We start from the raw sequence: 72,089 nt of genomic DNA, 5'->3' as shown, positions 1-72,089 counted from the left end.
TTGTGAAACCAAAGAAGCTAGTATTTAAACAAGAAAATCAAAGCTTGAGCTACAAAGTTTGGTTTATATCAAGAAAAAGGGTTACCACTAACTTTGCAGAAGGACATTTGACATGGATACACTCACAAAATGGTTCTTACAGAGTTAGAAGCCCAATAGTAGTAACTTGGAAGACTAAGTAGCAAGGAGAAAGCTATAACCATTATTACTAAGTTATTTGTTATCATTGTTGCATTGGTTTCATTGTTTTATTTATGTTTAGTTGCAAAGTTTATGCTAAACTTTGTTATAGGAGTTGTACTAGAGAAAAATAAATTGATATATAATGGTTAAATAATTGGTCTTGCCAATTTTTAGTGAAAAACAATCTCTTCTTAACTTGTTTTCAGTATTATATATATTTTTTACTCACAAAAGTTCTAACCTTCTTATTCAAATCCATCAACAGAAAAGAAGATATACCATTAAAGTAACCAATTTGTGTATATGACTAATATTTATAAAGTTTTGGCCAATGCATGTAAAAAAGAACAATCCAGTGCATGTACACTAATATTAAACAACTCTATTATGTACCTCAACAGAGTTTGTTGTGTCCTATAAGACTTCTGCAACTTAATGAGAATGCATGTACACAAATATCAATTCAACTAAAACCATTTAAACCCATGGTTTCTAAAAACATGCCAACATAAATGACAAATGAACTATCAATGCATGTGAGTTTACCATTACATACCAAAATCAATTTGTTTATCCAACAAGTGCAAATAGTCTATTATAATATGTTAACTAGATTGAGACCATGAGCGGTTGTAAAATTTTGTTTTATATTGAATTTTAATCATATTAAAATTTTTGTTGGAACAAATATGATACTCATATATTATAATTGTTACGATAATATGAATTAAACACCAATAAAAAAGAGGATTTTGCTATAAATAAATTTAAAAGATATTATTTGGGTTTTTTTTTTATTCTCATGTATTATTGATACTCATATATTAGAAATAAAGAAAATTGTTTTTATTTTTAGTTTATTTGTTCATATATGAAGAATATAGTAGTAAAGTATATAAATAAATAGAGTTAAAAGAGTGTTCCATATTCTATCATATTTCTAGTTCAAATGACATTTCTAGTTTAAATGACAGTGGCCTATCTTGTAAAATTTTGTAAAAATTACTTTGGCATTAAAGACATTCGTTTCAATATATATATATATATATATATATATATATATATATATATATATATATATATATATATATATATATATATATATATATATATATATATATATATATATATATATATATATATATATATATATATATATATATATATATATATATATATATATATATATATATATATATATATATATATATATATATATATATATATATATATATATATGGGACGTATCAAATGAGAACTTTAGCTATAATGAGAGCTGAGAACTTTTAATAATAACCATACGATTTAAAATCAATGCTGAGATTTGCATTGGTGTGATATGTATTTAAATTAGAATCTATGTATTAATTATTGTGTCTTAAAATTTGAGTGAAATCTAAGGCATTGATTTTAAATCGTATGGTTATTATTAAAAGTTCTCAGTTCTCATAATAGTTAAAGTTCTTAGTTCTTGGAATCATATGAGTTGTTGATATGATTCCAAGAAAATATATCAGAGTTTGGATTCAAACATAATTTATTTTTGAAATTTGAGGGTATATATTTAGTTGCAGTAATTATAGTATTGTTAGAATATTTTTTTCAAAATGAATACTGATTCCCTCTCTTTTAAATAGATTCTTAAAATAAGAATAAATTCTTAAAGAGAATATCTTATTACACCCCTTAATATTCTTAGGCACCCCTAAAATGACAAAATTTTAGTAATGTCTCATGTTTTCGTAGATATATATTTGGAAGTATTTTTTTTTATAAAAATTTTTGTTTTTTCTGTAGGTGCATCTACGAAAGTATTTTAAATCAGTGTAAGTTGGAAACAAATATAAATTAATTCAGTTCATGAATTGTTCCGTAGGTACATCTACGGAATATCTTAGCGCCATAATATTTCGTAGAAGTACCTACGAAAACATCTACAATACTTTGAACCTGTCTGATCACTCTCTCATTGTTACATTTCTTCTTCAACACTCACTTCTCAACAACCTAAAAACCCTACATCATAAATATCTTTTTCACTCCAAAACTCAATTTTTTTGGTGCAACAAATCAAAGGGAGCAAGATAAGACTGAATTTCAGGTATATATATTCATCTTTGTCTATTGCATTGCTAACATTATGCATCAAAAAATATAACGTTGCTTCCGTAGGTACATCTACGAAACATGTTGAAGATGAACACGTTCTGGAGGTGCATCTACGGAACATGTTTGTGCTATTTTTTCTAGCAGTCTTATGATTTTGTGTTATTTCTGTTATTATTTACAAATAGGTATGGTGCGCCCCGATAATATCTCAAGAGAATTAGTTCCTTTAGTCGATGTTTCACCGAAGGTTGAAGGGGGTAGTCGTAAAGGCGGTCGATGTCGGTGGTGACTTTAATAACAAGCAAGAGTTTGAGGATCGCGATAGCATGCTCACATGGATACATAGAAATGCAAATAACTTTAGTTTTTGTGTGGTAATAGGAAGACTGGATAATGGTACGGCAAGAAGAAACACTTTTGTAACAATGTTGTGCGAAAGAAGCGGGAAATACCATCATCCTCTAAGGAAGTTTAAAACAGACGACACAGATACTAGAAAATGCGAGTGTCCATTTAAAATTCATGGTTACATGTTGGCTAGTAAGAAGTGGAAATTTAGTGTTATTTGTGGCTTGCATAACCATGACTTGTGCACAAAATTACAAGGTCATCCTAGTGTATGTCAGCTCAATCCGGAAGAGAACACATGTATTAATGACATGCCCTAGAATCTTGTCCAACCGAAAAATATACTTGCCATATTGAATGGAAGGAACCCGATAACGTGTCAAATATAAGCCAGGTGTATAACATCCGATACCACAATAATAAGGTGGTTAGATGGCGAAGCGGGGATAAGGGCGTCCGAAAGTTGCGGTGCCTCTGTCACCTCCAAACCCTAATTCGTCGGCGGCTCAACCAGTGAAAACTCCTACAACTTGCGAAGATGAAGACACAAAAGGTGAAAGAAAATGAATACTTAGTTAGTTCAATCATGAAATTATGATTTGATTTAATGAAAATAATTATCGAATCAAGGTAATAAATTTTGGTAATGACATGTTTTGGTTTGAATCATGATTTGACACTTATAATTTGATTAAAGCAATTGCTTGATTTGAAGCAAGGCTAATTTTCAAAAATATATTTGATCATGATTCGAGTCAAAAGTTCATAAATCAAATCACAATGTCTTTTGATTTGAGGCAAGAAGAACCTTGATTCAAATCAAAAGTAGATAATCTAAGCTAGTTTTTAAATTCTTTTTTGTTCTGGAAATATAAATGGATGAGACTGTAGAAGCTACGATGGAACGAAGCTTTATGCGTTATTCAATGATGCAACTTCTTGGATCAGAGGCTTTGATATCGCCACATCTCGAATTAGAGACGTAGATCTAGATCTGGTGATGCTAATCTCAAATACATTGGACCTAGGGGTCCCTATATTTATATCTCTTATACTTGTATTTATATCTTGGGCCGAGTGGAGCAAGTAGAATAAGTGGGTCTTACTTTACTAGGGGGTCATACATTTAAAGCTTCAAAGCTTCGACCTTCCTCAACCTTTCTTCTTCACTTTACTGCCTTCGATCTCATACTTTAAGGTATCTTCCTTCAACTCAAACTTTTTCCTTGAAGCATCTCATGTATTTTTGTTAAGATGAGACAAAATTCTATAAATATAGAGCTCCCCTATGACAATAGGAATCAATTATGATTAGTGTTCCCTTTTTTCGTTAACAGGTACTCAATAAATTGTCTCTTTGAGTGGAGATTCTGAACTAGAAGGTGAGCTCGAGATTCTTTAACTTAAAAGCTTCTTCCAACAATTCTTTAGAGGCTCTGGATTAAAAGGATCAAATCAGTACTTTTTTTTGTTGTAAAAGTTACGGTACCAAACTGAAACCTGAATTAAAAACAATTATAAGGAACAAAAAGGATATTAAACCATATAGAAATTATAAAGTTATCTTTGACACTTAAAATTATAAAGTTATCCTTCATTTTGTCACCAAAAACTAGTACCACTCAGTCTTATAATAAGTGTCTTATTTGAGCTCTGTGCAGTTCTTAAAATAATTATTATATATGCTGGTTTTAATGATAAAATCAATATCATTTATTAAAATACACTTATTTATCATAGATAATGAATAGATAATAAACAGAGCCGGTTATTGACCTTTGCAGTCTGGTCCAAGAGCCTCTAAACTTAGAGGGACCTCCAAATAAGACACTCATTTAAAAATAATTTTGATCTTTTACACAACTTTTGTTTAGACTGCAGTAGATAATAAAACTACATAATAAATTCAACCAATAACTAATAGCATATACACATACACGTTTCATTTTCTATTTTTTTCTATCAAAACTTTTTAAAGATTAAGATTATATAATTAATTCTTATTATTAGTAATATGTAATACACATATGTATAAAAATTGTGAATTGTTATCCTTCTTTTATATTTTGATAATATTATTCAATATTTTAATTATTTCCTTTCTCGTCAATTAATTAATATGTCATTTTTTATTAGGGTGGAAATAGGTCAGGCCCACAGGACCTATGGTCTAGCCTATATAAGACCAGGTCAGACCAAACTTATTTAACAAAAAGGTCAGACTTAGGCTCTTTTAAAAGCCTATTTAATAGAATAGGCCAGACTTAGACTATTAAAAAAGCCTATGTAACCTTATAAGCCGGCCTATATTTTCATGTATATTAAAAATAGGCTAAATAGATCGGCCTATATTTGCATGTATATTAGAAAAAAGACTAAATAGACAAGCCTATATATGCATATATATTAGAACAAAGGCTAAATAGGCCGACCTATATATGCATATATAGGACGACTTATAAGATTTCTTAACTAATATGGATTAATTGAAAACCATAATGAAAAATATGTTTTTAAATACGCTTTCAGGTTAGGCCAGACTTTTAAAAAGGTCAGGCTAGGCAAAAAAAGAGAGTCTATTATAGGCCACAAGCCAGATTCAGACCTTTCAAGTTTATCGTAGGTTAGACCCAGGCCTTATAAAGCCTAGTCTAACGTAGCCTATTTCCACCCCTATTTCTTCTTTAAACTTATTATTACTATGTTTTAAAATTGAATATTTAATATGTATTGCATGATTTCGTTAAAATATAAGGTACTCTTGTAAAATATTGGTCTTTTATATTTTTAAATAATATTATATTTTATTATTATATATAGATATTCTAATTTAAAAATTCAAGTGTATACTATACATTATAATAAAAAAAATTATTATTTCTATTTTATAAATTTACTTTTAATTATTACTTCCTTCCCTTTTATTGTTAATTTCTAATTTGTAGTTTTATTTAATAATTGTTAATTATCTCTTAATTGTATTTATTGATTCAACTTTAACGTTGTCTATTTAATTCAAATTTTACTACTATGAATTTGAAAGAAAAAAAACTAAAAAAACTTAGGTTTTAATGTCTTTTCCTTCTTTTCATTTTTCATTAATTAACTGCTCTTAAATTGTCGCTTAAAATTAGAAAATTTAACTTTGAATATGAGAAACATAAAAAAATTGATAAGTTAATTTAACTTCAAATTGAAAATCTGGATAAAAATCACAATTTTTTGTTGAAAACCTTAATGTTATTAATATGTAGGAAATTTTAAATTTTTTTAAACATATTAGAATAGGGTCTCTAAATTGTTTGAGACGGTCCTGTTAGTGGAGCAGTTGAAAGCGTGAAAATTAATAAATATCGGTATAGTAGTGGTAAAAATAAAATATTATCTCAATATTCAAAAGATACATTTATTTTGAGACATAAAAAAATACAAATGAACACTTATTATTATGAGACGGAGGGAGTAAGTGATTTAACAATTTTAGATATAAAATTATTGTTATTTAATTTATATATTTTTTTGGTTTTAGTTAACAAAGTTTTTGTTTTAATTAGCTATTTAATTATATATATATATATATATATATATATATATATATATATATATATATATATATATATATATATATATATATATATATATATATATATATATATATATATATATATATATGGGTGTATGTTAGCAAACTCATATAGCGTTTTAAAAATCGAACTGGTCATCATACCGGTGAGGGTATTGGCCATTGGGTCACTGGTCGAACTGCATGACTAAATCAGATTAAATCGAATAACTCGATTGAATAAACCGGTCTCTATTACAACACTATATATTTATTAAATCGGTCGAACCAGATGACTTAATCTCTAAAAAAATTATCAAAACACGGACAAAATTTTAAAATTTTAAAATATCATAATTTCACATGTTTATTCTTTACATTCAAATTTTAAATATAATCATCACTCACAACAAAATAATATAAATTATAAATTTAAATAAATTTTAAATCAGGTCTAATTGTAAACAGGAAAAATTGTTTCAAATAAGATTTGAATAAAGTCTAACTATATTTTAATTATATTTTTTAAAAAACATATATGAAAACTGCATCGTTTTGTGCGAAAAAAAAGAGAGCATGCATTTGAACTATCGATTTTCTAAAACTTCCGGTCTCACCGATTCAATAACATATCTAGTCTAACAATCAGACTAGACCGGTGACCAGTCCGATTTCCGGTCTGACCGGTCCGACCGATCGGTTCGGTCTGATTTTTAAAGTACTACTCATATATACAATTTTGACTCACTATTATTTAGCCAAACTTGTATTTAGGTTTTTATTAGAAAACAATAATTTATTTAATTATTATTATTAAAATATTTAATTTTCTATTTTTAGCAAAGTAGGTTAATTTGGCTTATTTTTTGGGTTAATTTTTTTATAGAAAGTATCGAATTTATTTACTTATTATTATTTTGTCAATTTTTTAAAGAAAATATTGAATTAATTTAATTATTATTATTTGTTAGAAATGTTTGTTTTGTTATTTTTATGTCTGTTATTTTTTTTAGATATCAATAAATTTATTTACTCATTGTTATTCCTTTTAAATATCAATAAATTTTTTTTGTCATTGAAAAAGTGGAGAGTTGGTTTTCTTGTCATTGAAAAAGTGGAGAGTTGGTTTTTTTATTTATTAGGTAGGGTTAAAGGATTATTTAAAAAAATAGGTTTTTGATTAAAAAAATTAAGTGGAGGTGGTTTTTAATGGTTTAATTTGTTTCATATTTAACCTAACTTTAGTCTTTAAATAGTGACGGAATCCATATTCCATCCCTCCATCGATCAATCAACGGCGGTGAATATAAAAATCAATATGAAAAGAAAGAAGACGAAGAAGAATACTTCTATCAGATCCTCAAAACCACTTGCTATACGAAAGAAGAAGAGAACTTATGTCAAATCATCACAACAACAACAACAACCGTTTTCTTCTACAAATTCAATTATAATTGCAGAAGCTGAGTTTGAGTTTTACTTACCCGATGAATGCTGGGAGCGTGTCTTCACATTCATCATCAACCCGCCTGACCTGTTCTTGGATGTCTTCCCATTCCCCACTGACCCCGTCGATGACAAAATCAAAGAGAAATACAAACGAAATTTTGAATCTCTATCTCTCGTCTCAAAACACTTTCTCTCCATTACTAACCGTCTCATATTTTCTCTCAAAATATATTATCCACAACTTTGTCATCTCTCTCGTTTCTTTCATAGATTCTCCAACCTTAATTCCCTTGACATTTGCTTCGGATCCTATTATCTCGATGCAGACATTGCCTTGGCTCTCCGTGACAGATCATCATTGAAATCTTTATCTATTTACATGTTTGAGATAAATGTAACTTCTCATTACATTGATTCCTTACTGAGTTTGAAGGGTTTGAATTCTCTTAAGTTTCACTCTTCTCAAATATCTGATTATTTGCTTTACTCTATTGCAAGACAAGGTCTTCCTTTAAACACTTTTGTTCTTGAAAATTGCACCGGCTATACTTACCATGGAATTTATGATTTATTATCTAAGTGCCGCGGGATAAGACATTTGGGTCTTCAAGGTGTTGATTTTCTAAATAATCATTATGTTTCCCAGTTGTCTTTACTTCTTTCTGATTTAGTATCTATAAATCTTAGTAAATGTTCCAAGCTCACTGAATCAACTTTGTTTACTCTCAGTAAGAATTGTCATTCACTTGGTGAGATCACAATGCAAAGCTTATATATTGATGATTTTGATATTGAGAGAGAAAATGTAGAAAATTATGATATTTTGAAAGATTTTGATGTCAACCCTCAATTAAAGTTTCTACATTTGTTTCGGTCTTCATTTATAAATGACGAGACCATCATATTGTTTGCTTCATTCTCAAATTTGAAGCATCTCGATTTAAGTTGTTGCCATAACATATCTGAAAAAGGTATTCGTCAAGTTTTAAATAGTTGTTGTAAGCTTAGAGATCTAATGTTGATGAACTGTAAAGTGAGAGGACTAAAATTGAACTTTGTGGTTCCCCAGCTAGAGGTGTTGGACTTATCCCGTACAAGTGTTGATGATAAAACACTCCATGAGATCTCAAAGAGTTGTTGTGGGCTTTTGGAATTATTATTGATATGTTGTGAATATGTCACGAAAAAGGGAGTGAAGCGTGTGGTTGAAAACTGCAAACAATGTCGTGTGATACAGTGAATGGTGACGTTGTTATCTCAAAGCTTTCATCAAGACCATCATTCTCCACCTTATTTTTTTTAGTGACATAAAGAGAAAACTCTTTTCGTTAGGGTTGTCGTTTGCTAGTTATGGATGTCTTATTTATTGAAGTTTTGATTCTTGAATATTAGATGTTTTTTGTTTTTAAATTTGTTTCTATTTAATCGTCATTATGTTGAATAATCATCTAAATATAGTCCGTTTTTTATATGAAGTTTTACATTTCGATGTTTTTCTTACCTCTAACTTGAATTATATTAATTTTCTTATATGCAAAAGATTTTCATTATGATATATATAAGATATAAAAGGCAGTGTGAACATAGATTTCACCTTTGAATTCTGTAGCTATATCTCAAATTTTTTCACAACATAGATTACAATTCATTCTACAGATTTTAGATTCTAGATAATTATTAGTATTCTCTTCAAAAGAAAAAGAGAACGTGACATACATAGTGATACAATCTAACATAGTCTACTATCTGTCATGATATGATGACAAGTGAAGCGTGTGTTAGGAATTCTGCATATTGACTTGATATGAAGTGTGAATGAATGAGATGCGTGTGTTTGGCTTCGATCTGTTTCCCATTTGGTCTTAATGATACAAACTTGTGTAAATTCACAATTACTTGTAATCAAGTTAGAGTGCTGAACAATGTATTTGGAGGACAAGTTCCTTTTTTATTTCCCGTAAACTTTTGCTTCACTCAAGTCACATACATTGAGTTTCCATTACTTAATCAATAATAAACTCCGAAATCAGAAAGTGTGTGACTATTGTTCTTAAGGATGGCCTTGTAAATGTTACCACTGATAAAAAAGTTCATCATCAACCAAGATACAAAGCATCGGCGCGATTAGTAGGGTCAATTTTCACTGTCAGATATTAGATCATATATGCGCTAGTTATTTTAGGCGTGTCTTCATTTCACATTCAAGTTAATTTCACTTTTACCTATTAGAATTCCACTTTTACATTCAGTGGTGCTACAAGGATTGGGTAATTTTAACAAGAATGAGGTTGAGAGGAGTAATGGAATTATGACTCAAAATACATGCATGTATGGAACTTGTGTTAACAGTTTAGATTGGGGCTGATGAATTCATAAGGTACTGCTAGTAATTGATTTGGAATTTGGCTGCTACATTTTTTTTGGATTCCATAACAGAATGCTTGTGTATGACCTAACATGTATTGCTTCTATCATTTAAGTTTGTATCATGTAGGTTATCCATTGCTCTACTTTTAGTGTTATAATTTTCATGAAGCTAATTTTTTCTCCTTGTACAAACATTGTAATTTTTATGATTTAATTTTTACACTTGTGCCTAAATTACTGTTTATTAATTCATTTTGCTAGGTTCAATTAGTACCTCTAAACAAGATGTTAATGAATCATGCAAAATTCAAATCCAGTGACACGTATATCCAGTCCTAACCGTCTGATTTTTGACAACTCATCTGACATTAAATGCTTCCATGCACAAACTAAATCAAATGCGAGCCGACCACGACTTCTTAATACACATGGTTCCATTCTACCATAGGTGGTCTTGCATGTATGGGAATACTTTCCTCTATTAGTTCAGGTAAACTCCCCGGTTGACACTATCCGACCCGGATATAATCAAAGGAAGTGTTGGTTACTAAGTTTGGAGAGTATGGGAAGTTTCCTTATAATCCACAATCCAAGTTGCTTTTTGGACAAGGACTTGTTTGTTTGGAGGCTCATCAATGGAACTTTTTCATTTTATTTGAATATTTGATCTTATTATAGACTGACAAATGTGTATGATTTATTGTGAAATTGATTTATAAATGATTTATAATGAAAGGTGAATTTAAAAATTGTAAAATTTCTTCTAACTTACCTTTTATCTGGGAAAAAACTAACCAGCCGTTTGTCTGAATTTTAAAATCATGACTCGCCACATTGTAAGAGAACAACGATAAATACCTAAGTAAATCGTAGGATTCATTCAAGGGTTAATGAACTTTTTCGTCCCTTTAAATATTTCAAATTTCGTTTTTAGTCCCTCCAAAATTTTCCTTCAAGAAATCGTCCCTACAAAATTTTTCTTCTGAACTATTGGTCCCTAACGTCAAATTTCGTAGCTAATCGGTGGCTAAAGTCGTAGCTAATCTCTAGCAAATTTGACGTTAGGGACCAATAGTTTAGACAAAAAATTTTGAATGGACGATTTCTTAAAGAAAATTTTTGGAGGGACTAAAAACGAAATCTGCAATATTTAGAGGGACCAAAAAGTTCATTAACCCTTCATTCAAAGATTAATACCTTGAATTTGTTGGCAGAAAGTGAGATACCGATGATATGATTTAGTATATAATAAACGCGTCCGAATTTTAAAAAATAGGACGATACAAAGAACATTTTGGGATTTCCATTGAATGTGTGATCATTACATAGGATGTAATGAACACCACTAGGGATGACAATTGTACCCATCTCCAGCAGGTATCCTAAAAAATGACCCACAACAGGTAGGGTAAAAACTTACAAAATGGATACGGGCATGGACACAGGTAATGGCCCACGAAAATAAGTTGGTATGAGCGCGAGTACGGGTACCTTAGTACCAACCCGCCCATACCCATGCAATATATATTTATATCTTTTACTTTTGTTATTATATACACATGTATGCGTATCAAGTTTATTAAATACATCACAATTAAATTTGGACACTTTTAAATAAAAGTTTTTGTTTATTTCTTAACTCAACAATAATATTATTGAATTTTTTTAAATATTGTTAAAAGCTTAAAATGATATGATAAATTACAATTGATCAATAGTTTTTTATTAGAAAGGCGGGTAAACAGGTATGAATATTTAGTGTTAGACGAAGATAACTTATCTAGAGGGGGTGAATAGATACCAAGTTAAAACTAAACTAGTGAAAATTCTATTTTGAAAATTTGTTAACTATGGACAGCGAAAAACGCCCAGATCAAATCGTGTAATCCAAAGTGTTATCGAAAAACTCAGATATATGTTAATCCAACGTTATATGTAATGATAATGATAAACAATTGAGATAATATATCTTCTCCAACAACATATTTGATATGATTTCAATAGTAATGTGTTTCCAATGAAATAGAAAACAACAATCACAAAGAAGCAAATTGTCTAACACTTGAGATGCAATCATTGTTGATAAGATTTTTCTTATGGTTTTGTTGATTTAAAGTCCAATTACAATCTTATGGATTGTAATCAACTAAACAATACAATTTTGAAACAATAAGAAGTTTATCTAAATGTGACGATTGCACAATCAACAAATTCAACAATTTGCAATTGAAAGTAGATGACAAAGATAGAGAAAGAGGACACAAGGATTTGTTTAGGCAGTTCACCAATTGACCTCGGTATGGATACGTTTTTCCCTAATTCCAAATGGAATTGAGATAATCAATCTTACTTTGCAAAAATTGTTTACAAGAGAATAGTAGCAATACAATCCTACAAACTAAATGTTTGAAGTTGATTCTACCTCCTTCTCTTCGCTTGATCTTGAACTCGATCAAGTCCCCTAACAATACCACTTTGATCCTTCTGTTACCGCTACTTCTTTGACCGAACCACCGTTCTTCAAAGCTTTCACTCGGGTAAATCCAAATTGCGAATCCTAGCTTGATACCAAAATTTGGCCGGAAAGTCCTAGCTTTGTCGATCATGATATGCCTCTGGTTTCGAAGAAATGGAAAGGTATATGCCAATCTGGCCAAGCCTTTAATTCTTCCAATTGTAAGAAAAAACTCATTGGTGCAAGGTACTTCACCAAAGGCCATTTTGCAGTATCACCTACAAGAATTCCAGAATATTTCTCCAAGAGACTCTTTTGGACATGGAACACACACTTAATCTACTGCTGGTGGTGCTCTGGTGCCAATGGCGAGTGTTTCCGGTTATGCAAAACGTGTGTCAAGAGGTATGGCTCCTGGTGCTCACATTGTAGTATACAAAGTTTGTTGGTTCAATGGTTGCTATAACTCTGACATCACGGTTGCATTGGATGTGGAAATCAGAGACGGTGTCGATGTTCTATCATTGTCTCTAGGTAGTTTTCCAGTGCCTCTGTATGATGACAGTATTCCAGTTGGAAGCTTTAGAGCAATGGAGAAAGGAATTCCGATTATATATGCGCACCGGGAAATAATGGTCCAATGGCAATTTTTGTTGCCAATGATGCTCCTTGGATTGCCACTATTGGTGCAAGCACACTTTACATGAAATTCCCGGCTATAGTTCGCATGGCGAACAGAAAAATTCTCTATGGAGAATCGTTGTATCATGTAAACAACAGATTAGAAAGAAAAAGAAGAGTACTTGAGCTGGTTTACCTTTCGGGTGGAGATAGTGAGAGTCAGTTTTTCCTAAAAGGCTCTCTTCCAAAAGACAAAGTTCAAGGCAAAATGGTGGTATGCGACCGCGGTGTCAACGAAAGATAAAAAAAGGGTCAAGCTATGAAGGAAGTAGGTGGTGCTTCTATGATCTTAACAAACACATAGCTAAACTTAGAAGAAGATTTGGTCGTTGTTCATCTCTTGCCTTCAACACTGGTAGGATTCGACGAATCAATCACCTTGAAAGCTTACATAAACTCCACAAAAGACCACCTGCAAGGATCGAATTCATCGGAACTGTAATTTGAAAGTCTAGAGTACCAACAGTTGCAATATTCTTCGCTAGAGGACCAAGTTTTACAAACCCTGCAATCCTTAAACTTGATGTCATAACTCCAGGCGTCAACATCGTTGCTGCATGACCTCAGAATCTTGGTCCAACATGCTTACCAGAATAAAAAATAAGAATGAACTTCTCTATCATGTCAGGTACCTCAATGTCATTTCCTCATGTCAGCGAAATTGTACCTCAATGTCATGTCTTTATGTCAGCAGAATTGTGGCTCTTCAAATTAGGAATATACCTGACTTCAGCCAACAACCTTATTGACTCATCATAGAGCTTGAATCTCACAGATTCAATACCTGCAATATTACAAGATTTGTTGTTTCCTAGTAATATAGACCCACCATCTTGATCAGATAGTTCCTCGAACAAGTCTTTGTTCGGAGTCATGTTCCAAGTGCAACCCGAATCCATAATCCACTCCTTACTAGAGTCACTGCTCGAAACCACAAGAACATCAGAAGATTTGAAATCATCTTGAACAATGGTTGCATTTCCACTGTCCTTTCCTCCATGATCTTTCAGGCGTTCAGGGCACACCTCCTTCTTACAATGATAGCATCGAATATCAGATGCTTTGCCACTATAAGACTTCAACTAACTTTTGTCCGTCTTCTTGTCGAACTTACCATACTTTCACAAGAATTTGCCTTTAACGGTCAAACCTTCACCAACAGTCGAAGTTTTATACTCCTTTCGTTTGTTCAAGTCCTTAGCATATAGGGTTGGTTGAACTTCTTCAATGGTCAGGGACTCCCTTCCATATAGGAGAGTTTCTCAGAAGTGTCATACCTTAGTGCCATTGGGGCACTCGTATACTTTGCTAACTATACAAGACCTGATATAGCTTTTGCAGTAATTTTACTAGAAAGATTCAGTTCATGCCCCACAAAAAGACATTAGAAAGGAATAAAGCATATATTTCAATATCCTCGAGGTACACCTGATCTTGGTTTGTTTTATTCTAACAATATAAAACCAGTTTTTCTTGGTTATGCAGATGCATGATATTTGTTAGATCCACATAATGATACATCACAAATTATATATATATATATATGGTAACACTGCAATATAATGGAGACCGCAAAAGAAAACACTTGTAGCAACTTCTTCTAATCATGTTGAAGTAATTTCCCTTCATAAAGAAAACAAAGAGTGTAAATGGTTATGATCGGTAAGTCAACATATCCAACGAGCGTATGATTTACCAACTGATAATAATCAAATATTTTTTTATGAAGGCAATGTTGCATGTGTTACCCAGCTGAAAGAAGGTTACATAAAAAGTGACAAAACCAAACATATTGCTCCCAAGTTTTTCTCATTCACACAAGAACTTGAAAGAAACAAAGTGGTTGATATTCAGTATATTCATTCAAGTGATAATATGACATATCTCTTCACAAGGGCACTTCCTACATCAGTTTTCAAAAAACATGTACAAAATATTGGAATGTGTCACATTCGACATCTTTAAAGAACAACTATATGTGTTCTGTTGAGGGGGGGCATAATGTTATACTCTTTTTCCAGGTTTTTATTCCAATGGATTTTCCTAATAAGGTTTTTAGCGAGGCAACTTAAGTTCCCATAGGATTCTCCTTTACAAAACTTCAACGGAGCACTGTGATAGATATTTCAAAGGGGGAGTGTTATAATAATTTAATAAAATTATTATTATTATTTAAAAATATTTATCTATCTATCTAAATTGTCAAATTTAAAAATAGTAATGACAAATTACTGGTTATGTATAATTTGTCAAAGATAAAATAGTAATACCAATTATTTACTTAGTATAATAGTAATATTTCTACTAGTATACATCCCTTTTGATCATGTAAATACACCAATTTACTTTGAAAGACATGAGAGTTATCATTCTTCTTTATTTTTCATTTTCTTTTAGTTTGATACTATAACTTCATTAGTAACTAATATCATCATGTTAATTCACATATATTAACTAAGTTAGATTCAAATATCTGACTTTTCTCAACAAACAAGACTTTGTAACTCATTAGTCACATATTCAATATAATTAACAATTGTGTTTAAATTAAATTAATCATTTAATGTTAAGAGTCTCACATTGGAAAATATATGGCCTACACATGTGCTTATAAATGGGGGCAATCCTCACCCTAAGCCGAATTTGTAGGGATGAGTTAGGCCCAACCATATTTCTTAACATGGCATCAGAGCCTCGTTTAAGATCCAGTAGGACACCTATTATGGTTTCTGCTATTGGGCCACCCACCATTTATTTCCACGCTCCAGTTATGTGTTCCTGGGCGTGAGGGGGTGTGTTAAGAGTCTCACATCGGATAATATATAGCCTAAACATTTGCTTATAAATGGGGGAAATCCTCACTCTAAAAGCTTGTTTTGTAGGGATGAGTTAGACCCAACCACATTTATTAACAATAAATAATATTCACTCTTTCTTAGTATGATTAGTTATGATGTATGAGCCTACAGTATGACATCAACGTGTAACCCTTTCTTCTTTTTCTAAATATTGTTTACATGTTTTTTTCCGCTGTTACTAATATATTTTTAAATGTTTTAGTACTATGAATCACATATGCAAAGAGAAACTCTTATTACACCCCTTGTATATCTCACACATCATGTGAGTTGTCTAAAATGCCCTCCTGCTTTCGCAGATGTACCTCCGGAAGCACCCTTTTTTATTTAATGTTGTTCTGTCGTAGATGTACATACAAAAGGTTTCGTAAATGAATCTACATAAGCATTTGATGTTATATTTGCGCTAGATTCTTCCTCTCCCCATTCTTCACTTCCAAACAAGTTGTTTTCTTCCTCTCGAGTTCAGCCGATAACGTCAACATCAACTACCAACACATTTCAACAAGTTCCAAACTCCATTTAATCGGTAAATTTTTGACGTAGAAATGATTGAGTAGTGTAAGAAATATGGTTTAGAGATAATGTAGGTACTGTTTCAAGTGTAAAATGGATGACCAATCCATTAAAAAGGGGGGTTTTAACCCTCTGCAACAATGACCATGCGCCATTGTTATGTTTTGGAGATTTCATAACCTTCCGTAGATGCATCTACGGAAGCGTGGAACGTTGGGTCATTCCGTAGGCACCTACGGAAGAAACCCATTTTTTGAAATGTAAGATACTTCCGTAGATGCATCTACGGAAGGTTCTAATATTTTTTTCTTCTTTTTCTTGTTATAACTACGTAGTAACTAACTCATTTTTATTAAATCACAATGCAGACATTATGGCCGACCATCTATGCAAAGTTATACATGGGAGGACTGCACAGTGTAACACCCCACTTATACTCTTATACGAATCAGAGTTTCAATTTTGACATACACATGAGATGTTACACTTACAACTTGAAACAACGACAATTAATCACATTTAGCACATAGATACATAGCACAACATACTTGGATGAATCTCAAACAATCTGTATTAGTCTTTTTGAAAACAAGCAACTTATTATTACTACGCAGCAGAATCACAATATCATAATATCATATTCATCTTTAATTCACTAAACTCTGTTTATTCAGCAAAACAACTTCAACTTTTAATTCAACATCTAATAGTAATAACAACGGATGAAACAACAAAAGAACGACTATCGTTCATCTCCCGAGTGCTACGTATCAGAGCAATTACACTGACTCGACTCACAACAACTAAATCTTCACTCTCAACTATCACCTGCACGTTACCAGTATAAAGGCAACCACCAAACAACAAAGGGTAAGATATCAAACCATATAAATAAAGTTATGATAAACAATATATTCAAGTTATAAGTCATAAAATCATCACTTCGCGGTGTAATTTGTTGCACTTCAATTCACATCGTTATTCCAACCAAAACGATACACGTCACAATATTACACATGAATTCATGTTCAAGTCAGGGCAATTCACATAAGTTCATACATCAAGTCTCACAAATTCATAATCATACAAAATGAAATGCGACTCTAACAAATGCACATGCATGTGGTACCCAGGGTTTCAGCCCCCATCGCCAATTGCCAGTTATTAGAGACATCAAAATAGACATAAGCCTTCGTCACTATTTGTTAATACAGGTCGTCACAAAAATGCATATGTATGTGACTCGATGAATGCAACATCACATACACAATCACAACAACATCGTCACGAGGCATACGCCTATACCACAATTATTATCAATAATTAGAGGTAATACATCGTCACATTATTTCCTGCACTTCGCAAATATTCACAAAATAGTCACTTCACATAGTCACTGGCCATAGGCCTACAACATTGCGTCAACACGTCACAACAATTTCCATAGCAACATAAATCAATACAATCATTTCACGGCAATTCATAAAATTAACAGCATCACAATATTGCAATACATCACCACAACAAATCATTGACAACTAATCGACACAATTAATTTAGCGGCGATTCACATATTTTCAACAAGCGTTCGACACCATAATTCCATCAAAACAATCGGCATGTGTTCTGTAACTATTTGGACTACTTTTTACTAAAATCAGTTAGTTGATATTTTTAGCTAAAATATATTATCTCTATATTTTTCTACTTCCGAAATCATTTCTTACTTAGATTTTTACCAACCACTTGATTTTCTGTTATTCTGCTATTACTTGTTCCTAGGGGTGGCAAAACGGATCCGGTCCGCGGGAAAAACCCGTTTTGCCCGCACTTTTTCGTGGAGCGGGGCGATGTTTTAGGCCCGCTCCCTTTAATGTGTTCGCCCCGCCCCGTTTTTTTGAGGGCTTTTGCGGGCATGAGTTTTTTCATACAATTTTATTATTTTTAGGCTTAAAAGGTTCAATGCCCGCAGGCTTTCCCCGCCCCGCCCTCACTTTTTTGTGGGGCGGGGTAATGTTTTAGGCCCGCACTCTCAAATATGCCCGTCCCGCCCCGCCCCGTTTTTTCGCGGACTTTTGCGGGGCTGGCCTAAACGGGGCGGGCATGCCCGTTTGCCACCCCTACTTGTTCCTGTCAAAATTACTAATACTACTAGTTTATGCTGTTTTTATTTATTTGATTCACTGTTACAAAAATATTTACTGTTACTAAACTAAACTGCTACGAAATCTACTTCTACTAATATACTAGAACTGTTATTTTCTGGTACTAATATAGTCTCTACTACCAATATACTACATTTGTTTCATTCATTATATAACCACATAATTAAAATTAAGTGGTACTATATCAGTTTAATTAAAGCTACTAGTCACATGAATATAAGTCTTCCTGAAACATGCCATTCCCAATATTCTAGACTACGTGGCAAGAAGTAAGGAAAATAATGTCTCTTGCAATTATTTTATTTCCATCTGGGACAGCTAACTTAGGCCCTGGGGCGCCCACCACAGCTGGTGTTTACACTTTTATTATTGGTGTTTAAATTTTTGTATCAATGATATTAAAAGAAATTGTTTACATAATACACTTAACATTTATTTAGCGTGTTTATACCGTTAAAAAAATATAATTTTTATTTTAGATATTTAAAAACCAATTTAAATTAAACAAATATAAATAAATTTATATTTAAATCAGATATGTTTTTACCTCTAAACTTATTCAAACTGTACCCGGAAACACTTCTACTATTGATGTTCAAATTTTTGTATTAATGATATTTAAAAATTTATTAATTTTAACTAATTACTTAATAATACATATTTATATTAATATAATTTCAAAAGATATAAAAAGAAGGAGATACAAAAACTGGGGCACAAATATATAATTTTCTTTTTGTTTCTATTACTTAAAGTAATTGAAATGGTGGTATATATGTAACAATAACCATAAAAGATACTGTTATATCAAAATATATATTCTATTATTAAATGGATGTATTGTCAAAAATATCCTAAAATTCACTATTGTGGCAATACTTAAAATAGGAACTAATTAATATATAAAAATTAAATATGTATCCTCAATATTAATTGTATGATCCAATTTGTCTTATAGATATTATTTTAGAAAAGCAACGTGAAAAGATAAAAATTAATATTGTAATGGTTACATGTGTTGAGATCTAATAAATTTAATTAAGATTTGTAAAACGATTTAAAAAATGGATAACCTAAAAACATAAATATTATTCAATGTGTTTTGTTGTCATCAAATTTTTAATCAATCATTAAAAACTAAACCAAATATAAATAAATTTATTTTAAAATTGAATGTATTTTTTGTTTTAAAATTTATTCAAACCGTACCGCAAACACTTTTATATTGGTGTTTACACTTTTATTATTTTATTATTGGTGTTTAAATATTTGTATCAACGATATTAAAAAAAATTATTTACATGTTATATATTATAGTAAACCTAATATTTATTTAGTGTGTTTATTCAATTAAAAATATATAATTTTTAATTTAAATATGTAAAAACTAATTTAAATTAAACAGTATAAAATTAGATTGGATCAGATTAAATTTTTAATCAATCATTCAAAAATTAAACCAAAACGTAAATAAATTTATATTATTGATCCAACTTTTATTATTGATGTTCAATCTTACCCATCTTTTTGAGTTGGGTAAATAAGAATTCACTTTTTTTATTATTATTATAATTGTTACAAGTTGTATGGTAACAACTAACAAGTAACAACAGACTTCTAATTGGCAACACACTTATATATATAAGGAACACGAATAGTTATGCCGATTATTATATATAATAAACTTAATATATTACGGCATATGTTTGTAAATAGTAATGAATATTTTCAACAATGCACTCACGTGTAATATTATAATATAAAAAAGGATAAATTTTGGTGTGGCTGTAGCCCCACTGTGATTCATTGTGCACCCGCCTATGCTTACAAGAACCAAATTTGTTGGTTGTCCTATGATCATTCTTAATAAAAAGCTCGAGTTATTGAAGAATCATCTAAGATCCTAGAATAAAGATGTTTTTAGAATAGTAAATTCATCTATAAAAAGGATGAGGAGGAGATGATGAATATCCAAAGACAATATCAAGCTAATGGTCATAATGAATAGCATAGTGAGCTAGAGATTAAGGCTCAAATCAAGCTTGATGAAGCTCTTCATAGACCAGACTGGTTTTTGTAGGAGAGAGCTAGAGCCTAGAGTTAATTGGAACTTGGAAGGAGATAGAAATATTACTTATTTCCACAAAATTGCCACAATTAAAAATACTACCAAGACCTTTTCTATCCAGCAACTTGCAGGTCACATTGTCCAATAGTACAAAAATCTTTTTTGTACTAACTTCTCTATTTTGCAAGACCACTTGTTAGTGGATGCAGTTATTCCTCAACTCATTGATTAAAAATGTATGCTAATTAGGAAGATAAGTAGAAATAAAGTCATAAACACACTCAATTTTAATTTTTACATAAAGAGATTGTAGGGGGAGGGAAGTGACCATCTTTATACCATTTTCAGCAATACTTAACCTTATTTTATATATAAAGTTTCAAAACTATGGAAGTGACCATCTTTATAAACCATTTTCAGCAATACTTAACCTTATTTTATATATAAAGTTTCAAAATTAAACTATTGAGCTTTGGTCGATAGATAACTTGGTGGATAAAATAAATAGATCACAGACTCTAATATCACTAAATTTATATAGGCTTTATCACTAACTTACAACTATGACTTTATAAACCATTTAGTGAATTATGTCACAAAACAAATCCATATATATATGATAACAAACTAAGACATAAGAACAAATTTATTTAACAGTTTGAAATTTCATGGATGATTTCAAATTATTGATGATATAAGGGACTTGTTCATAGAGTTTTAGACAGGCCAACTTTCTTATTTACAAGTAATATCATTATTTACAAGTAATATCATTTATAGAATTCTACTACTAACATTATTCTTTCTGTAAATTCATTTCAAATGGCTTACTTCTTCTCACGAGCATCAGCATAGGCTTTCTTTTTCACTATCAGTTCCTCTTCTTTCACCCTCAGCTTCTCTTCAGCCTTCCGAATTTCCTCCAATTTGCTACCAATATCCATGGCTTCACCAATGGGAATGGAGGGAATGCGAATCCGCATTCCGCTGAAATTCATGAATTCATTAATTAGTCTATTAATTAGTCGTTTGAAATTTTGTACATATTATATAATTTTGTATGAAGAAACTAACATTAGGTTATTACTTACCTACGAAAAACGGTTTTAGTGTTTCCGTTTTTCATAACCATGTATGAGATCTGCATATTTTGAATATCCTATACATAACAAATATAAAATAATCAATAACATATGCAGATATTATAATTAAAGAAATATAAAACATATATACCTAACCTTTTTCAAATGCTTAATATCAAGCTTTATTTTGCCGATTTCTCTTGCATGAGATGTCTTCTTCTTTCTTTTCTTATCCTTCTGTAAAAATAAAATTTAAGCAAATCAAGAAACTAACCAACAATATTTAAACAGAATCAAACCTGATATAATTAAAGAAACAACAATCAAAGATCTACAAAACAATTAACATATACAAGAAATGTGAACTAAGTAAGAACTACAAAAACATAATTGATCTAGCTGCAGAACCATAAACGTAAAGAAGAAATGTGATCTAGCTATAGAAAATAACAATCGAAATAAATACAACAATACAAGAAACTAGATCTAAGAAAACATAGAAAGTGAGAAGAGGGAAGAAGAAGATGAAAGATTAACCTTCTTCAACAATGAGAATGGGTACCGAGGCATGGCGAAAATTGCGAAATGAAACGTTAAGCAGTGAGGAATACTCCTAGGAGAGAGAGAGAAAGTGAGAGTGAGAGAGACTATTGGCGCTATTTTTCTAATCCACACCTAAACGTAAAAAGTGAGTGAGTTTTTGATGAATCAATTTGGTCCGTTGGATAAATCAATTTTGCAATGTGTTAGTTTGTTGTGTTTTCATTCAATTCTGCATACATTTTTTTATTCTTATTATTTCTGAAACATTTCTTTTTTAAGATATTTACTTTTAAATCAAAAATATATATAGCCAGTTTAAAGCAATTTTTTTAATTTTTAAATATATTTTATAAACTTTTTTAACAAAATGATTTTAAGAAAAAAACATCTAAAACACGGATTGGTAATCTGGTAAAAATCTAATTCTTAAAAAACAATTTTAGAAATTAGAAAATAAAAAATTTATTTAGTAATTTAATTTTAAAAAATTGTTTTATTAAATAACATAAAATAAAAAAGATTTAACACACTTAATTTCTTTTTCATTTTGACAATAAAATAATAAACTCTTTAGCAAATAACTTCTTCATAGTTAAGAATAAAGTCCCAAAGTCTAACAATCCTATTAGTCATATAGAATTTCAATTTTTTATAAGGGATATTGCGTGCTTGTCATATATTCTAAGTTGAATGGAATGTTTAAGATTTTTAAAATATTACATTTAAAGCTTAACTATTAGAAAGAGAAGAAAAATATAATAATAAAAAATAAAATAAAAAACAATAAAAAAAAGAAATTTAGTATACATGTAATTAGAGGACTATCAAATACAAAGGGGGCAAACTTGAGGGGTCAAAATGAAGCAACTGAAATTTATGGGATCAAAGTTAAGCAATTAGAAAATTTTGGAGGTCAAAATCAAACAATTGAAATATGGGAACCAAAATCAAGCAATTGAGAAATTTGGGGGTCCAAAACTACATTTAAGCCAAGATAAAATAGTAATTTCAATTATTTACTTAGGGTGTGTTTGTTTCAAGGTTAGAAAAAATATTCTCAGGAATAAGACTATGGGAATCCAACATTCCTATGTTTGATTCAAATTTAAAAAAATTATTCCAAGGAACTTTTTATTCCAAGGAATCTTATTTACATTTGTTTCTTTTATTTTTATTTCAAGGCTTAAAGGGTGAGAATATAACATTCCCATGGGAATAACTTCAACCAACTATAACTTCTCACTACTAATCACAATTATTTTTATTTTTTATTTATTTTAATTTTAAATTAACCAAATTTACAATTATTTCTACGAAACATTAATCTCTATCAAACACATAAATGAGAATAATAATCCAAATAATAATCCTGGGAATACTATTCCGAGAAATGTAATTTGAAACCTTGAAACAAACGCATCCTTAGTATAGTAATAATATTTCTACTAGCATAACTCCCTTTTGTTCATGTAAATACACATCAATTTAGTTTGAAAGACATAAGTGTTATATTTTTTTCCTTTGTTTTTTAGTTTAATAATATAACTTGATTAGTAACTAATGGTGTTTGAATTACATTAATCATTTAATAAATAACATTCACTCTTTCTTAGTATGATTTTCCTAGTATGATTAGTTATGATGCATGAGGCTACAGTATGACATCAACGTGTAACTTTTCTTATTTTTCTAAATATTGTTTACATGTATCTTTTTCGTTGTTACCAATACCTCTTTTTAATAGCATAATGATATCTTTACACTAGTAATACACTCACACCGTATATTTCTACGGTTTTGTTTTTCTAAAACATTTATTAATTATTTTTTTCTTTTCTCTAACACACACCAAACACATATATGTTTTTTTTGGTAAGCAATGGTATATATATAACATAAAGCACCAATGGTGCTCAAACCAACAGTATGGTCATTACAAAGACCAGTAAAAAAAACATGGCCAAAAAATTCACCAACGGACCTTAACAACAGCAAAACCAGAAAAAAGGTAGAGCTAAAAACCATTACAATTGCATACAATGTATAGGAAAGTTAAACCACTCATAGAAGGAACATTCTATTCTCTTTGTATTTCCAATAGCCATCCACCACCAAGAATACATCTTCACATTGTGTACTATCTCTTCCACATCTTCTAATGCATTATTGAAAACCATATCATTCCTTTGTTTCCAAATGCACCAACATACAGCTGCCCAAATCACTTCAGCCCTCCTCGCGGGAATTTTTTTATGTAAAGCTTCATACCAATTCATATAATTACTACGGCAATCATCTCCGCCCGTCACTGTGATTTCTAACCAGCTTTGAATCTTTTCCCACACCCTTCTCAATTTGTCGCAACAAAGAAACAAATGATTTACATCCTCCTTGATCGTGCAGCCGAAAACACACAAACATTGTTCATTATCCACGATGATGTCTCTTTTAAGCAATTGTAATCTCGTAGGTAATCTATCTTTTAACATTCTCCAAGCGAAAATCTTAACTTTCGACGGCATTCTTGCTTTCCAAATCACCTTATTAGCTTGTCTTGAAGCAATCTCTGCAGCTGTCATAGTCGTTTCAGCCACCACTTTTGCATAATAAGCTTTCACCACAAAACCTTCCAACCTGTCCAATGTCCACACAAACTCATCCTAAACTGTTCTTCTCGGTTCTATACCCTCCAGAATATTCAGCAATTCTCCCTTTTCACTCTGAGCTTCCAAGTTGCCCACAATAACATTTGTTTCAATCTGCCATTGCCAAACATTATTTACCCACTCACCCATCGAAGCAACTTCCACCACCGGATTACCTGCAATAAGAAAAAGGTTAGGAAACATCGTGCACAGAGGGCTCTGCCCAATCCACCTCCCTGTCCAGAATGGAGTTTTTACTCCATCTCCTAATTTAATCAGCACCATTTGGCCAAAACTGCACTCTTCCCTTTCCTCACTGAGTTGCATCAAGTCCCTCCACCAAATTGACTTTCGAGACAAGGGTGACCTCTTAATTTTGAAAAGAATTCTTTCATGCATAGCCCCATACTTTGCTTCTAAAATGTTCTTCCATAATGCATTATCCTCCTTTATGAATCTCCACAACCACTTTATAAGTAACGCCTTATTGAAAGCCGCAATGTCTTTTATCCCTAAGCCACCTTGATCCTTCGGTTTACATATTGTTCTCCAACTAATCCAATCCACACCCTTTCTCTCTATAGCATTGTGCCACAAAAAATTTCTCTGTAGCTTTACAATTTCCTTTTTCACCTTGTTTGGAATTTTAAAGAATGATAAATAGTATACTGGCAGATTGTTAACAACAGAGTTGATAAGAGTGACACGACCTCCAATTGACATTAACTTCCCGATCCAAGGCGAGAATTTGGCTTTCAGAATAGACATTATTGGATTCCAGAAATTAATTCTCCTCGGATTACCTCCCACCACTATTCCAAGGAATTTGAATGGAACTTGATCTAGTTTACACGATAGAAATTGACTCGCTGCCTGCATAAAGTATTGATCAATCCCAATTGCATACATCTTGCTTTTCCACATATTAATTCTCAAACCAGATACCATTTCGAAGCCTCTCAATAAAACTTTCAATGCCCAGAAATTGCTCCAGCTTCCCTCACCCACCAGTATTGTGTCATCTGCGAATTGGAGTAACTCATACGACACATCCTCGCTAATCTTGAATCCTTGAAAACCACCTATATGAACAAATTGTTTCACCATACCTGCCAGGCCTTCAGCCACAATAGTAAAAAGAAAAGGTGACAATGGATCACCCTGCCTCAAACCCCGTTTTGCGAAGAATTCTGACGTAGGACTTCCATTCACTAGTATTGACAAGTTACTACTGAAAACCGTGGCCTCCATCCATTGCAACCATTTGTGCCCAAACCCCATTTTGCCCATCATTTCTCTTAAGAAATCCCATTCCACGCAATTGTACGCCTGCGCAAAATCCACTTTGAACAGCAGGCAAGGTCTATTATGTCTCTGAGCAAAATCTATGATTTCATTTGTTACCAGTACTCCATCTAAAATCTGCCTCCCCGACACAAAAGTTGTTTGTGATTCGGAGACAAGCTTTCCTATTACCCTCCTTAGTCTAGCAGCTAACAGTTTGGAAATGATTTTATAAATGCAGCCTATTAAACATATTGGCCTGAAACCAGTGAGGCCCTGTGGTTGCTCAACTTTCGATATCAAAGCAATAAAAGCAGCCGTGAAAGCTCGTGGCAGTGTCGCTTTAAGGTGGAAATCTTGAACACATTGAGTAATATTGTCTCCCACTGTACCCCAGCATCCTCCAATTCCATCCTATCCTCCACAGAGAGTTGATTGAATTCAATACCTGATAGCCTTGGCCTGGGTCTTCCACTTTTCCTAAATCTGTTTTCAAAATAAGCCTTTACCTCTCTCTTCACGTCCCCAACCTCCTCTAGATTTCCTTGTTCTATTTTCAGAGCAACAATATTGTTTTTCCTACTTCTATTCCTAACAGCCGCATGAAAGTATTTTGTGTTGCAGTCACCCTCCTTAATCCACCTTATCCTGGATTTCTGCTTTAACATACTCTCTTTGAGATTTAGGTTCCTCCAAATATTGTGTTGTAGATTCCTCCTTCTATCCATCACCTCTCTGCTAAGCTGACTTATCGCCAATAGATCATCATCTTCTAACCCGTTCATCTCCTCCACATCTTCATCAATATTCAAATCTAATTTCCCAAAAATATTTTGATTCCGCCATTTCAATCTCCCCTTTAACAGTTTTAGCTTTTCCTTTAAGACATACGCGCTTGTACCTGTGATCGAGATAGCCTTCCATTCCACCTCAACAAATTCCAAAAACTCTCTTTTTCAAACCAACAATTGAAGACCCTAAATGGCTTTGGTCCCCAATCGAGGTTGCTCGATTTAATCCAGACTGACCTGTGATCAAAAACATCTCTTCTACCAGCTACTTGAGCTACCACTTTCCAATGATCAATAATTCCCTCTGACAGTAGAATTCTATCTAATCTGCTACGAGCTTTACCATTTGAATTGATCCACGTGAACTTGTTGCCCACTAGAGGTAGATCCACCAACTTCATTAATTCTATAAACTTTACGAATTCCTCCATCTCCCCCCTGTTTGATTGAGATTTACCCTTCCTTTCCTCCCCCAATTTGATTGCGTTGAAGTCACCCCCGATAATCCACTGACCCACCGGCAATCTCTGCTTCCACTCGAGTAAACTCTGCCACAAGACTCTCTTCTCCCTTAGATCACATGGAGTGTAAATATTTATGAAATAACAGTTTATATTTTTCCACACTGCATTAAGCCCCAGCAATCCTTTATCCTTAAAGCTAAATAAGGGCTCAACCGCACCCTTGTTCCATATCGTTAACAGACCCCCCGACAAACCTTCTGAATTTACCACAGACCAATCACACTCTCTCCTCCCCCACAAACTTTGCACCAGGAACTCTTCCATCTTTTTTGCTTTAGTTTCTTGTAAAAAACATAAATCTGCCTTTGCCAATTCCAAAATTTTGCTCACCCTTCTTCTCTTAGCCGAATTTCCACTCCCTCTAATGTTGAAAGTTACAATATTCATGGTACACCTGTTGTATTCACCTTTCCAGCTTCAAAACAATTTCTTTCCCTAGCTTCAATATCCCGAACAATTCCTTCAAACACCTCGTCATCCTCTTCTCCTTCAACCCCGAGATCCTTGATAGAGCTCCACACCTTCGATGACATACCTTCAATCGCCTTCCAAATGCGCTTGTTACTTTGGTTGATTCCTGAATCGGCCACATACTCTCCACAAGGAAACAATCCACTAGAATTTATTGGTGACTCATCCATTGAATTGACCACAGAAGGAGACAAAGCTTGTTGAATTTGTAAATTAGGGTTAGATTGGGAGTGCAACAGAGCTGAGAAATAAGAAGGCGCAAAAGGGATTTTAAGATTTTGGTACACTTCTTCAATAGGGATAATCTTCTTGGGCTTAAGCATGCTTGCTATGCCAATGAGCCTAACAGAAGAAACCGAAATAGGATCCGAGTTTTCACTATCCACCACCTGGCACCCGAACAACTCTTTATCCGGGCCCACACAAGGATCCCCACAAATTTGGAAAATCTGACTCCCAATGTTGATCCCTTTATCTACGTGGCTGTCATTAAATGCTCCCTTACCATCAATATTGATTATTGACTTTGGCAATACAACTTTCTGCATCACTTTATCATAGCCATGATTTGCCTCAGAAACCACGTCCACATGTGACCCCTCACATACCAACATACCAACCTTTTCTATAGGTTCCCTCGTCTGCGCTACAACCTCGTCCCTGCTGTACTGTCTTGGGACTTCCGAAATATCTTGATTTGACAACTCCCTTCCCTGAGTTGCACTGTTCCCACCTGCTTCTGCTTCTGCATCCTCCGCCTCCTCGTCGCCTTCCTCCCAACTCTTATTCGCCGTCTCCGATGAACAAGAATCTTGATCCCATGTTAATTCTTTTTTGGGTACCACAATCCTTTTGGGACCATGCATATCCTCCACAAGTTTAATGCTGTAAACATGCTCATTCACACCCACATTAAAGCTTTCATTCAAATTCATTGAGTATTTGGTGCGTATAAGGAATCTTACTACGTCCAATTTTGATTTTTCCACCGTTTCCTCATCTGAACATACATATACCCCCACCGTTTTTTATATGAGCTCAAAAAACTCTTTCTTCCATGCATGATACGGTAGCCCATAACACCTCAACCATGTTAATCTCTCATTGTCCACATCCGCCGGCGTCCACGGATGAATATCTGAAAACCATTTTCCTATCCAGTTAGGCGCTTCCCTGACCAGTGTTTCCAACTCTCCCACCTCCAGTTCTTCAAGTAAACACAGATTCGCCCCCATCGGTGTAGCTTTGATCCTAAAATAACCTTCCTCGTGCAAAGCTCCTTGAATGTTGTAGGTTGACCCTGGTTTTTCCACAATTCCAACAAAAGCTTCTGCAAACCTTTTCAAGTCATTTTCCTCCACATTGAACTGAATGTGTGCAAATTTTGGCTTCACTTCCTTTTGGTTCCACCCCAGACGCCTTTGATTCTGCAGTCCCGGTTCCACCACGTTATTCATCTTCAGAACATCAGCATAGCTTTCTCCATTGTTATTAATTTGCACAGCCTGAAACAGCTTAGGATCTCCTCGCAACACATCTCTTCTCACCGGTTTTGACGCCTCTTTCACAGCCCCTTTCACGCCTTTTTGACCCCACCCTCTTTGGAATCTAGGTACATTAGCATGTATCTTCTTCTCCTTGATGTAAATGTTATCCAGTTCAACCTCCAGCATCCTTGCATCCCTTACCTTTCTAAATCTTACAAAACCATACCTCTTACCCCTCTTATCCCTCCTTGGAGGTATTACCACCTCCACCACAATGCCAAAATCCATAAAAATGTCGAACATCTCCTTAGCTCCATATTCCTCTGGGAATTCAGAAAAATAGTAGCTAAAGATTTCCTCCCCTTCAATATTGCCCTTTCCTCACCTAAGATCCCACCTAAGCTCCTTCGGTTTCCATGTTTTCTTTGCTACCACCTTCCACCCTTCGTTTTGATCAAGTTTATCTTTTTCTCTCACCTGACTTTCTCTCACCTCTCTCTCTCTCTCTCATCTTGTTTTTCTTCAAGCAAAAGTTGGAGTTGTATATGTTGTATTTCTTTACGGTGTAGATGTAATTTGTTGGATTTTTGAGGTAAGGATAGCACCCCTCTTTTTAATATTTTAGTTTTATGAATCACATATGCAAATGTAAACATGAGACACAACACCTGGAAAATTCTTAGGTGGACACATACCTAAGAAATTGTTTTACACATAACCAATCACAGAATTTTAATTAATTAAAAAATAAATACTGATTTTTCTCTCTCCTTCATAATTTCAACCACCCCATGAATCCAATTAAAAACAAATTTAAATTAAAATAAATTTAAAAAGTACTCTTTCTTATTGGCTGTTCCTAAGAATGTGGATTTATGGTCGTGTCCATGCAAGAATTGTTCCACAACACCAACACTATTACATAGAAATAATTGAATAAATGAATCTGTTTAGAACAATACAATTCAATCCTCCTCTTTGACGATTAATTATTTGGAATAAGTATAATAACTCCTCCCATTTCCAATCTCACTCCATCCTAAGACCTTCTTGATAAATAAAACATGACATATTATATAACTGCAAAGTCTGAAATAAAATAGTACAATTCTTCTATCATATCATAAAGCTTACAAACTCTAGTGTTTTTTTAGTGCAATATACATAAAATCTCCCTGAAACCTACCTACCTTCTTGACGTAAAGATGGATATATTTTCAATCCTAAATCCACTAGATTTCCTAAACAAAAACACCCAGTTGAGAATATGAAACTCATAACTGCAAATGTTAGTTTCATTCATTCATATTTGATAGTTAAATTCATATTAAGCCAGTCAGTCTTGTTTTATATGACTACTACATCATTTGATATCCTTGAAAAGAAACACCAATATTACACAATACGAGTATTTGAGAACCGCCTCTCATATGATGTTCATGCAGAATTACAAACACGCACCCACACATGTCATCATATCTTGAGAGAAACTAGACTATTATCACTATATGTCTGAGTAAAGAAAAACATCATATAAACATCATTTGAATTTCATATAAAAATCTAACTATATTTATATGACTATCATCGATAAAATGACAATTAAATACATCTTATAGAAACAAAACAAAAAATATTTAAGAACTAAAACTTCAGCAAATAAAACATCCATAACTAGCAAATAAGACAACCCCAATGAAAAGAGTTTTTTCTTTATGTCACTAAAACAAAAATGTGGAGCAATAATCTATTTTTAATGATGGCCTTGATGAACGCATTGAGACAACATCATCATCATTCACTTTATCACAGCATCTCAAATCAATCTCCTCCAGTTGTGTGCAGTTCTCAATCACGCGCGTGACTCCCTTTACTGTGACATATTTACAATATATCAATAATAGTTGTAAAAGTCCATAACAACTCTTTGAGATTTCATAGAGTGTTTTATCGTCAATGTTTGTACCACACAAGTTCAACATCTTTAGCTGGTCAACTACAACGTTTATTTTAAGTTGTCTCACTTTTTTACAGCCGATCAAACTCAGATATCTAATCTTACAACATTTATTTAGAACTTGACAAATACCTTTATCAGATATGCGATCGCAATTACTCAAATCAAAAAGCTGTAAATTAGGAAAAATTGAAGCAAACAATAGGACGATCTCATCGTTTATAAATGAATTTTCAGCCAAATGTAGAGACTTTAATTGAGGGTTGACTTGAAAATCTTTCAAAATATCAAAATTTTGTACCCTCTTTCTCTTAACATATATGCGTTCAATTGTGATTTTATCAAGTGAATGACAGTTCTTAATGATGGCAAACAAAGCTGATTCTGTGAGCTTGGAACATCCACTAAGATTTATAGATATCAAATCAGGAACAAGTAAAGACAACTGGGAAACATGATGATTATTTAGAAAATCAACATCTTGAAGACTCAAATGTTGTATCTCATGACACTTGGATAATAAACCATAAATTCCATGGTAACTATAGCCGCGACAAACGTCAAGAACAAGCCTCTTTAAAGGAAGACCTCCTTTTGCAATAGAGTAAAGCAAATCATCGGATATTTTGGAATACCGAAACTTAAGAGAATTCAAACCCTTCAAACTCATGAAGGAATCAATGTAACGTGAAGAAACATAGTTTGTATCCTTTAGCTCAATTCCGAAAATAGATAATGATTTCAATGTTGGTCTGTCACGGAGAGCCAAAGCAATGGCTGCATTGTTGTCGAGATCATGAGAGGAGGCGAACCAGAGGTCAAGAGAATGAAGGTTGGAGAATCTATGAAAAAAACGAGGGAGAATGCAAAGTTGTGGATAATAAATTCTGAGAGAGAATATGAGACGGTTAGTGATGGAGAGGAATTGTTTAGAGACGAGAGATAAGGAGGATTTGAAGTAGAGTTTATTTTTGTCTTCGGTTTCGTCTACAAAATTGATGAGGAATGAAAAGACACGCTCCCAGCAATCATCTGGTAAGCAAAATTCAGGTTGTGTAGAAGAAAACGATTGTTGTTGTTGTTGTTGAAAAGATTTGACACAAATTCTCTTCTTCTTTCTCAAAGCAATGACAGGTTCCGATAGTGGTTGAGAAGATCTCTTCTTCTTCATATTGACGACGATCTCAGGGGGTGAAGTAAAATAAGAATGGAATAAGGGTTCCACTCACTAATTTAAAGCGTAAATATTAGGTTAAATACTAAACAAAGGAATATATGTTCACCCCCTTATATATAGTGGATTACCGCCGCCACTAATTTTTCTTTTATTGGAATAACCTTTTTTTTATTATTGCATGGTCCCATCAAATTATTTGACGAACCTTTAAATCTCTAAACCCACCCAAACCAGCTGGCACCCCTAATTTATTATCATTTGTTTATCATTTCTTTAAATCTTTAATTATGCTCATGATTTAATGAAGGTGTAAATTTGTTTACATTAAGTGCATATCAATTTAAACTCTTATATTTTATATATTATAATTGTTATTATTTTAATAATTCATACTAGAATAATTAAATTAAAATTTTAGATTAATTATGTCAAATGATAATTGAAATAAAAATTAACTATTGAACCATTTCAATAAATTGTTTCACTTTAATAATAGACACTAACATCTATTATGAGGATTCGCTTTTCACTTGCTGTGTTAAGTTATTATACAATATTATTTCATTTTAGTATTAAATTTAAATTACCTTGAAAATATTTGTTAAATAATAAATATTCTCTTTTCTCCTATTATTAAATAATATGTTATAACATAATCAATTACTTTTAAATCACACATTAATTATTAATTTAAAAATGTTACTAATTTAAAAGTTATGTCTTCTCAATAAAATAAAATAACAATAATCCTTTTTCCTAAAATAAAATAATCACTACTAGAAATACTCGATTTTTCTACGGATTTACCTGCGGATTTTAGCTAAATTTCCGCAAGAAACATGTTACTCTATGCAATGGTGCAATGGTGCTATAGCACGCTACTCTAACCGCCACCTGACAACATTTTGTACTAAACAATGTATCTCAAAATAATAATGTGGTTTCTCAAATTTGGAAACACACTTTTTTTCTTGAAATGTTTACCATCCTGTAAATCAAATACTTCCAAGTACCAAAGCCAATTTCAACAAAATTTGAATTTCAACTTATCACAAAAGCCATACGACCAGTACCATGTCCAATTTCAACAAAATTTTAAAATAAAATTTACTTATAACCTAACGACTACAGAATTATGGATATGTCTAAAATCTGTAACACTAGGAAAAAGTTAGATTTGATGTCATAATTATTTCACATAGTTACTACCAAGCACACTTAGAGGCAGTACATCACCAAGAAAAAAACAAGAGAGCCATGGCAGAAAGCCATAAAACAGTCACTGATATCCGCGACGCCGCTGCCATGGCTGATGGCGTAGTAACAAGCAGCACATGACAAAACTAAGCATCATACCTCATCTGGAGTGATTGGAACATCATGATTAACAGCCTTGGTAGCAGCAAATGACAAAACTAAGCATCACACTCCATTATATGCTTATGACTTACCTACTAGATCCTTCAAGATAAATGCATGGTTTGTTCTCTAGAATATATATTTGCTCTCTGGTTATTACAGAGTATATAATGTAACTCATGTCAAATTATTGTATCAAACATGACTATTAAGTTTCTAACCATATCTAAAATGGAAATCCTTTTGAAACAGTCATGTGCACCACACTAATAAAAGACCATATACACATATTATCGTAAGATGTCGAGTATTTACCTTTTTCCTCTGTGGATACATCTCCTCAAGAAGATTTAAATCTTTTAATCATTTATTTAAGGTAAAAATAGAATTACATGAGATGGTCCCTGCTATCAATTGGCAGCACATCCAATATTTACTGGGATTTATTTCAGTTTCTATCTTATGCATAAACAATGGTATAATCGAGTTATATTCAAAATCAACATAAGTAAACTCATTGTGGGATTTCAATAAACACCTTGTTTACAAAAATCACCTAAGTTTATACTCAATCTAACTTAAAATCATCTAATTTCAGAAATGAATAGGATGAGAAAGTAACAATATTACCACTTCAGCAAAACAGGATCAAAATCTGCATAGAGTATCAAAACAAGCCATGGATCAATACAAAGTTCAATTTAAAGAAGAGACAACATGTACAAAATCAGGATCATTGAGAGTAAATGTTTATGTACATTGAAATTCTTCACAAACAAGCAAGGAATTCAGTATGAATCACCTTCAGGTTGTTCAAAGACCACTACAAAGCCACATGCTCATTTCAAGTCCAGTTTAAAGCACAGATTAACATAACCCATCATGCATGCACTATAACATATTTCCATGTATGTTCATAAGACAACATATGCTAAGTTTCATAAGAGCAATGATGTGCATCCATGTTGCAAAACAGAATTTCAGCATAATTCTACATTCAAACATCATTCAGTCCACAAACATAAACCAACTTCACTCCAAAAAGGGAAACAATTGAAACTCAAAACAAAGGAACAAGTCCATTTCAAACATTTCAGTACACTTATTAGCAACTGAAGCTCTGCCTCTTAAACATCGTTAAAATTCCATTAAAGCCATGAAAGTTAAAATTTCATTAAAGCTGAAATAATGAAAAATGGTTAAAATAAAATGATACTACCAATAAATAACTTAAAAAATTAACAATACAGATATGTTGGAGTTTAACAACCTTATACGTTTCATGTATACCTCATCTGACATAGTCAAGTTCGCCGGTCTTAAAGGCATCATCTTGAATCAGATATGTTGTCACGCTGTTTTAAATATATCATAAACGTGCAATTGAATAAGAACCTAACCAGTTTCAAAAGAGAGCATATGCAAATCTCTGAACCTACAAGATACAACTACTAGCAGTTAAGAAACCACTACAACAGAGACATAAGAAACCCTAAAACATAAGACATTCAAATACACCAACCTGCCATTCTCACAAAATCTGTTCCAGTGAACCACTTCAGAATTGGAAAATCACTTCAAATTGAATCATCATTATAGTTGATGTGTCCCTTGATTAAGCTTCCTGAGTTCGATGCAATAGCACCCCAAACAAATCAAAAATCGAAAATGTCATATTCAATTCCACATGGTTAACTACAATAATAACAAAATCAGTATACTCAAGCACTTCTAATATGTTAAAATCAAGTATACACCTAAATTCAAGTATACACCAGACACACTTGTATAATCTAAAAGCTAATCTAAACAGTACCAAAATCTAAACCTAAACTCCAAGATGGAAATGCATGTCAATTAAGATTAAATGTGTTGTTCTGTTTTGTGTTAACCTTTTTTTTTATCATTAGGTATTCGGTATTATAACAATCAAAGGCTGAAATAATCATGATTCACCTAGTGTAACGCTCAGCGAGAGTGAAAACGAACAAAGGAAAGCGCAGAGAGCATAGGTCGGAGACTTACCTGAAAGGATTTGAGTGTTTCAATCGTGCAAGCGAGAGGAAAACGATCAGCGGATAGAGAAAGATGAACTCAAGCTCTTGAATTTGCGACTTAAGATGAAGTCTCGAAACCCTAAGATTTGCGAGAGGAAACATTGCAAGTTGACTAAATGAACATCAAATAAGAACATCAAATTTCAATTTCCGAGATGAAACGGAGAACCAAAACCGCTGTGAACCCTAGAACGCAAACCTTTCCCTTTTTTCTTTCTTTCTCGAAATCCTTTTGCGTGTAAAAGTAGAACGAGAGAAGACATTTATTTTTTTTACTAATTGTCTTTTTAGTTTATTTATAAATTTAAGGGATAAATAACCTTCACCCCCTGTCATATAGGCGAGTTTTGAGTTTGTCCCCTATTAAATTTTTTTTAAAGATGCCCCCTTATAAAACCCAGATTACAAACTCACTAACCCCTACACTCATGTGACGCTGAGTTGGCTAGGTATTATCCCTGTTGGCATTTAATTATTTGCTGACAGGGAAATAATTTGTTTATCTTTGTTGCCAGGTCATACACATTTCAAACTTTTCAATAAACTTTTCAGATTCCCCCCGTGAATGTTAGGGTTACTATTTCTTGCAAGAACACAATTTGGGGACGACGGCGCTTAGGGTTCCGGTTTGTTGAAGACGACGACGAAGACAATGCAGAAGAAGATGAAGGCAATGCAGAAGAAGACGAAGGCAATGCAGAAGAAAACGAAGACTTCGCAGAAGACGAAAGTGAAGACGGCGGCTGAGAACGGCGGCGACGATGGAGAACACAGTCAGGTTAGTTTCAAAATATCGTTAATCTGAATATTGATTAGAGTCGCTGAAATAATATTTAATAGTATCGCATTTTATTTCAGAATTTGTCACTTTTTAACGTTGTATTCCACCATGGGGGAGAGTTTGTAAGAATGGGTGGTGGTGAAGTCGTATACAGGGGTGGTTCTTCGACAACAGTTTATAAGCAAGAAATGGAAACGTGGAATCTGAGTAAAATTGGTAATCTAGTTAATGGATGGGGATACTTAGATGGGTCGTACATGTTGTGGACTAGAATCTATGTTATTGATAAAGATTTTTTTCAAATCAAGAGTGACGATGATGCATATGATTTGGCTGCTTATGTTGTTGGTGAGCAAGTGGATGGGGTTATGTTTGTTCAACATGATGTAAGTGAGGTAACATCTAATGGGGGGCCTATATGTGTGAATGAGGTTACTGAATTGAATGAAGATGTCAGTGATGAAGAAGCTGTTGAAGGATTGAATGATAGTGAGGATGAAAGGACTACTGCTCTTGTAGATGGTTTTGGCTTGGATGGACATGATGTTACTATACCAATTAGGGAGGGCCCAACAATGGATGGGTTGTCACCTTGTCCCAAAAAGAAGAAATTGGAAGATGAGGATTATGTTAGTGAGGAGTTAGATAGCTCAGATCCAGATAATTCTGAGGATGAAAAAGGGCCTAAGTTTGAAAAGTTTAGAAAAGAGCAATTTAATAAGGACTTTAAATTCAAGTGGGGTATGCAGTTTAATACCCTTGATGACTTTAGGGAGGCAATTCGTGAGTGGACTGTTTTAAATGGGAGGGAAATAAAATTTGTGAAGAATGAGGGGTACAGGGTTAGGGTAGTGTGTAAGGCTAATTGTGGGTTTTCCATGCTTTGCTCTAGAGCGGGCCAGAAAGAAACTTTTGCCATAAAGACTATAAATGACACACATACATGTGCTAGGGTTTTAGAAAATAGATCTGCAAATTCTAGGTGGGTGGCCAAGTATGTAGTGAGGAAAATGCAAACAACAAACACAGTTAGGATCTCTGATATAATCCAAGATATGAGGCAAAATCACTCAGTGGGTATAACTATTGGAAGGGCCTGGAAAGCAAAGTTGATTGCTAAGAAGATAATTGAGGGAGATTCAGACAACCAATATGCTAACTTATGGAGGTATGCTGCTGAGCTTCAAAGAGTAAATGTTGGGAACACAGTGAAGATTAACATTGATAGACCAATCCCAACCATTCAGCCAAGGTTTGGTTCATTTTATTTTTGTTTTGATGGGTGTAAAAGAGGATTCATAAATTGTTGCAGACCATTTGTTGGGGTGGATGGGTGCCATTTGAAGACCAAATATGGAGGGCAATTGCTGATAGCTGTTGGCAGAGACCCCAATGACCAGTATTTTCCATTGGCTTTTGGTGTTGTGGAAACAGAAACAAAGGAAAGCTGGAAATGGTTCCTTCAGTTGCTAATGGAAGATGTTGGTGTGGATAATAGATATGTGTTTATTTCAGATCAGCAAAAGGTTAGTATGAACTTTATAAATCTTTAACTTTGTAATATTTTGTAGTTTTGTAAAGTAACTGAGCATACACTTTGGTTGACAGGGTTTGGTAGCTGTTTTCGAGGAGATGTCAGAAAGAATTGAGCATAGACTTTGTTTAAGGCATCTTTATGCAAACTTCAAGAAGAAGTTTGGAGGAGGTGCATTGATTAGAGACATCATGATGGGAGCAGCCAAGGCTACTTACCAACAAGGATGGCAGCAAAAGATGAATGAACTTAAGGGAGTAGATCCAAAGGCTTGGGCATGGTTAATGGGAGTGCCTACAAAAAGTTGGTGTAAGCATGCTTTTAGTTTTTACTCTAAGTGTGATGTACTAATGAATAACATTGCTGAGTCTTTCAATGCAACCATCTTAGTAGCTAGAGACAAACCCATTCTAACCATGTGTGAATGGATTAGAAAATACTTGATGAACAGGTGTAGTAACTCTGCATTGAAACTTGAGAAATGGCCACACACTATCATGCCAATACCTAGGAAAAGATTGGACACTGAAGTGGCTATGAGTGGGCATTGGTTACCTACTTGGGCCATGGATGAAAAATTTCAAGTCACACACTCCTATAACAAACAACAGTTTATTGTAGATATTACTAGAAAGTCCTGTACTTGTAACTTCTGGGAGTTAGTGGGCATACCATGTAGGCATGCAGTTGCAGCACTAAGCTTTAGACAACAAAATGCAGAACTGTTTGTAGATGAATGCTACTCTAGGGATAAATATGCACAATGTTATGGTTTTGCTGTGAGCCCTATCAATGGTCAGGAAATGTGGCCTGAGGTTGAGACTGAGGATCTTTTACCCCCCAACTACAAGAAAGGTCCAGGAAGACCTAGGAAACAAAGGATTAGAGAAACAGGTGAGGAAGGGGCTAGAAGAAGATTGCCTGGTGTAGCATATAGATGCACTAAATGTGATAAAGTTGGGCACAATGTGAAATCATGCAAGAGCAAGGAACAACATCCTAATGCTTTGAAGAGAAAGGTAATGGTCATCCTAATGTTTACTGTGATTTGTATGCTTATAATTCTGATGCTTATTGTAGCTTATTGTTTGTATTGTAGCAGAAGAAGCTTAGGTCTGGTGTAAGTGCAGGTGAAACAAGTGCCCCTGTTGATGGACCAAGTCAAACTGAGGCAAAATTTGGTATAAGTGCAGCTGAAACAGGTGCCCTTGTTGATGTCCCAAGTCAAACTGAACTTGCAACACAGACTGCCCCAAGTCATTCTGAACCTGGTGTAAGTGCAGCTGAAACAGGTGCCCTTGATGATGTCCCAAGTCAATCTGAACTTGCAACACAGACTGCCTCTACTGCTGATGTATTTGGAGACATCACTGATGAGATGCTTGCAAGTATACTAGACATCAGTCAAGATGTCCAAACAAGCTCTGCCAAAAGTGTACCAAACAAAATCAGCAAGGGCAAACAGAAAGTCAAGCAGGAATCCATCCCAAAGAGAAAGAGGAAAAGTGATAGGATCAAACTTTTCTGGTTTAAAAAACCAATCATTGGTCGAGGTGCAGAGGATCAACCAATAACTTTAAGTGAAGAAGAAGATTGCAATGAAGCTCAAGGTGCAAGGAAGGTTGCTAAGAAGGCTAAGAAGAAGTCTGTCAATGATCTCTAGTCTATTTATGCTCTTTAGGCTAAGAAGAAGAATGTTATTTGTAACTTGTTATTTTGGTTCACTATTTTGGTACTCTTGTTTTGAATTGCACACTTTTGGTGTTTTGGTTTGTAATGACAGGATCTACCTTTTGGTACAATATTATGTAATGACAATTGCACACTTTTGGTGCACTAAATCAAACAGCTTAACAGCTTAACAGCTTAACAAGAGTCATCAAATTATTCAACCAATTTGGAATGAACATAAATCAACAATTTCATTCATAACATTGTAGCTAATCTCATACATCAATTGTTTGACAGTTACATAAAACTTCAACCTAAGATAAATTTGACCATTACATTAAGTTGTACATAAATGCAAACAACAGCCAAGATAAAACAAGAGTAATCTTCAGCTTAACAACAGTCTTCCTCTCTTCTTCAACCTTCAACTTGGCCTTCGATAATTTCTTCAAAACTGTTTGTAACTCCTTTTCCGTTTTGGCACAGATTTTACAGTCCCATTGAATATTACCATTCCATTTTAGTGAGTCTCCATATTCATCATCCCATATAAACAATTCGCAGCTATTCTCATTCTGCATAAAGACAAAGGAAACAGGTATAAACAACCCAAAACCTACTGATTATAAACATTGGAGAGAAGAAAGAAACATGTTCAACAATGCTAGAAATTCAAACTCAAACTTACCCCAACATTGCGACACTTCCAGAACTTGCGATTTAGGTTTCTAGCTGTCGACGAAACTCACATCTTCATAGCTAGGTCACAGCCGCATCTGGGGGGACCCGAAAATGTATTGCTTGTGCTGCTTCCAATCGATTTCCTAGACGACATACTCCTTGCAGCTGGGACGATGATTGGTTGAGGAAGAACAGGACAGATGAAGTAGATGAAGTAGAACAACGATGAACAATGGAGAGCACAATTTTGGGAATGAATCTGAAAACTAATTTTCCAATTACCAACAATATATAATTCATTTCCATGTCAGCAAATAATTAAATGCCAACAGGGATAATACCTAGCCAACTCAGTGTCACATGCGTGTAGGGGTTAGTGAGTTTGTAATCTGGGTTTTATAAGGGGGCATCCTTTAAACAAAATTTAATAGGGGGCAAACTCAAAACTCGCCTATATGGCAGGGGGGTGAAGGTTATTTATCCCTAAATTTAAAAATAAATATTGATTTAAAAATATATATTAGGTTGATAAGAGGAAAATGAGGTTCATCAAACACGAGCTACAAAAATGTGTATGGTGAGCTAACTCCAAAAATGTGTTACGATTTCAAGAGACCTAGAGGTATTCTTTTAAATTGGTGGCGTTGGATTTGGTCCAAATCAATTCCTCCTTCAAAATCGTGTATGGTTTGGAAATTGTTGCACAATAAGATAGCCACAGACGATCAATGGAAACGAAGAGGTTTTGCTTTCCCGTCTAGGTGTGATCTTTGTAAAGAAGAAGAAGAAACTTCTCACCACTTGTTTTTCTCTGCAAGTTTGCTTCTCAGATTTGGGCTTGGGTCGGTTTGATGCTTCGGCTTAATGATTTGATCCATAGCTGGGAAGATGTGAAAAAGATTTTCAACAAGAAGGCAGCAGGACAGTTTAGAGCATTACATGGTGCTATTATTATTTTTGTTTTTAATATCATTTGGCAGGCTCGAAACAAGGTACAATTCCAAAACATTAGCACTAGTGTTTCTTATTACATCTCCTGTATTTTGGATGTGGTCTCCATAGCTGGAAATAGCGCGACTGGATCTCACTTGGATATGCAGGATTTCATAATTCTAAAGAGTTCGCGTGTAATCATCCGGCCTCCCCGAGCTCCGCGAATTGTTGAGGTTATTTGGGAACCCCCTCCTAGGAGTTGGGTTAAAATCAATTGTGATGGGGCTACTGTTGCTCCTTCGGGAAACTCTGCTTGTGGTGGGATTGTGCGTAATAGTGAGGGTGGGTTTCTTGGTGCGTTTTCCATTCGGTTAGGTATTTCTTCTTCGCTCATTGCCGAACTTTCCGGTGCGATGTTTGCAATAGAGTTCGCCCATGAGAATAACTGGAAGTATCTTTGGTTGGAAACGGATTCAGTGGCGGTTGTCAAGGCTTTCAAGTCTCCGTTTTGGGTTTCTTCTATTACTGAGAATATTCGTGAAGATTTTGTAAAGAATCGGCTCGGTTTGTCATTCTTTAGGTTCGTCTCTTATTGATAGAGTTTTGGTCTATGTCCCCTCTATCTCTTTTGTATCAATCTTCGTTTTTTAATAAAGCTTCATTTAAAAAAAAACTACACCGTATACAGAGAAACAAGGTCAATCGGAGCCAAAGGCGAAAAGGTTGATTGGAGAAAATATATATTATTATATTAACAAATAATTTATTTTCAGGTTTTAGCTCCTCGTAAAAATTTTTTTAAAACAATCCTCGTAAAATTACAAGGATAAAACTGTAAATTATTATTAAAATTCCCCTCCTCCCCTTGTGAACCAAACATATTTTTAAACAAAATTCATCCTCCCCCTCCCCTCTTTTGAACCAAACATATATATAGCTACATAAAATCCCTCCTCTCCCCTTCTCTTCTTTTCCCTCAATTAAAATCTCTCTCCTCCCCCTCCCTCTCATTTGAACCAAACAGACCCTTTAGGTCAATTTTTTTCTCCAAAATCACTCCTCTAAATTCTTTTTCTAAATTTTTTTCGTTCCTTTTCATTCAAATAAGTGATTTTACATATATTTTAGTTTTTTTTGTGATTTCCTCGTCTTAGTGTGACGTTAAATTGATGGTTGTTTTATTGTGCCATTATCTTGTTTTCCTTTCTTAGTACGATGTTTGTTTGCTTCTAATTGACTGATTAGTTTCGATTTAATGCATATTCTATCAAAATTTTTGACATCGTCAATGTTGCAGACTTGGAGTGGCATACATTTTAAAGTTCAAGTTATTCCAAATAGATTTAAAGAGTGCCTATTTGAATGGCTATCTAAATGAAGAAGTGTATGTTGAACAGCCAAAAGGTTTCGATGATCCATCCTTTCCAAATCATATGTTTAAACTAAATAAGGCATTGTATGGTCTGAAGCAAGCTCCTCGAACTTGGTATGAGAGGTTGACTGAGTTTCTCGTCAATCACGGATATAGAAAGAGAGGAATTGATAAGACACTCTATGTCAAAGAGAAGGATGGAAAACTTATGATAGCTCAAATCTATGTGGATGCCATTGTCTTTGATGGGATGTCAGATTAGATGGTCCAACATTTTGTCATGCAAATGCAATCTGAGTTTGAGATGAGTTTGATGGGTGAATTAACCTACTTTCTTGGATTACAAATCAAGCATATGGAAGACTATATTTTTCTTTGCCAAAGAAAATATGCAAAGAATATTGTGAAGAAGTTTGGGTTGGAGAATGCTAGTCACAAAAGAACTCTTGCTCATACACATTTGAAGCTATCCAAGGATGAAAAAAAGTTTAGTGTTTATCAAACTCTATATAGAAGCATGATAGTTAGCCTTATCTACCTTACGGTAAACAGATCAGATACTACTTTTCCTGTTGGAGTATGTGCTAGAAATCAAGCAGAACCTAAAGTAAATCATCTCAATCAAGTCAAAAGGATTCTGAAATATGTGAATGGTACATGTGACTATGGGATACTGTACTCACATAACTCAAATTCTATTTTATTGGGTTATTGTGATGTTGATTGGACTAGAATTGTTGATGATAGAAAGAGTACATCTGGAGGATGCTTCTTTCTAGGAAACAACGTGATCTCATGGTTCGGCAAGAAGCAAAATTGTGTATCTTTTTTCACTACTGAAGTTGAGAACATAGCAACAGGTAGCAGTTGTTCTCAACTTGTGTGGATGAAGCAAATGTTGTCAAAATACAATCTCCAAAAATCCTATTCAACATAGTAGGACTAAGCATATTGACATCAGACATAATTTTATTAGAAACCTCGTTGAAGACAAAGTCATATCTCTTGAGCATGTGAATATTGAAAAAGTATAAGACTATTGTACTGATAAAGTATAAGACCACATATATTAAAACTGATATTCATTAAAGTATCTTCTATAAAGAAATTTAATGAATACAAATTGTGTGAGAAATTTACAACAAAAGTGTCTCCGCCTAGTGGTAAGGGCGCTAGTAGGGATGGGCAAAACGGGCCGAGTTAGACGGGTTCCGGTCCAAAATCCTAATCGTCCAAACCACTGTTGATCTATTGTGACCCTATACCATCCAATTTTTCTTACGGTTGATGGTTTTTCAATTTTATGGGTTACCGGGCCGGGTGAGACGTGTAAAGTTTCAGAAAACATGATACGGGTACCATTTTTTCAATAATATTATCATCAATTCTCATATTTGTAAATTTTATTAGTCAATACAAAAAAATTAATATCATTAACTCGTTAGTATTATCAAGGTATCAACAAACTTAAAACGTTAATACAAAAACAAAAGAATTTGAGATTTCATAAGAAGAGAAAATAAAAAACAAGTAAAAGACTTTGCAAATTCAGATTGTCTTTTATTTTCAAATTATAAAAGATAAGAAATAGAAAAGGAAAATCAGAGAAAGAGAGAGAATGGTTGTATTCAAGAAAGAAGGCGTACTAAAATATTAATATTATATATAAATGTCATAAAAGAGAGACCCAAATATATATAAGGAGAGATATTCTTACTTAAAGAGTAAGTGTTGAAGAGTTACTCCAAATTATTAAAAATTATTTAAAGCCGTTAAATTAATAAAAAGCAATAGTTGATTTGGAGTAACTCTTCTACACTTAAATTAAATTAACAACATACTGTAAAATTTTGGAATAATCATTTGAGATTAAATTGTACAATTAACTGAGAATTTCATTTGTTTGTGATATATATATATATATATATATATATATATATATATATATATATATATATATATGAAAACGTAAGAATAAATAGTTAAATTAAATCTAAGATTTTGTTGTTTAAAATTAAATATTACAGTAATTGTTTTTGTTGAAATATATGCTTAAATTTCATTCTTTAGTAATGTTTTTTTTTTATAAAAGCCAGAACAATAAATAAATATTTAATCTAACATATCATTGATTTTATAATATTATATGTCTAGCAAATGATTCAAGAATAATCTATAATATAAGAAAATTAGTTGTGATGAAAAACACCAAAACAAAATTTTGCCTTTGTCCTCCACCTCATCAAATTAAGGGTATTTTGTGTCCAAAAAAAAATATTTTTTGTAACCATTTTGTACTTTTAGTTAGAACTCAATCATAGTTACTTTTATTTGTGTACAAAATTTAAAAATTTCTTGCTACATAGTTCATGTGGGACAAAATGTAACTGAAAAAAATACATTTTTGTAACCTAAAAACACTTTTACCAAGATTCAAACTTTCCCTACCCCCAAGACCAAAATTTTCTGCCAAACTATCTCACTTCCATAACACACTCACGCCACCTTCTTTCTCTCTCATAAAAACCACCTTTTTCTATTCCTCTATCTCTTCTGACTCTTGAACTCCACCTTCAACTTTCTTCTTCTATTCCTCTTTCTCTCTCATCAAATCAGTGCATTTTCTCATTTCCATATGGAACAACCGTTTGAAAATGTCAAAGACATCAATGAAAGCAAGGAGCTCTGGAGAATATCAGTTTGTGTTCATCACAAATGGAGTGTGGTATCAAGGAGTAAGGAACATTTTAAAATGATTCTAGTTGACAAGAAAGTAAGCATCTTTTTCGCTTTTTTATGCCGACTGATTATAATAAAAGCTGAAGGCTTTGATATTTTGATGGTTTGCATGATATTATTTATGTTGCTGTAATGTGTGATTTTTATTTTTAGGATTTACGTGATGTTGTTGATAATTCTCTTATATGTGGTTTTATTGTTTATGAGGTTTATATTATTTTCTCTGCTTTTATTGTTTATATGGTATTATTGTTTATATTGGTGTTATATGTGGTTTTAGTTTTAGGGTTTACGTGATGTTGTTGATATATTTGTTATCTGTGTTTTATCTGATGTTATCTATGTTTTATTTGTTCTGGTGTAGGGCTCATGTCTTCTGGTTTATTGTTTATGAGGTTTCTATTTGTTTTATCTGGTTTATAATATTAGTTTGGTCTTATGAAACTTATTTATTTTTTGGTTTTTTTATTCAAGGGTTCTGATATCCATTGCAAGGTCCCAACTTCTTTAAAACAAGCTTTTAATTCTGTGTTAACTGTTGACAACACTTACACAATAGCCAATTTTCATGTCTCTTTGAATGAACTGTTGTTCAAACCCTCTAAACATAAATATGTCTTGACTTTTATGGGTGGCACATCGGTTGGTGACCAAAATAAACATCAAATACCACCAAAATCGCTCAACTTCACACCATTTACTGATATTCTTACTGGAAAATGGAAAAAAGATGTCTTCATAGGTATGCAGACATATTTACATACTATCACAAACTTGTATATATTATGTATAAATTCTAATGTTTTTTCCTTTCATGGTCTACGAAGATCTGATAGGAATGGTCACAGATATTGGATACACACAAATTCACGCCGGTTCCAAAAAACAACAGATCAACTTGGTTTTGAAAGATTTATGGTTTGTTCAGTTCAATAGTTTTGTATCTAATACTTTTATTTTTATTATACCTACACTCACACGTTATCTTCATCTTTTATAAACAACACTATCAATTTTACTCTTTAGGAGGGATATGCCTTGCAGTTTCATGAATACCAGCAACAGAAAAAGGATTCACCTACACCAACGTTGATTGCTTTGCAATATGCCAAGGTCAAAGAAGAAGGTTGTTATTCTTAACTGATATTGAAGTTTTCTTCCTAGGTTAATATATTGCATTTTTTTAAGTAACCATGATCTACTTTAAACTAGGGAAATACCCATTATGTGTTTCAAACACTTTTAATGTCACAAAGTTGCACATAAATGGTGATCTACCTCATATTAAGGAGTTTTTGAATAGGTTTGGGGATATGTCATATATGCATTATTTTTATTCCTTCTTATACATTATAGATACTCCATATTGATTGTATTTTTTATGCCAATTTACTTAGCATAACAACAACTTCGTTGGTCGGTACATCAAGCCAGAGTATGACTTTCACAATTCTCTCAAGGTTCTGCAGGTTCTCAACTGACCCCATATGAAAAATTTATGTACAAGACTGTTCTTCTGCCTCTAAGTGAAATTGTCAAGCTGAAAAACGTATGTACTTACACCCTTTTTCCGTTTTATATGTCTAATACTCAACAACATTTATAATTTTCTATGATGATCTTGAATACTACCTTTCAGACCAATCCTTGTGTCACGGTTGATAAGATTCAGAAACTCATACCTGCACATGGAGGCTAGTTTTACCAAGCTTGCCATGAATGCCCAAGGGTATCCAAGGGTGATAGCCACCTTATGTCTGTGGTGCTGACCACAATACTGAAACAGATATTTTTAGGTGAGCCTCATGATTCTCCAACATAGTGAATATGCTTCTCATTCAATTATCGATTTCTGACGGGATTTGTTTCTTATGTACAAAATTCTAATTGAAGCTGCCAATGAAGGATTTCAGATAACATTTGTTCTGTGGGACAGGGAGTGTACACAAATGTTGAACTAACTGCTTCCCAAATGCGCAACACCATAATTGAGGTCAATTTCTAACATACTCAAAATATTAATAAAATTAGTAAAGTACTCAAATAAAATAATATAATTAAAAAAATAGAGAGTTACAATGAGTGCATTAAATTCCTCTCTTAGAAATCGTAACATAATGTTGGGAGTGACTGACATAACTTTATTTTCTAGTTAGTGATGACAATTTATCACCATGATATTTTATCAGTAGTTTCTAGTGTTTTTAATATATTTAGAGGAGAAATACATGGTTTAAATATGAATTTTGACAATATTTGATACAGAAGAAAAACTTGTGAATTTCCAGATCATGTTACATCATGACGTATATATAGTAATTTAATCATATCTTGGACTTTTTAACTCTGATTAAGGTGGGACTAACTACAAATGAAAGTTAACAAAACATATATCAATTGGTTCCACCTAGCCATAGATCATCATAATGAAAGGATTGTGTTTCTTGGAAAACCTTGAAGTATTGCATCTATTTGATCTCTTTCAGATATATGATCACCAATAGCTAGTAAGGAATTAACTATTGCTTGAACTCAAAGAGCATGCTTAGAAATTGAACGATTACCTTCTTGCTTGATTTTAATCATGATCTTAATTAATGAACTTGAGTTTTCATTTGAGAATTGAAATACTTGTGCACCTTGTCCAAAAATGCATACACATGTTTACATGAAAGAACACGAGGTAGCATTGCTTCAGAGGTTGTTGTTGAAAGTATTTTGGGTAAATATTTTCTAATATATCGTATCCACAGAGACTGAGTCAATAGTACTGCCATTCTATAGTCAAATTATAATGAGTGGTAAAAAGCATTGGTTTTGATTATTTAGTCTAAAAGTGCGTATAAGAAAGTAATAATTAATTGACTGAAAGCTTAAAGAGTGAGTAACAATGATGATGAATATGTTGAGTTCTAGGGTTCATCAACCTATTCGTATGCAATGATCAATTAATCCACAAGTGAACCATTATATAAGATATTATCTTCATTCGTCCTCAAAACTGACCTCATGTCTAAGATCAATTTAGAACCACCTCTACCGGTACGATATTCGATCTCTCAGAATAACAATAGGGATAAAGGGAATTAAACACAATGATTTATGAAAACTTATTCATAATCCCATCTTTGAAAATTAAGAACAAGTCAATATAAAAACCTAGGGCAAAAGTATGAACCCTATCTCTCGATTGATAGTTCAACGATGATATAAAATAAAAGCAAGGTTCTTTATTGATAATAAAACTTATACAATTGTTCACAGGAATTAATCAAAGTTATTGCATCTTCATAGGTTAACTACTACCTTAAACTCAACACAATGGGGTTTAGCCCTCCATAGACATGAAGAACACACAAAACTTCATAGACGGATTCATCTTAATCAAGGGAATGTCTTCGATTGATGTTGAATTCTCCGTCGAATGTTGTTTTCAGCTCTGGAATATGAACGCTCTCTGAATTTCGCTCACCAAAAATCTCTCCTTTATGAGGATTAGGGCTTCTTTTTATAACAAAGTTTCTTTTTACGAAGCTCCCGCGGCGCGACACGGGTTAGCGAGGCGCGAACTGGGACCTGAAGGTTTGGCGCGTCTCTCCCAGTTTTTCTGCGGCTCGGCCTCTATTTTATCCCACTTCTTTGTGATTTTGCGTCTCCACCAGTATCCTTACGCCTTTGCGTTTCCTCATCCTTGCCTTCCAGCCTTAATACCTACACAAATAACACCCAAAGTGATTCAATTTTCTCTACAATTAGCATCAAACTCCTAAAGTTCAATTCTAAACATAAAATCACTAAAAATCATACAATAAGCTCGACTTCAGATCAAATGGTAGTTATTTTAAAACATGAAAATACTAATAATTCACTCCTAACAAACTCTCCCCAACTTAGAGTTTTGTTTGTCCCTAAATAAAATTACTCACCTTAGTGAATACAACAACACATACCAACAATCATGCAACAAGTTTTTCAAAGATTTTTTTCAAATGGCTCAATTCAGTGATCAAATCAGATACTATTCATCTCCCTGCAAACTCAGAACATGCACATGAAACAAATTTTGAAAGGAAATTACCTCCAGAAGTTCAAAACACTACACAACCGCAGTTGAATCAGCACTAATCACTCTCATCAAAAAGTATGATGAATAAAAAAGGGGTTAAACACTCATCCAAACAATTAAATCAACAAGTATTCATATCATACGTTAACCGTATTGTTAGCATCAAGTCCTGTGAAATCTGAGAATCGGAAGGTCTTTATAGGGTTGTATTGTGGTTTAGATTCAAAGAAAAAAGGATATTCAAAGGTTGTTCCTATTATAGGGAAGCATCCTATTCACAACTCATTCCTTTTTCTTTAGGCCATTACTTTCTTACCCGTTCATCTTTTCCTTCGTAGCTCGATATTTTCTTTTCTTTTCTTCAAACATTTTCTTTCTTTCTTTTTTTCCCAACTTTATAGGTTCCAACATTGTCTTTCTTTTGTTTTTCTTTATTCTCAAGCTACGAATTTCTTTTGTTCTTTGCAAAACACCACCTGTACTTACTCTTCTTTTGATTATGAATCTGCCCAACTTGGAGATCAACCTGTATTCAGATTCTATGAATGCTCCCCTACTTTCTATAAAGGTAAAAGAGAAAACACATCACCAAATTTTATGGTTGATGGTCCAAAACAAAACTTTTTATTGAGATCAAAAACTCACCAGATGTTTTTCTTAGTGCATATTATGATATTTATCTTGACCTCAGTCTCAAAGAATGGTTAGAAAAGGATCACACTCTCACAGAAAAAATAAGCTTTAAGATGGAATAGGCTAAAGGAAACTCTCAATTTCAAACAAGTGCCTAAGTCATTTTCACAGATTTTCACAAAACGATGCGACAACCGGTTTAGCAAAATACAAACATGTCAAAGTAATTGATGGTCTCCTGAATATAGTAAACAATGGAAAGCTTTCATCACAATGGTTAAGGCTAAGCTGATCCAACAAAAATTGTGTATCATAAAGAACTTCTATTGGTATTTACTAACAACCTAAGTTTCATGCACACACTAAGAGTCAGAGCTCGAAAATTCATACCTGCCTTGTCACTTTTATTGAAAAAGAAAAAGAAAAATTAATTTTTCAAAAATTTCCACTCACTACCACTTTCATGCATGCTGCTCCATTGTTGGCATTCTCATTGTTTCACTCGAGCTTTTCATTATGCTGTGGAAACTACTCATTCTAAACTGGGGATAAAAAAACAAATAATAAACAGAAAATTGAAAAATGCAAAAGAGTAAATCCACCCCCAAACTTGAACTAAACATTGACCTCAATGTTTCAGAACAAGCCCGAGAGGGTTGACTCACAAAGGGTATTTCCATATCAATTGCTTCTTCCTAGCTTTCACCAGAAAGGTCCCCTTATTATTTCCTGAAATAAAAATAAAAAAAACAAAATAAAACATTAGAAGTGTGGGTTACCTCCCACGAAGCGCCTCGTTTAACGTCGCATGGCTCGACGGTTCATGGTTGAATCATCAACCATTGTCTCGCTTTCTTGGTACTTTTCTTACCAATGCGAAGCCCTAAAAGTATTTAATGTTTGCTTGTTTGGTTTCTTCATCCTTAATTCTTACCACTTCAACTCGCGATCTCTCTTCCTTCATTTGTTTTGTCCTCTCCTCAAGAGAGATAACCTCCTTATCCGTTAATTTCTTCTTCTGTGAGAATCTATCCTTGATGAATTTGACACATTTTGACTTTAACTCTAAACCTTCTAAAAATGGGATGGTGATTTGCAAACGGCTAAACATTTCCATTGGCCGAAAGTAATGACTCTCATTCCCTTCTTTGTTAGGAACTTGTAGAGGAAGTAATTCCAATGAGAGTTTATGCTCCTTTGCATTACTACTCTTCTTCAACTCTAAGTCCACCATATTCTCTTTTGAAAAAGTTTCAACTTTTGAAGTTTCTAACTCATTCACGACTTCTTTGATTATATCCTCTTTTTTTGTTCTTTTGACTAACACATCATCTACTTTTTTAGGAGGTCTTGGATAAGGTAGCTTCATTGAGAGCTCATACTCAACTTCTATATTTTTCTTGATGTTTACATACTCTATATTATCCTTTTCAACAACATCTTCCTTGTCATCAACTTCCTCCTCCACTCTCTTCTTTCCAACATCCTCACTAATCACTTTTACACTCCTTATAGAAGTAGTATTGCAAGTTTCTACACAAGTCGCAGGGTTTTGAAAAGTTGAGACTTGACTTATGTTTTGCTCGGTTAAGAATTTGGTAAGTTGAACATCTTGAGTTTCCCGGTTTTGTTGAATGGCTAAAGAGAATTGCATGAATTGATTCATGGTTTGCTCTAATTCAGAGGGTTCTCTTTGATAACCTTGATTATAGTGTGAAAGCCTTTGTTGTTGATATTCATGGTTAGCCATATGATACTCCATCGCATCTTCCGGCGTGCACCATCCGATATCATGAAACTCATTAACTTGAGGTGTGAACTGTGACACACTTTGAAGGAGATACTCCATTCGTTGAGTTAGGATCTCGTTTTGAGCATGAATCGCAACATTTATATTTGGGTCCAACATTCCGACAAACAAAAATCTACAAAACTAGCAACCAAGTGAAATAACAAGATAAAAAATAATAAAAAAAATCAAAATTAAAAGACTATTGCAATAACAAAATCTAAAATAAAGTAACTAACTAAAAATCTAAAATAAAGGAACTAAACAAAAAATCTAAAATTAAGTAACTAAACAAAAAATCTAAAATTAAGTAACTAAACAAAAAATCTAAAATTAAGTAAATAACTAAAAATAATACGACTATTGCAATGCGTGCAATATTGACACCAGTCCCCGGCAACGGCGCCATTTTGTTGAAAGTATTTTGGGTAAATATTTTCTAATATATCGTATCCACAGAGACTGAGTCAATAGTATTGCCGTTCTATAGTCAAATTATAATGAGTGGTAAAAAGCATTGGTTTTGATTATTTAGTCTAAAAGTGTGTATAAGAAAGTAATAATTAATTGACTGAAAGCTTAAAGAGTGAGTAACAATGGTGATGAATATGTTGAGTTCTAGGGTTCATCAACCTATTCGTATGCAATGATCAATTAATCCACAAGTGAACCATTATATAAGCTATTATCTTCAATCATCCTCAAAACTGACCTCATGTCTAAGATCAATTTAGAACCACCTCTACCGGTACGATATTCGATCTCTCAGAATAACAATAAGGATAAAGGGAATTAAACACAATGATTTATGAAAACTTATTCACAATCCCATCTTTGAAAATTAAGAACAAGTCAATATAAAAACCTAGGGCAAAAGTATGAACCCTATCTCTCGATTGATAGTTCAACGATGATATAAAATAAAAGCAAGGTTCTTTATTGATAATAAAACTTAAACAATTGTTCACAGGAATTAATCAAAGTTATTGCATATTCATAGGTTAACTACTACCTTAAACTCAACACAATGGGGTTTAGCCCTCCATAGACATGAAGAACACACAAAACTTCATAGAGGGATTCATCTTAATCAAGGGAATGTCTTCGATTGATGTTGAATTCTCCGTCGAATGTTGTTTTCAGCTCTGGAATATGAATGCTCTCTGAATTTCGCTCACCAAAAATCTCTCCTTTATGAGGATTAGAGCTTCTTTTTATGACAAAGTTTCTTTTTACAAAGCTCCCGCGGCGCGACACCGGTTAGCGGGGCGCGAACTGGGACCTGAAGGTTTGGCGTGTCTCGCCCAGTTTTGCTGCGGCTCAGCCTCTGTTTTATCCCACTTCTTTGTGATTTTGCGTATCCAGTGTCCTTACGCCTTCGTGTTTCCTCGTCTTTGCCTTACAGCCTTAATACCTGCACAAATAACACCCAAAGTGATTCAATTTGCTCTACAATTAGCATCAAACTCCTAGAGTTCAATTCTAAACATAAAATCACTAAAAATCATACAATAAGCTGGACTTCAGATCAAACTGTAGTTATTTTAACACATGAAAATACTAATAATTCACTCCTAACAGTTGTAGATAAGAGACAAGTGACCAAAGATTGATCTTGAACTATCCAAGATTCATATTCTTTATAGTATAAGCCTGTTAGAAATCCACCAAAACCTATGATGAATTTCTATCAATCTTGATGAACAAGATTGTTACTACCACACGATAACAATGAAAATAAGAAAGGAAATTTAAAGAAGAAAAGAGATTAGGGTTTCTGCAGAGTAACTTTCTGCCCACAAACTGTGGAAAACTTTGTTATTCAGTTGCAACTGTAAATTCCATGAATACAATTCAATTGACTTGATTACAAAATAATGAGGGTTACTCCCTATTTATAGATTTAGGTTAGCTTTCTCCATAAGCCAAAGCCCAAAATATCTATTTTGGAACTAAATCAAATATAATCCATTTTAAATCTAAATTAAGTCTATCTAGATCTAAAACAAATATGTGTGTAACAAACTGTTCCCACACAAACAAATCCTTTCGACACTCCCTTGTCTTTGTCGAGCAACCTGCTTCCACACAAGGAATTACTTTCAACAACATCTCAGTTGCCACATGAAAATCACACCACAACTTCTCAGTTACCACGTGAAAATAACGTCATAAATTGTACCAATGCTTTTCGTGTACGCTCGTTAACAAAGTCACCCGATATTTTGTCCGAGTCTCTTTAACCATCTCGATCATGAGTAGAGTAGTTGTCTCCCCAACCTCTTAGCGAAAATAATAAAATTAAATTTAATTAAAAATATATAATTAATCAAAACATAACTTCAAAAAGTGGTAATAATTACCATGCTTCGAGAATGTTCGTAAGTACTTATACTTCAACCTGCATTAAGGTAATATATTAACTATAAAAAAATCTATAACATATTCTCACATAATATATAAACTTATATAATAAAAATGTTAAGATAAACATAATTATTTTATTTTTAGCCAACATATTATTCTTTTAATAACTTATATATAAACATATTTTTAAGATAAACATATAAATAATGTTTTTAGTAACTTATATATAAATATAAATAAATCCATTATTTTTTCTTTTTTACAATTTCAACATAATAATATCTTTTATAATATATATATATATATATATATATATATATATATATATATATATATATTAAATATTCTATTTTAAAAAAAATTATATATAATAAAATTTTATCTATATACATAATATTATATAAATTTTGTCTATAGATATAATATTATATTTTTTACCAAAATTTTATTTTTTACCTTTTAAACATAATAACATACTATTTCTTTTTTACCAATATATACTATAATTTTGTTTAACATTAATTTTTTTTACCATTTAAACATATTAAATATTTTATTTTCCGTTAAATAATAAATATTCTGTTTTAAAAAAATAATAATATAATATAAATTTTGTTTTACCTAATAAAAAATTTAAATATTCTGTTTTAAAAAAATATTCTGATTTAAAAAAAAATAATATATAATATAAATTATATTAAATATTCGATATAATTTTGTTTTACCTAAAAATAAATTTTACAAAACAAAATACATAATATTTAAATTAAACTAATATTAACTACTTTTTACCATTAAATAATATATATATTCAGTTTTTTTAAATCATATATATATATATATATATATATATTCTGTTTTATAATAAAAATATATAAATACATATATTTTTTCATTTAAAATTAATTTATAAATATTAATTTCGTTTTACCTAATCATAAATTTTACAAAAAAAAGAAAAATCTACAAATAAACCAACAATCCAATTGATATATCAAATTTAAAATTGAGAAATACTTCTTCTTCGATCTCCTTCAATCTTTTTGTCCAATCATTTTCTAAATCTCTTCAATATTCTTCAATCCTCTTCACTTCAATATCTTACTGAAAAAATTAACATAATTAAATTAAATTCTTAAGTCAAAATAAATTATACTTAAATGAAAATATAAAATACAATTGAAAAAAAATTATGAAAGTATGATATCTTTAGAGAGATAGAAGAATGAAAGTGAATGAGAATGAAAATGAAAATGGAAATGGGATAGAGAATAACGTTTTAGTAAAACATAACAATGAAGACAATGAAAATTTCAAGATTTTTATAGATTTTTATTTTGAATTTTTCAAATACACGTTGCGACATGTAATACATGACACAACTCAAAATTTGAAAATTTCAAGATTAATCCTCCCATGTGAATGTTTTAGTCTTTGTTTTTTTTTTTTTAAAATTTTAATTTATAAGTTGCAATGTTTATGTGATTAGCACGCCACAATATATTTTTTATTAAAAAATTCGGACTTCCCATGTGTTTAGGTTCCTTTTATTATTTTATTACTAAAAACATGTAGTGACGTTGTAAGCACGTCGCAATTGCCAATTTTTTGTCACATTGTTGCCACGTCAATAATTCACTAAGCAGAGAAGTATTTTTCTTGTAGTGATTAATTATATTTAATATATAAATGAAATATCATGTAAAATAAAAAAAATTGTATATGAAACATTTTGCTACTTTTTTTAGGAAGGTGTTGAGAAATGTGTGATTTGTGTGGAGAAACAAATGTGAGTTATAAGTCGCACATTGTTTATAAAAGTGGAGGTTGAACACTTTATAAGGGAAAAAAAACTCATACATCTATTTCTTTAGGCTATGTTTGAGAGGATTTTGAAAAATAGGAAGGATTGGAGGAAAATAATAGAAAATTTTAGTTTGGAGGGTTTGATTTTCTTCGTAACATAAAAAATCCTCTAATTTGAGGGAACTCAAAATTTGTATTAAAGGAGAGTTTTGGAGGGCTTAGACAAAATGTTCAAATATAATTTTTGTTGTTATAGTATTTCAAAAAGTAAAAATACGTTATTGATAAACATTATTTCATCATTCTAAACAAAATCTTTTTTTAAAAAAAATGTTAAAAATTTATCTATATTTAAAAAAAAAAACAATTTTCGAAGCCCTTCCTTCTCTTCTCCTCCAAACTCTCAAACACAGCATTAAGGTTTTGGTTGAATATGTGGTGTTTCTCTCAATTGTTTAGGTGAATCTTTGATCTTTAGGTGAATGTTTGACTCAATGTAAATGATTCCTTCTCATGATGACCCATCAATAATTTCAGAGTCTGAATCGAATAAGGGATCGGCTCCTTGTATCGAAAGTTTTCCTGACATAATAGTCAGACGACATATCATATGAGTTTTAACTCCCACGTTATTTAAAAAAAATGAAGATTTAACACTTTATAAATATTAATGAGGAGATTCATATATCTATCACCTCTATCACATTGGATAATCAAAAGGATGCGTGTATCTGATTTCCTTGTTAAGGTTTAGATTAGGAGAGGAAGGCACATGATATATACGTGCTACATGTGCAATGATCCCAACATGGCATCTCTAATATGAGTTATTCCTTTTCTTTCCATTTTTCTTTAATTTATGAAAAGCTGCTTCTAGTTTTCCTTCTCACAAAGTGAATCTGGACATAAGCAACCAAATTCATTACATTTTTTACTAAAAATAAAATGTATTAGAGAACAACACAACACAACCATAGTTGAATATTGATTGAAGTCTCTCTCCAATAATGAGGAAGGATGTAAATGAGACTTCACCAGGAAGCTGCAATTTCACATGGCTTCCATCTGTATTACTACATGGACAGATATATCATCAGATGTGATCTAAAGAAAATTATAAAAGAAAAAGAAGTTGCAGTAACATTTCTTAGTCTACACCATGTGTGCATGTGACTATTTTTAAAGGAAGAAAAGGGAACAATGAAATTTATTTAATATTAAATAACAAGTGGAAGTTGGTGGGATCAGACCATGATTGATCAACTTCATTACTAATTTTCATTTTCTCTTATAGTTTATTCTCCATTATCATTAACATGTATATACCTACATATATTATACTTGCTTCTTCATCTAAAACACTTATTTTTGTGTACTATATGGATAGTAGAAGTGTCTTATTTTCAAGTTTCTTTCGCCTTGTAACATGGAAAGATTCCTTATTAAATTCACTATGAATAATTAATAGTATATTTATGTGGCTTAAGCCATCAAGTGGATGATAGATGATGCTTCTTGTCTTTACTTTAATCTAGTTGGACCACTATTCCTTCTAGTCATAGTTTGAAGCATTTATACATTTCTTATATTCATGATCGTTGGATTGAGATCGAGCAGTTCAAATTTCAAATTATATATTTATTATTTTTAAAAATTAAAATTTATATAAAATATGAATTATTTAGGCTTGATCCAACAAAGCATCATTTCTAAATCTTTGTCATACTTAGAAGTTACCCTTTAATCAGATGCAACTTTTTTGTGTGTGACTAGAATCAGATTCAGATGGAATTTCAAATTCTACTTTTACACTCATATGGTAATATACTAATAAAACATACTTAAAGTGGATGAACAAAATAATCAAATATATGAGAAAAGATGCTTTAGACTATGTTTGTTGTCTGAAAACAGGATCAGAGTAAAGTTCAAATAAGGTTATAAAGTTCCCTTAACAACATAGCACTGTAATTGTATGGTAACTATACTTTTTTTTCACACAGCTGGTTAAATCTTAATTATAGATCACTCAATTGATATATACCTGTGAACATGTTAGATGAATTCTTTAATTTTTTATTCTCTAATTCCTTACAATCATTTAAGCATGAATGTAGTTACCGTAAAATGGAATTCAACATAAACTAATAGAGTAATAGGAGATAAATTTTTAATCACTCCTAAGAAAAAACAAGGATAACTTATAACTATAACATGGAAATTAGAAACTAAACCAACAACATTAAGAGTCATACATATTCTCTCCCATGTTTTATGTCGGATAAACTACCAATAATTCCAAATCTTCACCTGTCATTACTTCATAAACCTCTCTATTTCTTAAATTTGACTCAAACTTATCATATATAGTTTATTTTTCTATCACATAATATACTAAATCACATACATTAGGTGTAAATTATGGAGAACTGAGCCTTAAACTATGAAAATGCAAATGAAAACACAGTTTTTCATTTTCTTCTGTTACAGTATCTTTTTTCCTTTCTCTTACAGTTTTTCTTCTGCTACGAAGAATGATGAACTATTGGCTTTGCTTTCGATAAAATCGGGTCTTATTGATCCCTTGAATACTCTTCATGATTGGAAGTTGGATTCACCTCATTGTAACTGGACTGGAATCAAATGCAACTCAGCCGGAACCGTAGAGAATCTCGATCTCTCTCACAAGAATCTCAGTGGTATAGTATCCAATGACATACAAAGGCTTCAGTCTCTTACTTCTCTAAACTTATGTTGCAATGCATTTTCATCAAAATTACCAAAATCTATATCCAATCTCACCACACTGAACATTCTTGATGTAAGTCAGAATTTCTTCATTGGTGAGTTTCCATTAGGACTTGGAAAAGCGTCGAGATTAACATCGTTAAATGGCTCGAGCAATGAATTCTCAGGTACAATTCCTTTGGACCTTGGAAATGCAACTTTGTTGGAAATGCTTGATCTTAGAGGCAGTTTCTTTGAAGGTTCAATTCCGAAATCATTTGGTAACTTGCATGGGTTGAAGTTTCTTGGTTTATCTGGGAATAATCTCACTGGAAAAATTCCTGGTGAGCTTGGAAAAATTTCATCATTGGAGTATATGATTCTCGGATATAACGGATTCGAAGGTGAGATTCCATTCGAATTCGGAAATCTCACTAGTCTTAAGTATCTTGATTTAGCAGTTTCCAATCTTGGTGGTGAGATTCCACGTGAATTGGGAAATCTCAAGCTATTGAATACACTTTTCTTATACAACAACAATTTTGAAGGAAGAGTTCCATCACAAATTGGTAACATGACTTCTTTGCAGTTTTTCGATCTTTCTGATAACACTTTGTCAGGAAAAATTCCAGATGAAATAGGTCTGCTGAAGAGTTTGAAGCTTTTGAACTTCATGGGAAACCAGTTATCTGGTTTTGTTCCTTCTGGCATTGGGAATTTGCCTCAATTGGAGGTTCTTGAGCTATGGAACAATTCATTATCAGGTCCATTACCGAGCAACCTTGGCGAAAATTCACCGTTGCAATGGTTGGATGTATCGTCCAATTTGATCTCTGGAGATATTCCTGAAACTCTTTGCAGCCAGGGAAATCTCACCAAGCTAATACTTTTCAACAATGCTTTCTCTGGTCCGATTCCATCGAGCTTATCAAAATGTTCTTCGCTTGTTCGTGTTCGAATCCACAACAATCTTCTTTCTGGATCAGTTCCTGTTGGTCTTGGCAAACTTGAGAAGCTTCAAAGGTTAGAATTAGCTAACAATAGTCTCACTGGTGAAATTCCAGATGATATTCCTTCTTCAACATCTCTTTCTTTCATTGATCTCTCAAGAAACAAACTCCATTCTTCTCTATCTTCTACTATTCTCTCCATTCCAAATCTCCAAGTTTTCATGGTCTCCCACAACAACTTAGAAGGTAAAATACCAAACCAATTTCAGGATTCTCCCTCACTTACTGTTCTTGATCTCTCGTCGAATCATTTATCCGGAGCCATTCCAGAAAGCATAGGTTCATGTCAAAAGCTAGTAAATTTGAACCTGCAAAACAACCTTTTGATTGGTGAAATCCCAAAAGCACTAGCTAACATGCCTACAATGGCTATGCTTGATCTTTCCAACAACTCGTTGACCGGTCATATACCTGAGAACTTTGGTTTATCGCCAGCTTTGGAAGCATTTAATGTTTCATACAACAAGCTTGAAGGTTCTGTGCCAGATAATGGTATGCTAAGAACTATAAACCCGAACAATCTCGTTGGAAATGCTGGCCTATGTGGTGGAATCCTCCCTTCATGTGACCAAAACTCGGCATACTCCTCAAGATATGGAAGTTCACATGCAAAGCATATTATCACAGGGTGGATCATTGGAATATCATCAATTCTAGCCATTGGAATTACAATCTTGTTAGCAAGATCTTTATATGTAAGGTGGTACACCGGTGGATTTTGCTTCAAAGAGAGATTTTATAAAGGTAGCAAAGGGTGGCCATGGCGATTAATAGCATTTCAGAGACTTGGTTTTACAAGTACTGACATTCTAGCTTGCATCAAGGAAACAAATGTGATCGGAATGGGAGCTACCGGCGTTGTTTACAAAGCCGAGGTACCGCAATCCAATACAATTGTAGCAGTGAAAAAGCTGTGGAGATCAGGAAATGATGTTGAAGTAGGAAGAGGCAGCGATGAGCTTGTTGGAGAAGTGAACCTCTTAGGGAGACTAAGACACAGGAACATTGTTAGACTATTAGGATTTCTTCACAATGACACTGATTTGATGATAGTTTATGAATTTATGCATAATGGAAACCTAGGAGATGCCTTGCATAGTAAGCAAGCTGTTCGACAGCTTGTTGACTGGGTTTCAAGATATAACATAGCTCTTGGAGTTGCTCAAGGACTTGCTTATCTTCATCACGACTGTTATCCGCCGGTTATCCATCGCGACATTAAGTCAAATAACATACTGCTTGATGCAAATCTTGAAGCAAGGATAGCAGATTTTGGTTTAGCCAAGATGATGATCCGGAAGAACGAAACCGTCTCCATGGTTGCCGGATCCTATGGCTACATTGCTCCTGGTGAGTTACTAGTTTCCAAATCTTATTTCATCTGTGATTAAACCTACATTTTTCTTGCCTACACGCAGATGCCGATTCTTTCATGGATTTTTTTATACATTATAACATTTGAATGATTTATGAATTGGCAGAATATGGATATGCATTGAAGGTGGATGAAAAGATTGATGTATACAGTTATGGAGTAGTTTTGTTGGAGCTTGTGACAGGAAAGAGGCCATTAGACGCGGAATTTGGAGAGAGTGTAGACATTGTAGAGTGGCTTAGAAGGAAGATTAGAGACAAGAAATCTCTAGAAGAAGCATTAGATCCAAGTGTAGGAAACTGCAGGCATGTTATAGAAGAAATGCTTTTAGTTTTAAGAATAGCAGTAGTTTGCACTGCTAAACTTCCTAAAGACAGACCAAGCATGAGGGATGTGATAATGATGCTTGGAGAAGCAAAGCCTAGAAGAAAGATTAGTGGAAACAGTGAAACATCTTTAGCAGCTAACAACAATAACAAGGAGATGTCAGTTTTTAGTACATCACCAGTTAGTGGTCTTCTCTAGGAACCAGATTGTAATTTTGTATTCAGTGATGCATTGTTTGTGTTAATGGCCTTGTTAAAGTGTAATGATTAATTCATGGAAATAAGTTTTCTTTGTATCTTGATTTTGGAAAAGATGAACAAATAGAATGAAAAATGCATAGGTAAGAAAGGAAAGGATATTGCTGAATAATATCTATCTCATTCTTATTGAGTTTTTTTTTTAAAATTAAAGTCTCGTGAAACCAGTTCAGTTGGTCTCTGTGCAGAGACATTGAATGTAGGGGCAGTGTGAATAGCCTGAAGCAGATGCTGATTTGCAAATAGAAAAATTGATAATAATATGGACAGAGAAACTTCAAATACTCCCTGCTCATATCAATTGCTCCTTAATCTTTACTTTTCAGTCCTTACAATATGGACAGAGAAATTTCAAATGTGTTGTATGATGAAATCTATGATTTGTGTAAAGTTCTAGTAAGTATTTGTGTGTATTGTGTTACTTGTTGCTAGATCATTGATATCTAAAAGGTTTCTGATTACTTGCCATTGTTGAGATATAGATACAGAATTCAAAGGTCAATTAATTAGTTCAGTTCAGTTATTGATGCTTGGGATGCATGTTCATACTGCCTTTTATTTCTTACATATATTATAATAAAATCTTTTTGCATATAAGAAAATTAATATAACTCAGGTTAGAGGAAAGCAAAACATCAAAATTTAAAACTCCATATAAAAAATTAGGCTTAATACTCTTTCATATAAAAAATTAGGCTAAATATTTTTTTTTCCCTTAAATTTATCTCGGGGTCCATTCTGGTCGCTTATCTTTAAAAAGTTTTAAAGTGGTCCTCTAATTATTCAAAAAGGTTCACGTTATTCCTTTCCGTCCATTTTTTTCAAACGGAGTCAGCTTTTATTGGCACCTGACGTGACACTTGGTCATACGCGTGGCACATGACTTGACACACATTCATCTTCAAAGTCATTAAAATGACGATTATTCTAAAAATGACGATGACGATTAAATAGAAACAAATCTAAAAAAAAACCTAATATTTAAGAATCAAAACTTCAATAAATAAGACACCCATAACTAGCAAAAGACTACACTAATAAAGAGAGTTATCTTTATGTCACAGATACAAAATTGCATCAATTTTTTTTAATGATGGCCTTGATGAAAGCATTGAGACAACAACATCGACATTCACTTTATCACAACATGACAAATCGATCTCCTTCAGCTGTGTGCAGTTTTCAACCACATGCATCACTCCCTTTTCTGTGACATACTCACAATATACTAATGATAGTTGCAAAAGCCCACAACAACTCTTTGAGATTTCATAGAGAGTTTTATCATCAACATTTGTACTAGATAAATCCAACACCTCTAGTTGGGGAACTACAAAGTTTATTTTAAGTTCTCTCACATCCTTAAAGTAGGTTAAGTTCAAATATTTAAGCTTACAACATCTACTTAAAACTTGACAAATACCTTTTTTAGATATGCCATCGCAAAAACTTAAATCGAGAAGCTTCAAATTAGGAAAAATAGAAGCAAACAATATGATGGTCCCGTCGTTTATAAATGAAGTGTGACCCAAACGGAGAAACTTTAATTGAGGGTTGGCTTCAAAATCTTTCAAAATATCTGAATTTTCTACACTCTTCCGGTCATTATATATGTTTTCCATTGGGATTTCATATATATTTTCCATTGTGATCTTACCAAGTGAATGACAGTTTTTAATGAGTGCAAACAAAGCTGATTCATTGAGCTTGGAACATTCATTAAGGTTTATAGATACCAAATCAGGAAGAAGCAAAGACAACTGAGAAACATGATGATTATTTAAAAAATCAACACCTTGAAGAACCAAATGTTGTATCCCATTACACTTGGATAATAAATCATAAATTCCATGGTAACTATAGCCGATACAATTTTCAAGAACAAACATCTTTAAAGGAAGACCCTCTCTTGCAATAGCATAAAGCAAATTATCAGATATTTGCGAACACCGGAACTTAAGATAATTCAAACCCTTCAAACTCACAAAGGAATCAATATAATGTGAAGTGACGTGGTTTGAATCCTGTAGCTCAATTCCGAAAATAGATAAAGATTTCAAAGTTGGTCTGTCATGAAGAGCCAAAGCAATGCCAACATCAAGATTATGAGAGCCAAAGCAGAGATCAAGGAAATTAAGATTGGAGAATCTATGGAAGAAACGAGAGAGATAACGAAGTTGCGGATAATAAATTCTCATAGAGAATATTAGACGGTTGGTGATGGAGTGGAAGTGTTTTGAAACTTGAGATAGGGATTTAAAGTTGAGTTTGTTTTTGTCTTCGGTTCCATCGACGGGGTTGATGAGGAATGTGAAGACATGCTCCCAACAGTCATCGGGTAAATAAAATTCAGGCTCTGCAATTATAATAAAATTTGTAGAAGAAAGCGATTTTTGTTGTGAAAATTTACCACAAATTTTCTTCTTCTTTTTCATAGAAAGAAACGGTGCCGCAAGTGGTTTTGAGGATCTATTAGATGTTTTCTTCTTCATCATAGTGAGGAGGAAGAGTGATTTGTGAATAATCTTCTTTCTCTTCATATTGATTTTTTTCATATTATTCACCATGTCACCTTGATGGAATATGGATTCCCGTCACTATTTAAAGAGTAACGATTAGGTTAAAAAAACTAACTCTCCGCCTTTTCAAATCTTTAAAAAATAGCAAGCCACATAATTTTTATTAAAAAAAATCAACACTCACGACTAAATGATAACAAACCAAATATTTTAATTAATAGGAATAATAAAAAAATTAATTTATTTTCTTCTAACAAAAACCTAACCTACATGTTTGGCTATTATACCTATATGTTTGGCTAAATAATAGGAAGCCAAAAATCATCACCTAATAAATAAAAATTTCGTATCTATAAAAAGTTAATGCTCCACGTTTTTAAATGACTAAAAATCTAATATATCTAATATATATTTTTAAGCAAAGTATTCTATTAAAGAGTAGTAAAATACTCTGGCCCAATTATATTAAAGAAACACCGACTACAAATCAAGAAAAGAAAAAATTTTCAACCATCAACAATTTAAACTAAATAAAAAGTCAGATATTTATAAAATTCTTAAAAGTTACAGATGGATTTAGAAATATCTCCTAAATCTATACATTTGGCTAAATAAATAGCAAACTAAAAATTTATAGTCATTCAAAAATTTATGATAAATAATAATAACTAATCACATAAAAGATAACCAATCAAATTATAATATATAATATTAATAATTAATTAAATTTATTTCAATCTATAATAAGATATGGTAAATAATTAATTAACTCTGCTTTTTCAAATAGCTACAAAATAGCAAGTTAAATATTTACGCTAAAAAAAATAACAAATTAAATATTTTTAATAAATAATAGTAAGTAAGCAAATTAATTATTCATAAATTATAATAGTGAATTCTTATATATCCAATTCAAAAAATTAGGTAAGGATACATTCAATATAAAATGCTTTGAAAACAACGAACAATTGTACTATTTATTAAATAATTAAATATATAAAAATTAAATAGTATCATGTGATTCATCGAAGGTACACTATATATATTCTGGACTGGGCCGACTCTTGGGCTGATGCATAGTCCAAGGCCCAATCCAGAGCTGCCGGGGAAAAGGCCAAAAGGACACTTGCCCGACAGGCGAGGACAGTGGCACTGGCTAAGTGGTAGCTGCCACACGAGGACACCCTTTTGTGTCTCCCTAGCAGCTATCCTCCTTGCACATGTCAACGACAACCCCTCCTCGTAGGATTTGTAATCAACGTCTCTCTGAACCCTTCAAATTCGTGAGAAACTTTGACATGAGACTAAACCCGAAGAAGTGTACCTTCGGGGTCCAGACCGGGAAGTTCCTCGGATTCATGCTCACAAATCGTGGAATTGAAGCCAATCCTGACAAATGTGAAGCAGACCTAGATATGAGAAGCCCTTCGTCCAAAACGGAGGTACAACAACTTACGGGAAGGTTGACTGCCTTGTCTCAGTTTTTATCTTGCGCAGGTGACAAAGTCATTCATTTCTTCACAGCAATCCGAAAAGCTAAAGAATTCGAGTGGAAACCTGCCTGTGAGGAGGCATTCTTGGTTGTGAAGCGGTTCCTATCATTTCCACCAATCCTGACCAGGCCCAAAGCAAATCCTCCCTTGGTACTATACTTGGTCGTGACCGACAATGCAATGAGCTCGGTCCTGGTTAAAGAGGGTGAAGAGGGGGGAGACCGGTATATTTCGTAAGTAAAGTGTTGAAAGGCGCAGAACAGAGATATCAGAAGATAGAAAGATTAGCACTGGTGTTAGTTGTCACTGCCAGAAAATTGAGACATTATTTCAGGGACACAAAGTCAGAGTCAAAATAAACTATCTAATAAGGCAGATCTTAAAGAAGTCGGATCTCGCAGGAAGAATGGTTACATGGGAAGTTGAATTGTCGGAGTATGACATCGAGTTATTTCCCAGAACGAACATAAAATCCCAAGCATTGGCCAACTTTGTAGTTGAGCTCAGCACACCCAATCCTGAAGAAAATGTTGATAGATGGACTCTCCACGTGGACGGTTCGTCCAATCTCAAAGGAAACGGAGTCGAGATAGTGCTCGAAGGGCCGGGTGACTTCATTTTAGAGTATTCTTTATGTTTCAAGTTCCAGGCTAGTAATAATCAAGCCGAGTACGAAGCATGATAGGCGGGATGAAACTCACCAGAGAGGTGGGTGTCACTCATCTGATAGTAAAAGCAGACTCACAGCTGGTAGCATCACATGTTAAAGGCGAATATCAAGCAAAGGACACTTCATTGCAGAGATATTTGGCTAGAACTCATGAGTTGGCTCAAGGCTTTTCCGAGTTTGAAATCATCCATATTCCATGGGAGGAGAGCATCAGAGCTGACGTGTTGGCCCGATTAGCCAGTACCAAGAGCCTATGACTAAACAAAACAATGATTTAAGAGATACTTGAAAAACCGAACATTGAGCAGGAAGAGGTTATGCCCATAGATCAACAGACAAGCTAGATGACGCCTATCATTCATTACCTGACATCGGGAACTCTACCCGACGACTCCGATCATGCTATCAGGATAAAAAAAGGTTTCTTCCCGCTATACCATGGTGGGCTGGAAACTGTACAAGATGGGACGGTTCACCCCCGATGTTAACGTGCGTGTCTGAGGATGAAACCAAACTAGTAATGATGGAGGTTCATGAGGGAGCATGTAGTTCTCACATTGGGGGAAGAGCTTTAGCTGGGAAGATACTCCGAGTCAGATACTATTGGCCCACGCTACACCAAGACTATTCCGAGTTCGTCAACAAATGCAGCAAATGCCAAGTGTTCGCGTCGGTTGTCCAGGTTCCAGCCGAGGTGTTACATTCTGTCTATTCACTGTGGCCATTTTACTAGTAGGGACATGACATACTCGGTCCGTTCCCTATTGCTTCTAGACAACTCAAATTCTTGATTGTGGATGTCGACTACTTTACAAAATGGATTGATTCAGAAGTCGTAGCTCGGGTATCCGCCGAGAAGGTACGTCGTTTTTATTGGAAAAATATCACATGCAAGTTTGGCTTATCCAAAATCATCATAACTGATAACGGGACTCAGTTTGCAATCACTTCAGTGGTGAACTTTTACAAGGACCTCGGCATTCAAAACAGGTTCACGTCAGTAGAACATCCACATGCCAATGCACAAGTCGAAGCTGCAAATAAAGTAATCTTGGTCGGGTTGAAGAAAAATCTTGAAGAAATAAAAGGGATGTGGGAGGAGTATTTACATGAGATTCTCTGGTCATAACATACAACACATCATTCAACTACTCAAGATACCCCTTTCTGACTTGTGTACGACACAGACGCCATGATTCCATTTGAAATCAACACTCCCACTTGGAGACGTGGGCATTTAGACAAGAACGCCAATATAGAAGGACTCAATACCTCGACCGACTTGGTTGAGGAGATCCGAGAAGCTGTTCGTATCAGGGAATTCGCGGTCAAAGACTGAATTGCAAAGAGGTTTGGTTTGAGGGTCAGACAAAGAGGTTTCAGAGGAGGAGATCTAGTTCTAAAAAAGAGACAGATCCAGCAAATAAGGGCAAGTTATCTCCTAATTGGGAAGGTCCATACCGTGTTCGTGACAAATTAAATAACGGAGCTTATAAGTTAGAGACTCTAGGAGGGGAAGAAATACTCAGGACTTGGAATGTATCTAATCTTAGGACTTATTTCACTTAACTTATATGTAAACAAATCGTATAATGAATAAAATAAGGTGCACTCTTTTCCCTTGAAGTTGCAATGGTATTTAACGAGGCACCCATATATCAATCTATGTTCGAAACTGTATAAACTCGGTCAACCTCGCCAAGGCTCTCTGTAACTCGGTGAACTGACTTTTTATAATCGAAAATGTCGCGGTTAAGCAAGAGTCGCCACCGACTTTTATTTTATCCAAACAAAATCGGAAAGGCTAAAAGAAACAGAAAAAAACCTTTTAAAGAAATCTGAGTTCGGGGGGTAATTTATGCAAAGGGAAGGTGTAAGGCACCCTTTGCATCCATGGTTTTCCATGGGCTCTTAATTGCTTTGCTTGCTCGTTTTCAGAAAAAGTAGATGAAAAAGATAGGGACTTTAGCTTGTGAATAAGCGTTGCCCTTTTGAAAAATTATGAGAAAGAATATAATAAAAAGGTTTGAGCATTGCAAGGCAATTAGGGGCAATTACCTTAAACTCAGATGATAGGTCTCTTTTTGCCTTTCAGAATGAAAGGGTCTATCCTTGCCATAAGAGGGCAGGAAGCCTTTCGTTTGGAGGTTGAAGGGTCATCGAAGCATCCTTTGCCATAAGACTGTCCCATGCCATAGAAGGGCAGGTAGTCTGAGGTAAGGATCAGAATAAGCCATTTTCGTAGGCAGCCAGAAGATACCTCAGCCTTTTTCCGTAGGCAACATCCGAGGGTCGAGGTCATTTGTGTATCGAAGGCAGCATCATTAGGGTCATGACCTTTTTATCGAGGCAACATGGCTGAGGTATCCTCGAATTCGAGGGACGTGGCTTATTCTGCAAAAACACAAAGGCAACAGGCAACAAGGCAACAGGCAACAAGGCAACAGGCAACAAGGCAACAGAGAGGGTTACCCAAAAAGCGTGCGTGTGTGCATCAATCACGTGATTCAATTCAAATTATATTATCTTGTAAATTAGTGATTCTAGGTTAATTAAATCTTGCACTCCCTAAATTACTAACCACGCAGTACATAATAATATAAAGCAATAAAGGGGAAGGGGGAAAATGAAACCAGCGGAGGAGAGGGGATTTGTAACCAGCGGATATAAAATAATAGGTCTGAACAAGTAATAATTAAATAGGGTCGAGGTTTTAGGGTTACCGACTATTCGAGCTTTGGCAATTGGCGAACCCTGGAGAGAAAGAAACATGGCAAACAACAATAAAAAAGGGTGAGTGCATTGTCAAGTTCGACGGCAAAGGGATTAACCCTAAACCATAAAGGATAAATAAATATAAAAAATAATAGTTAAAAAGTGAGGGTACTTAGCTCTGATTTGATCTGATATGGTTAATAGGGCGCCTTTAAGGGTTGACCCTGAAAGGCAAGGCAGAAAAGAGAGTGAATGCAAGGCAAACCCTAATATCAAAATAATTTAGATATAATTTAAATTAAATGAAATTAAATTACTTAACTTTGAGGTTTGTTGAAGGTGCGCGCTCGGGACGAATCATGTGGCTAACCCTGATAATGCACAGAAAAGAAAACAAAATCAGTGTATGGCATGATCTTTGTAAACCCTGATTAGGGTATAAATCAAAATAAATGACTTAATTAATTATTGGTCTCTCGACCTAATTAATAAAATCGAGGGTAAAAATAATTTTTAGGAATTTTTTAGAATTAAAATAAAATAAATACGAATTTTTGAACATATTTAATTAAATCCATAAATAGATGAATAAACAAATAATAGATATTAATAATTAAATATTATTATTATTATATATGAAAAAAGATTTATTAAAAAAAAATATGTATATAGTTTCATAAGCAAAATAAAAAGGAAAAAAAACAAAAAAATATATATATATATATATATATATATTAATATAAATAACCGGCTGTGTAATTAAAAATAAAAAAAAATTAAAAAAACTTAACTTCTGATCGTGTGTGGCGCGCGTGTGCAGTCCCTGGTGCGCCCTCAATTTGCCTGCGTTGGATCTGACAGCGTGATGAGATGAATGGCCTGGATGGTGAGGGTGCATGCTAGGGCGTGTTTCATGTCGCACTGGATCCCATGGCACCAAAACTTCTTGCGCGCGCTTTTTCATTCGAATCCAGCCAATGGCGTTGCGCCACGCCATCGTCTTCTCCAAGAAGACCACCTGCAAATACTTTTTACAGCGCTTTTTTGTTCGAAGCGCTATAAAAGACCCTGCATCTCAAAAACGAAAATAGCGAATAGGACCAAACGATCCTATAAACAAGGCGCACCTACACCATTCGATTCGTCTGGTCATCACGAACACGATTATGGCATCAATTAGGTTTAATTTTACCTGTAGAAAAAAGCCCCAATTCGAACCAAGAACCCTAAACATGGCATCTTGCCCAAAACAGTACCATAACATATCAAACCATCCAGAAACCATAAAATCATTAAACTAAACACAGATATGCCATTAGATTATGATATGAATGCGTGAATCAATGTAATCGATGCAAATTAGAATCGGACCAAGTGTGACTTACAGTGCGTAATTCTTGAGGTTTAGTGACTCGAAAACGATTGGGAATCGTTTAATGGTGCTTGGGGAACAATTCTGGATCAATTGCAATGCTTGAATCGACCTAGATCTCCAAATTGACACTTGAGTTTCTTTGTGAATTTTTGGCTCGGGATTAGGGTTCTTTAGCTGCAGAGTCTCCTCTTTTTTAGGTCTGAATTGCTTTTATATATATATGTGATGGATTTAGGGCAATAGAACTGAACCAAATCCTTATGAATCTTTGATTTGCAAAGTTGGAAAATTTGATTGAAAATTATGGAGAAATCTTTCTAAATATGTCCAAAATCAATCTTTTCTTCATCAATTAGCCTTGCACGAAATTTTTAGTGATTATTGGATATTTATGTGATTGATGATGATTGGAAAATAAACACAAATCATATCTTTTATATTTTATACTTTTAATTCATGATTTTAAATGATTAAAATCACAAAATAATTAATAAAAAATATAAAGTATAAGGATATGATTTTTTGGAATGTTCATGGGCTTGTAATGAAGATTGGGTGAAGAAATCATAGGCCCATTTGGAGATTTTTGGATTTTGAACCTTTTCTTTTCATATTTTTTTTTTCAAAAATAGTCCAACTTTGACAAGGTGTATTTCTCTCAATTCTTGAGTTATGGAAGTGTTCTTGGACTTTTTAGAAACCTTTAAGAGTCCTCTAACCAATGTCTTTGGTCTCACATCAAAATCTTTTTCCATTCTTATTTTATGTCCTTTTGAAAAACATGTCTTTTTGTTGACTTTTGAAAAGGACCTATAATGTATGAAGCCATATCTCTTAAACCATTGACCTATGGGCTTTGATTCTTGGACCATTAGATAGAGGAATGAATTCCCTTCAAAATGAGCTTTGGTGGGAATTTTTCTGATGAAGTATGAATATTTGGTGAATTTTCAAAGTTTGGTTGACTTTTTCAGTTCATGCCTAAAATAGTAACTTTTGACTTTTGACTTCTCTGATCCTTTCTTGCATCATCATGATCAACCCTTGATCAAATGATGATTTTAGGGTTATGAGGATGTTGTTGACCAAATATCTTGAACTTTGACTGTAT

At 33.3% G+C, this 72,089-nt stretch overlaps 8 protein-coding genes and 1 pseudogene across 8 annotated transcripts in view; 6 read left to right on the top strand and 3 right to left on the bottom strand.

The window, feature by feature from the left end:
• The window catches only part of LOC131622287 (subtilisin-like protease SBT1.2), a 2,845-nt gene extending 2,503 nt beyond the window's left edge, over positions 1-342 (top strand). The window contains exon 1 of the mRNA XM_058893312.1: positions 1-342. This exon is cut by the window's left edge and continues 2,503 nt beyond it. Coding sequence (XP_058749295.1) covers positions 1-182 — 182 coding nt within the window. The 3' untranslated portion in view covers positions 183-342.
• Positions 343-7,520: 7,178 nt separating this feature from the next.
• LOC131622268 (F-box/LRR-repeat protein 3-like) lies at positions 7,521-8,891 on the top strand. The gene has a single exon (XM_058893294.1). The coding sequence runs from the start codon at positions 7,521-7,523 to the stop codon at positions 8,889-8,891; it is 1,371 nt and encodes a 456-aa protein (XP_058749277.1).
• A 3,529-nt stretch (positions 8,892-12,420) lies between these two features.
• On the top strand, positions 12,421-13,913 carry LOC131622267 (subtilisin-like protease SBT1.2; annotated as a pseudogene).
• An 11,133-nt stretch (positions 13,914-25,046) lies between these two features.
• LOC131622266 (uncharacterized) lies at positions 25,047-28,017 on the bottom strand. The gene is made up of 3 exons (XM_058893292.1): positions 27,344-28,017; positions 26,825-27,266; positions 25,047-26,729 (listed from the first exon to the last, which is right to left on the bottom strand). Exons 1-3 carry the CDS (start codon positions 28,015-28,017, stop codon positions 25,047-25,049), a joined length of 2,799 nt encoding a protein of 932 aa, XP_058749275.1.
• A 3,292-nt stretch (positions 28,018-31,309) lies between these two features.
• On the bottom strand, positions 31,310-36,401 carry LOC131622265 (SCF E3 ubiquitin ligase complex F-box protein grrA-like). Its single transcript, XM_058893291.1, has 3 exons — positions 36,107-36,401; positions 35,604-35,705; positions 31,310-35,516 (listed from the first exon to the last, which is right to left on the bottom strand). The coding sequence occupies exon 3, from the start codon at positions 32,714-32,716 to the stop codon at positions 31,310-31,312; it is 1,407 nt and encodes a 468-aa protein (XP_058749274.1). The 5' UTR covers positions 32,717-35,516; positions 35,604-35,705; positions 36,107-36,401.
• Positions 36,402-43,372: 6,971 nt separating this feature from the next.
• Positions 43,373-44,047, top strand: LOC131622263 (secreted RxLR effector protein 161-like). Its single transcript, XM_058893290.1, has one exon. It carries the CDS (start codon positions 43,373-43,375, stop codon positions 44,045-44,047), a length of 675 nt encoding a protein of 224 aa, XP_058749273.1.
• Positions 44,048-45,745: 1,698 nt separating this feature from the next.
• Positions 45,746-47,548, top strand: LOC131622262 (uncharacterized). Its single transcript, XM_058893289.1, has 8 exons — positions 45,746-45,883; positions 46,003-46,092; positions 46,214-46,228; positions 46,324-46,591; positions 46,677-46,789; positions 46,876-46,975; positions 47,319-47,398; positions 47,489-47,548. Exons 1-8 carry the CDS (start codon positions 45,746-45,748, stop codon positions 47,546-47,548), a joined length of 864 nt encoding a protein of 287 aa, XP_058749272.1.
• Positions 47,549-58,773: 11,225 nt separating this feature from the next.
• Positions 58,774-62,306, top strand: LOC131622286 (MDIS1-interacting receptor like kinase 1-like). Its single transcript, XM_058893311.1, has 2 exons — positions 58,774-61,597; positions 61,729-62,306. Exons 1-2 carry the CDS (start codon positions 58,954-58,956, stop codon positions 62,145-62,147), a joined length of 3,063 nt encoding a protein of 1,020 aa, XP_058749294.1. The 5' UTR covers positions 58,774-58,953; the 3' UTR covers positions 62,148-62,306.
• Positions 62,307-63,264: 958 nt separating this feature from the next.
• LOC131622261 (uncharacterized) lies at positions 63,265-64,746 on the bottom strand. Its single transcript, XM_058893288.1, has one exon. It carries the CDS (start codon positions 64,744-64,746, stop codon positions 63,265-63,267), a length of 1,482 nt encoding a protein of 493 aa, XP_058749271.1.
• Between the last annotated feature and the right edge of the window lie 7,343 nt (positions 64,747-72,089).

Source organism: Vicia villosa, unplaced genomic scaffold, assembly GCF_029867415.1.
Source record: "Vicia villosa cultivar HV-30 ecotype Madison, WI unplaced genomic scaffold, Vvil1.0 ctg.000029F_1_1_1, whole genome shotgun sequence".
Classification (NCBI taxonomy): Eukaryota; Viridiplantae; Streptophyta; class Magnoliopsida; order Fabales; family Fabaceae; genus Vicia; species Vicia villosa.
The sequence above is the reverse complement of the archived record's forward strand: the minus strand, read 5'-3'. Positions and strand labels throughout refer to the sequence as shown.

Bases quoted from the DNA above. Each gene is read 5' to 3' on its own strand.
- LOC131622268 (XM_058893294.1), top strand. From the start codon at position 7,521: ATGAAAAGAAAGAAGACGAAGAAGAATACTTCTATCAGATCCTCAAAA.
- LOC131622266 (XM_058893292.1), bottom strand. From the start codon at position 28,017: ATGAATATTGTAACTTTCAACATTAGAGGGAGTGGAAATTCGGCTAAG. The intron at 27,267-27,343 runs GTCAGTCTGGAT...GGTTTGAAAAAG, and splicing joins AGAGATGTTTTTGATCACAG to AGAGTTTTTGGAATTTGTTG. The intron at 26,730-26,824 runs GTAAAGGCTTAT...TGTGGAGGATAG, and splicing joins TTGGGGACGTGAAGAGAGAG to GATGGAATTGGAGGATGCTG.
- LOC131622265 (XM_058893291.1), bottom strand. From the start codon at position 32,716: ATGAAGAAGAAGAGATCTTCTCAACCACTATCGGAACCTGTCATTGCT.
- LOC131622263 (XM_058893290.1), top strand. From the start codon at position 43,373: ATGGTCCAACATTTTGTCATGCAAATGCAATCTGAGTTTGAGATGAGT.
- LOC131622262 (XM_058893289.1), top strand. From the start codon at position 45,746: ATGGAACAACCGTTTGAAAATGTCAAAGACATCAATGAAAGCAAGGAG. The intron at 46,592-46,676 runs GTATGCAGACAT...TGGTCTACGAAG, and splicing joins GAAAAAAGATGTCTTCATAG to ATCTGATAGGAATGGTCACA. The intron at 46,976-47,318 runs GTTGTTATTCTT...AAGGTTCTGCAG, and splicing joins TGCCAAGGTCAAAGAAGAAG to GTTCTCAACTGACCCCATAT.
- LOC131622286 (XM_058893311.1), top strand. From the start codon at position 58,954: ATGAAAATGCAAATGAAAACACAGTTTTTCATTTTCTTCTGTTACAGT. The intron at 61,598-61,728 runs GTGAGTTACTAG...ATGAATTGGCAG, and splicing joins CTATGGCTACATTGCTCCTG to AATATGGATATGCATTGAAG.
- LOC131622261 (XM_058893288.1), bottom strand. From the start codon at position 64,746: ATGAAGAGAAAGAAGATTATTCACAAATCACTCTTCCTCCTCACTATG.